Source organism: Pelophylax lessonae (genome assembly GCF_965119305.1).
Source record: "Pelophylax lessonae genome assembly, chromosome: 12".
Taxonomy (NCBI): Eukaryota; Metazoa; Chordata; class Amphibia; order Anura; family Ranidae; genus Pelophylax; species Pelophylax lessonae.
The window spans coordinates 166,579,997-166,652,085 of NC_138779.1; positions in this window are offsets into that span (position 1 = coordinate 166,579,997).

The following is a 72,089-nucleotide window of genomic DNA, read 5'->3' on the forward strand; positions in this document are numbered from 1 at the left end:
AGAATCGGATTGCATAGTGGTTCACACTAGTGCGATCCGATTCTGTGCAAACTTGCAGATCGCACTGCGATATGCGATCGCAACTGGGGGTGTAGTTAACTTTTAATTGACACCCCCTGCGTATCGCATATGGGAGTGTGAACTGCCAGAGGTGCGGATGCGATGCGGGAACACGCTGCATATTTGCAGCGTTCCCGCATCGCACAAATGTGAACCGGGACTTAGTAGCAGAAGCATGCTTTTTTATCATGATGGGGTTAAAAAAAAAAAAATAGCCCTTTATAGTAAAAAAAAAAAAAAAAAACAGCAGATAATCACTACTGTAATATAATTATAATTTCTACTGTGAAACAGTGAAAGTATTTATATCGTGTATCACGTGTATGTATATAAAAAAATGGGCTCAGAAGTCGGATATGCAGGATATTGTAACTGGGAGTCAAACATGAAGCTATATGAAGGGTGGAGGGGGAAAATAACATTTGTATATTAAAGTAGTACTAACAGCTGGGACTTTTTTTCATGGATATAATAATTTTAAATATAATGCTCTAAATGTAATTGTAATGCCTTATATCACCTCTAGTCTATCAGCCTCCACCTTCTCTGGGTTTAGATGCTAATCTTCCCTGCACAGAGCCCTTAAAGTGATTGTAAGCAAGGTATATAGCAAGGTAAAAAAAAAAAAAAAAACTCTGCCTTTAGAATCACTTGGTTCCTTATCTTGCCCAGGACTACATTTCCCATGATGCATTGCTCCTCACACTTTCACAAGTTCTCTCCCATCTACTGACATGTACGGATGGTGTCCTTAGCTGTATATGCGTTGCACAGTATTTTCTGATATGTAAACAAATAATGCATTCTGTATGCAGGACAACTAATCGGCTGACCGATTAATCGATTACGAAAATAGTTGACAACTTTTTTCATAATCGATTAGTCAATTTGGAGGTCTGACCATGGCATTACCATCTCTTTCTTCTGTAGAGGTGCATGGTGAGTGGGTGCAGTGGGTTGGAATTGTTAACATATTCAGCATCCTTGACAGTATGTTTGCACATCCCTAAGCATGTGTGGCCAGTAGGCATACACTCGCAGGATTTCGTATGTTATCTTCTGTCCCCTGTGACCAGATGTAGGGGCATCGAGGGTATGTTGCAACATGAGTCCACGGAAATTGAGGGGGACGACCCACTGTTGGATCCAATTTTTGAGGGTTCGGACCAATAGGCCGTCTTGTAGGGTAAACTGGGCTTTGGACTTTAGTAAAATCCTTAAATCCTCCTTTCCTATACAGTCATCTTTGGTGACCGGATACCTGCCAGGATCTTCCATTTGTTTATAGAATGGACCTTTAATGGGATCCTCCTTTTGAGCGGTGATCAGGTCTTTACTGGGAGACTCTTGACCCCACTGGGCTATTTGTGATTCCTCTTGGGCCTTTGCTTGCCGTCTAGTGATGGCCTCTACTTTGAACGGTACCCAATAAGTGGTCAATGTCTAACAGTTCCCCCTTGATCACCCCTTCCTTGGCTAGGGAATCTGCTAAATCATTTCCTCCTTTTTCCTCTCCCAGTATTTTAGAGTGACCCTTGGTCTTCTTCCAAAAGATGGTGAGTCCATGTGATGTTACCATCTCGTCTATCTTGCAGTGATTTGCCATGCTTGACTGGTTGCTTTTCAACAGACCACTCCTTTGCCAGCTTGGCAAATATTCTACAAAACTGTTCTGTACATAATTGGAATAAGTGGTAAGCTCCTTGATGTTATACTCTATGGCCATTTCGATAACTTTGAGGATTGCTGTCAGCTCTGCCACCTGGCTGCTCCTAGGCCCAATCCGATACCCAATGGATACCGGAGGTACCCCCTGTGTCCAAACTATACTGGCGCTCCTTACCAATAGTAGCTTGGTGGGCACAGCCGTCTACGTGGATGCATGGCAATTGCGGACAGCAATCCCCATCGAACACTTTGTAGGGAGAAGAGACTTGTTCTTCCAAATAATCTTTGCTATAACTCTCTTGAAAAGGATCAGGGGTGGAGCAGTCGTGAATATCAGCCAGTCCTTGGGCAACTGGACTTTTCTTGTTTTGCTTATATCGGATCTCCAAAGGCCACCCCTGCAGAGATAAAGTCCAGGCTGTGATGCGACTGTTGGACACATTTCCATCCCGGATGCGCTTGCTTTGTAAATACTGTAAGGGCTGATGCGCGGTTTCCACAATGATTTTCTCGGCCTGGATGTAGCTGCGGAAATTTTGCAGAGCCCAGACAGTATATAACACAAGGCCTTCTCACAGTCACTGAACTTGACCTCGACAGAGGATAATGTTTTGCTAGCATAAGAAATTACCTTACCCATGTTGTTCTGTTTCTGATACAGAACAGCGCTCATGCTCACCTCAGTGAATCCTGTCCTCAAGGTAAAAGGGTTTACCCACTTCAGGGTATGCTAGACATGGGGCCTGTCTGTTTTTGGTCATGTCTGGTTCCTGTTCCTTATCCCAGTGCCATGTTACTTAGTTTTTGAGAAGGTGGAGTAAGGGTTTGGTCAACTCTACATAATTATCCATAAATTTACGGGAGTAGTTAACCATCCCGAGGAAGGACCTCAATTCCTTCAGGTTGGTAGCGATTTTAGTGTTCATTATGGCCTCCACCTTCTTTTTCTGAGGATTTAATCCTTCAGAAGTGACTTTGTGGCTGAGGAAATTAACATGGGTCCGGCACCACTGGGCCTTTTGTAGGGATAGTTTAAGACCGGCAACTTTTAATTGACCCAGGACATGTCTCAACCTAATTAAATGTTTCTCCACGTCTGTGCTTTTAACCTTAATGGCGGGATGATTATGTCAGGAATTTTTGTACCAAAAGCGGTACAATTTTGTGCATGGAAATTTGGTGTTATGTATTGTAGGCCTACAATTCTTAGAAATTACTTACTTAAACCTGACCAAACAAGACTCTAGTAGACATCCCAGATGTGATAAAGTTTGAATCACAAAATCATGAATTATAATCTAATAAATATAATTTTATTCAATATTGTAATAAAAAAATAATGAAATTTGTCAAACAAAGAAAATTCAATAAACATCCTGAGTGTGAAAAATTTTGAAACATGGGACTGCGCAAAGTACGACATCACAATCAGAACAATGGAACCTGGTTTCTTTTTGGACTTTCTTTCCACTGCCATCTTTCTTTGAGCAGCAAACTATGCACATCCTGGTAGGTGCTGCCTTTTTTGCAGTTGGCGGGATGTAGTCCATAAAGTGACAACCAGTCAGGCGTTCTGGGTTGACAACGTCAACAGCACGATGTCCAGATCTGTTCACAACTACCGATGGCGTCTGGTGGTTGACAAAAATCCGCTCAGCCACCTTCCAGATAAACTCAGAATGAACAAGAGGCTTGTCACTCTTTGCTCTGTGCAGGATATATGCATTCCAAAGGCATTGTTCCAGAAGATGTCTGAAGATCTTCTTGTAATATTTTTTTTGCTGTTTGCGCATAGCTGGATAAAATGTCATTGCCTGATCAGCTCTGTCTACCCCTCCCATGGTTTTATTATAGTCTATCACAACTTGCGGCTTCAGGACATCTTTCCCACCTTTTGTGTGGACCATGGCAGTGGAGGTATTGTGCACAGTACTCATGAGACACACGTCCTTGTCTCGCCATCGCATTGCCATAATCTTACCCTTCTGCCAGGCAACCATTTCTCTGGTTTTGAGTTTTTTCTTGGCAAACATAGATGGCATGTCACGTCGGTTAGGCCTAATGGTACCATATGCATCAGTCTTGTTTTGTAGCAAAACCTTATACAGTTCCGGAGACGTGTAGAAATTGTCCGTGGTCACACAATATCCCTATTCAGCAATGGCTTCAGCAGTGTAAGAACAGATGTGGCCATCACATAGCCGCTGTACCTGGGGTTGAACTTCGTGTCTTTACCGGTGTAAATGACCGAATTCCAGATGTACCCAGTGGATGACTCGCAGAGCATGTAGGATTTGATGCCAAACTGCGCTCTTTTACTGTATCCAGCTTAGGCGTCCCTTGTAGGCCATCAAACTTTCATCCACGCTGACGTCCCTTTCTGGTACGTAGGTCCGTTGGAAATTGGTCACAATAATTTGCCATACCTCCCAGATTTTTTTTAGTTTGGGCGCCGGATGTGTGGCCTCATCAAATTCTTCATTGTTCGTGAAGTAGAAATACTTTATGAGGGAAATCCGGTATTCTGACATCATGGTGCCAAAAAAACGGAGTGGTCAGTAACTTGTTGGTGATCCAGTAACATTTCTGGAACAGTTTCCCCACCACCCCTGAAGAATGATGAGTCCCAGAAACTGCCAGATGTCCTCTTTAGTCAACGGTTCCCACTTTCTGCTTCTGGAAAACCTAGTATGCAGCGTAGCGGATTGCTGCTTTTGGTAGTGATTTGTTTCCGTGACGATTTTTTCAATTACCAGAGGGTTGTCATGCTCAACATCTACCTTCATCCCTGGTGATCCAGTGAACGGGAATCTTGGTAGCGCTACCTGGACCATATCGCAGTCAATAGAGCACCAACTGCGCACATCGCTGAGGTCAGGTGCAGGATCATCACCATTGTCACTTGCCAGATCAGTGTCAGACGACAAATATCCCCACAACTCACTATAGCTCAGTTCTGCGAGCACCTCCGTGTCGCAGTCAATGTCACTCAACTGGTCCAAAAGCGCTTTTGTAGTAAAGTGGCGCTTTTTTGATACCATGTTATAAATATTTTATGGGCACACATGACAGTAAAATGGCAGGCAAGGGGCACTGTACAGTGATCAAGTGTCAGATCTGAGGTAATACAGTGTAATCCTCTCATATTACAATGTTTTTGAATTTCCCGCCCAGTTCCGCTCCCATGCACCGCTGCTGCTCGCAGGAAACGGAACCAGGAAGTCAAATGCCGGCTGGCGATTATAGCAAAGGACATCGCTGGATCGCCAGCAGAAGGTAAGGGGACTCCGCTTGCAGCTCTGCAATGTTACCCCGAGCGTGACTTGGGGTTACCGCTTCTGGCAGTAAAAATTAACCCAGAGTCACGCTCGGGAATACCGCCAAGAAGGTTAATCAGAACATCCTCTACATAAGATAAGATCCCCCTTTCTAGGGCGTCGGGCATGGCTTTGTGCATGAATACAGCAAATTCATGACCTGAGTTAATGTACCTGAAGGGCATTCGCACCCAGGTATAGGGATGGCCTTGCCGTTCGCCCGGCGGTCGGTTCGCGGCGAACTTTGCTCATTCGCAGTCCGCCGATATTGCAAACATATGGCGATGTTCGTGGCGCCCATATTAGTTTACATTGGGGAGAACTTTGACCCATGACACATCCATCAGGTGGAACAGGACAGCCAATTGAGACATTTCAGCACATGGACATACCCCCTACCTTATAAATAGACCTGACCTGGCGGCCATTTTACATTCTGCTTTTTGTCAGGAAGAGGTTTGCTGTGTGCAGCAGGGACAGACTGTCAGTGACACAGATAGCTCTGTTATAGGACCACAAAAGTCCTTTAAAGGACTGGTATTTGGTATAGGTGTACTAAACTTTGGTGTGCAGTGCACTATATAGGGGTGTAAAACACTTATAATATACTTTCTAATATAGAAAGCATATTATAGTGGATTTGTATTGTGCACTGTGCAGCATTGTGACTGGTGTGGTGAGCGTTTCTGCAGTGATACTACAACTATAAAGAGTGACAAAAGCACTTTTAAAAAGTATTATAACTGGTGTGATAGACCAGTGGCCCCCAAATACCACGGATTGAAGCGGGGTGTTGTCTAACAGTATACTTTTATAAGAGTGTATTTTTGTCCTGCAAAAACTTTGCCTCTTTTGCTGCGTTAACTGTGCTACACACAGTGACAAGTTACTGGCCAATTTTTTGTAGAACTGGTGTGATAGACCAGTGGCCCCCCAATACCACAGATTGAAGCGGGGTGTTATATACCTTCTTCGACATATACTACGCTTCTCTAGAGACTTTTGTCACAGGGAATTTAAAAAAATGACAGGAAGAGGAAGAGGCAGGCCCTTGCGCAGGGGTGGTAGGGGTAGGGCTGGAGCAGTAGGCCGGAGCCAAAGTGTGAAGTTTCAGAAGGTGCGTTCGATTACGTCAAAGGACGCACCAGACTTGGTTGAGTGGCTCACTCAGCCTTCCTCTTCTGCACCCTCCTCATCCTCTCTATCTGCACCCTCTTCACTCTCTGCTGTTTGCACCCCCAGAGACACCACCATATACCCTCCGCTTGAGTCACTGGAATTATTTTCCGATCCATCACAAGACATTTGCAATGCACAGCCATTGTTGGCATCGGATCAGGAAGAGGAGGTAGCAACAGCCGCTACTCAGCAGTCTGACGACAGTACCCAGATCAGCCCCAGGAGGTTGGTCCCCGCTGTTACCGCCGTCAGAACCCACAAAGCCACACTCCAGGCTCTCACCGTCCAGCCTCTTCTCCTTCTCTCTCCTCACAATTGTCCTACACTCCACCTTCCATTATGCCGTCCTCACGTTGTTCTGGAAAAAGGCAGGCTTCCGTTTCCCAAATGTTGGAGCGTAAAAAAATGACGCCGGATAACCCTTTTGCCCAACGGTTGACTGCTGGCTTGACGAAACTGATAGCCCGCCAACTACTGCCATATCAATAGAAAAGAGGGGGGTTTTTGGTTGAGCTGACCCTTGTGTGCCATAATCCTATTAATTAGAGAAAAAGAAACTCCATGATGCAAAACAAGTTTGCTCAGGGAGATAGAGATTTGGTGGACTTTAAAGGCACATATTAAGTAGGCAAAAGACTACCATAGATATAAAAAACGTATATTCTTTTATTTAACCAAAGTTTGTTTAAAAAGAACAAAAAGTTCAAAAACACAGAATTATACAATGACATACATATTATTTGAAATAAGAACATTTATCATATCTATAGGTCAAAATATTTGATATACAGATATTGTAGTAGTTACACTTTGTGAGTATTAGGATAGTGGTCTGAAGAGGTCGACGCGTTTCGCCTTAGCTTCTTCTGGACCTCAGACGCAAATATACAATTTATCTCTTTTAGTAGAAACAGAAACATGTAATTAGTACAGAGCATTTTATGTTACATTTTATTTCCATATCTTATATTAGATTGTTAGTCAAAAACAACACACCTCTCAATAATGCAGAAAACCATGTGATCCGTGGTCATCAGTATCAGTATATCATATTGATCATAGAGTAATAAAAAATGGGAAGTGAAGAGGGAGAGAGCCAAGGCCCAAAAAACTGGTGGAGTAGGCCACTATCCTAATACTCACAAAGTGTAACTACTACAATATCTGTATATCAAATATTTTGACCTATAGATATGATAAATGTTCTTATTTCAAATAATATGTATGTCATTGTATAATTCTGTGTTTTTGAACTTTTTGTTCTTTTTAAACAAACTTTGGTTAAATAAAAGAATATACGTTTTTTATATCTATGGTAGTCTTTTGCCTACTTAATATGTGCCTTTAAAGTCCACCAAATCTCTATCTCCCTGAGCAAACTTGTTTTGCATCATGGAGTTTCTTTTTCTCTAATTAATAGGATTATGGCACACAAGGGTCAGCTCAACCAAAAACCCCCCTCTTTTCTATAGTAGACATAGGGTGTTACCCACCCATTTTTCAAGAGCTTTCCCACTTATTTCAACTCTGTTTCCCTTTTTTTAGGAGCGGAGAAGACTTTTATGTAAAAAAGATATATTGTGAAGAAATTTCAAAAAACATATATATATATATATATATATTTTATATATGTGTGTGTAAACTATATACACACGCATATATAATGGCGGACTATCTAGGCACATCTTGGGAAGGACTGATGCAAAAGGCACAAAAAGGTTCTAAGGAGGAAAGCCTAAGCAATATAGACATCAATGACTTCTTTTTCAAATTAAAAAAATACTTGATCAAAAAATCAAACCTCCACTGGCACATCAAATATTTTGAGCGCTATAATGAGGAGGGATTAAACCCCATAGGTTTAAGAGTGCAGATCTTTCCAAACCTTAGAATAATATCACCTGAATTTAGACAAAACTGGGAAAATACCCTCAAACTATGCTCAAAACAGATGATTACCCATCTATTGGAACAATATAGGGCTGAAATGTTAGAGTTAAATGATGAAATTAAAACGATCTATTCCAAAAACCAGGATATTCGGTTACTCCCAGAATATTCGGTGCGCAACAATGCGCTCCAGACCTTCTTGGAGAAATATAATGGAGAGATTGTAGATAGGAAGGAACAAAAGTATCTCCGGGACAAACTAGCCTTTAACAACAACATAGCATACAGGTGGCCAGTAGGGGGTTTTAGACGGCCCAGGACGTTTAAACAAAACATAAGAAATAGAGATTTTGAAAAAGGAGGCCATGAATCTGACTCCTCAAACACGTCTAATATGTCTCACAACTCACATTTTTCGCACGGTAACCACTGGAAATATCGACAGACACGTAAACGCTCAAAATCAGGTGATGGTAATACACAAGGCGGCGGTAAAAAACGCACTATAGAACACACAAATAAAAAAGCTACACTTATTTCACAAAATGCACAAACTCCATCTACCTCAATGCACGTATTTCACGGGGATGGGTCAGTACGCCCCAAAACGATGTCCACTACACCTAATGTACACAATTACACAGCCGAACCACCAGAGGATGATGGTTTTTTAGATCTAATGAACAGCCAATTGGATCTATCCAAACCACAAACAGATTTTACACTAAACCAAAGCACGATAGACAGATTCACAATCAAACTGAACCAAATACAGGCCTAGATATAATAAACATATCATCTTATGTTCTTACGAAAAACGAAAAGGAAGTTCTTTCCTTAGGTCTTACTTTCTGCCCAATTCAGGAGATGAATCTCTTTGAAATTGTCAAAGCTCTAAACCTTTTTGGAAGAAAATTAACTTACAAATATCTATTTGATGAGGAAAGAAAAAAGAGGAAACAGGACCACATATTAAAAGAACAGTGGAAGGACTTTAAAGTAAGGGACTTCAGGGCTCTCAAAGACCTCATGGATCTCCTTGAGGAAAATGAGACCGCTGAATTGTCATCACAAGCAAGTGGAATAGAACCCCCAAATATAAGAACATCTAATGACAGCACAATAGAGACACCTACCCCAAGAGGAAAAGATTTGCCAATTCATAAAGTGAAAAAGAAATCAGAAAAATTCCCCTCACTACAGACGAATCCCAATATTGCAGCATTCATAACGCAGGTGACAAAACAAATTGAGGCTATTCAGATACCAAAAAACAGCAAAAACAACCTTACCCAACAGCAAAAACAAGCCTTGTTGTCTCTGAGTACCAACGACAAAATCGTGGTGAAACCTGCCGACAAAGGCGGTAATATTGTCGTAATGGATGTGGAACAGTACAGAGACATGTGCTTGAATATTCTAAATAACAGGGAATGGTACAGGCTGATAGAATCAGAAATGGTAAATACATTACAAAAAGATTTTGCTCAGCTACTCTTTAGAGCACAACTTGGAGGCCTTATAGATAAAGACACATACCAGGCGATATATGTTAAAAATCCTAAAGTTCCAACTTTTTATGCGTTACCGAAAACGCACAAAAATTTAAGATCACCCCCGGGCAGACCGATAATATCAGGAATAGGATCATACACAGAGCCAACTAGCCAGTACATAGATTTAATTCTTAGAGAACATGTTACTTCTCTGCCATCATACATAAAAGATACTCCAGACCTTCTCAAACGTTTAGAAGGCCTAGTGGTACCACCGGGCACGGTTTTGGTGGCTGTTGATATCGAGGCCCTATATAGTAGCATACCGCATACTAGGGGTCTGTCTGTGATAGGGGAATTTCTGTATGAACGTCCCCTCAAACAGAGGGGCTATATTGATTTTATTCTGGAGGCTTTGGACTTTATTTTGACAGGGAACGCCTTCGTCTTTGATCGCTCCCACTACCTCCAGGTGCAGGGGGTGGCGATGGGGACCTCCTGTGCCCCATCGTATGCCAACCTGTACCTGTGGGGGTGGGAGCGAACCCTTTTCTCAGACGAAGGCCTAGCCCAATTTTTTCCGCATGTCCTCCTCTGGCTCCGCTACATAGATGACGTGTTCATGTTGTGGTCGGGGCCGGAGGAGGACCTGCGGAAATTCCTCAAATCCTTAAACAATAACCAATTCAATTTGAAATTTACCAATCAATGGAGCTACAAATCTATTCCCTTTCTTGATATCACAATATCCATCACAGAAACAGGAAAAGTAGAGACAACTCTGTATCGCAAACCAACAGCTGGAAACACTGTGCTTCATGCACATAGTTTCCATCCAAAATCTCTGGTACAAAGTATACCATACTCGCAATACCTGCGACTTCGACGAATATGCTCAAATGATGAGCAGTTTCGTCTGGAAGCAAACAAACTTAGAAACAGGTTGCGAGCAAGGGGATATACAACCACAATATTACGAAAAGCCTACAACAGGGCATTCCAAAAAACGAGAGAGGAAACTCTCTTTTACAAAAAAGATAAAAATCAAGAGGGAAGGGTACGTATTATCACTCCATACCATCGTCAACATCACTTAGTTCGCAATATCCTACAGCAACATTGGTACCTGCTTAAAAATGACAGCATTTTAAGTAAATATGTGAACGATTACCCAGAAATTACTTTTAAAAAAGTTAAGTCAATCAGGGATAGAGTCATCAGAAGTCATTTTGATGATAAAAGAGAAAAACCAGCCGAGGATACACCAGGTACATGGCGTTGTGGGAATTGCAAATTTTGCGAATGGATCTACGAAAACCAATCATTATACTTACCTAATGGACAACTTCATTCTATAAAACATTATGTTGACTGTCAAACAATAGGCATAGTATATATTATGTTCTGCGATTGTGGCGCATACTATATAGGAAAAACAAAACGAAATTTCTGGCGCCGTATCAAGGACCACATAGGATATGGAAAAAACAATCTTTTGTCTACACCCATCGGAAGACATCTGGGGGTGTATCACAAAAATAATACAAAAGTAGTAAAATTCGCAGCCTTAGAACGTATATTGGAAAACCCGAGAGGGGGGGAATTCGATAAAATTATATTACAGCGTGAAGCACGTTGGATTTATTTGCTAAAAGCTACAACAAGTCCAGGACTAAATGAGGCATTAAGTTTCAAACCTTTTCTTTGAGGGACCTGGCCCCCCTGAGAAATCAAAAAAACCCCCCCTCATATGTGGAATAATCCTCCTTCATAGATAGAATAAAATAAGGACCCAATAAAACAACTTTTCCTAAAATGACTTTTGGGGTGATAAGAGACATATTAATTATGATGCTGTCTGATTTCTCTTGTTTCCCTTTTTCTTCTTTCCTCTCATTGTTTTATTATACAATGTATTTGTAGCAATAACCTTTTCCTTGCCTTCCTGTAAAGAGTCCTAGATACAAGCCACATTCATAATGTAAAAATACCTTCCAAAGAATATTAATTCAAATGTTGATATATGATGTATATGCAGCTATAACTAAAAGTATCATATATGCTTCAGAATAAACAAATATGAAATGTTCCCTCAATAGAGTGGATATATAGATTATAATATGCAATAAAAATGCAAATAACAGAATGATAATTTGGCCCCTCTCTTTTATGCAGAAGCCGTTTGTTATACTGGTCACAGTGATCTCATTTTTTGCATTCTGAGCCATTAAGGACCTATCTGCGTTTAGTGACAGGGCGGCGATGACCCACCCTCTTACGAGGTTGTTGGTGAGCGTTCGTCACTTCCGCGGATCATTCCTGGCTTCATTGACGCTTCCGGCGGGTTTTCTTTCCGCCGAGCGTCATGACCGGATGTAAACAAAGGACGCACTTCCGGTCGCGTCCTGAGGTAAGATACGAAGGCGGGAAAGTGACGCACTTCCGGTGCGCGGAGAGCAACAAACAAACACCAGATCACAATTCACTAGGTGATGATCAGGTATATATGCGACATGCACACACACTCAGGACATGGCGGGATACGAGCAGGATGATGGAGGCTCTTGGCGCAGTAAGTTTTTTGAGCTTTTTAAAACTACTTACCCCAAATCTTGACAATATATTCAAACTAATTTAGACATGCTTTTCTATTGAAAACGTCTTAGGTCGCCCCCTTTTGAACCAGATGACTATACCTTGGGAACTATATTCACAAGTTATTTCAGCTGTAAATTCTATAATATCTTTGCTTTACACTGGAATATACCCTACTATGTAAGTAACAAATATCTATAGGTATATATATATATACGATATGTATACATTAACATAAGGGATTTAAATCGAGATATATACCCTCTTTTTGTGAATATAATCTACTATTATCTGATTACATCCTAGTGGATATACTACAAGTCTGGGGGGAATTTTTTCCATCCAACGTTACAAGACACCTATATCTACTCCTATAAGGGGACTGGGTCCCAATATGGTCTAAGATTAAACAGAAGGATACAAAGGTAATAATGAATCAATTTGGAGATGTATTCATAAGTATAGAACCCTGTGGTTTTATATATTTGTGTTTTTGTCTCTCCATTTCTATTGAATGGATGAGATATGGGAATACTAATATAAATATATACACTACTTCTCTTGTTAGACCTTCATGTGATACAACCAATAGCAGCCTCCATATCATTTCTCTGATCCCGACCTGAATCCTCGATAGATTCCAGTGTGGGAATTGAGGTAAATATAACATAAATCATTACTAATATTTGAGGATACTGAGATACCCTTTTGAGATTCATATGTTTTTCCTTTGCCCCATATATATAGGTGGCCTACTCCACCAGTTTTTTGGGCCTTGGCTCTCTCCCTCTTCACTTCCCATTTTTTATTACTCTATGATCAATATGATATACTGATACTGATGACCACGGATCACATGGTTTTCTGCATTATTGAGAGGTGTGTTGTTTTTGACTAACAATCTAATATAAGATATGGAAATAAAATGTAACATAAAATGCTCTGTACTAATTACATGTTTCTGTTTCTACTAAAAGAGATAAATTGTATATTTGCGTCTGAGGTCCAGAAGAAGCTAAGGCGAAACGCGTCGACCTCTTCAGACCACTATCCTAATACTCACAAAGTGTAACTACTACAATATCTGTATATCAAATATTTTGACCTATAGATATGATAAATGTTCTTATTTCAAATAATATGTATGTCATTGTATAATTCTGTGTTTTTGAACTTTTTGTTCTTTTTAAACAAACTTTGGTTAAATAAAAGAATATACGTTTTTTATATCTATGGTAGTCTTTTGCCTACTTAATATGTGCCTTTAAAGTCCACCAAATCTCTATCTCCCTGAGCAAACTTGTTTTGCATCATGGAGTTTCTTTTTCTTTTTTACTGCCATATCAACTGGTGGACTCAGAGGCCTTTCGGAAATTTGTGGCCATTGGAACACCACAATGGAAGGTCCCAGGAAGGAAATATTTCTCGCAGAAGGGCATTCCAGAGCTGAATGGCCATGTTCAGCGGCAAGTGAATGTATCTGTGGCACACAGTGTCGGTGCCAAGATACATCTGACCACAGACACATGGTCTAGCAAACACGGGCAGGGAAGGTGTATATAACTTTTACTGCCCACTGGGTGAACCTTCTGACTGCAGTCAAGCATGTAACCCGTGGTCCCAATGTAGATTTGTTTTTACTGCCACGGATTGCATGCAGGCCTGCCTCTTCTTCTCCTACTCCATCCTCCCTTTCCTCGGCTGACTGCTCCTTTTCCTCTTCTACCGTCTCTTCTGCTGCGCCGCGCAAGATCCCCAGAACCTATTCCACATGCCAGGTGAGACGTTGCCATGCTGTGCTGCGTCTGTTCTGCCTGGAAGCCAAGAGCCACACTGGTCCTGCACTCCTTTCAGCTATGTGTTCACAGGCAGATCAGTGGCTGACACCGCTCAATTTGACAATTGGTAAAGTGGTGTGCGACAACAATGCCAATCTGCTGAGCACGCTGAAACAGGACAAAATTACACATGTGCCATGCATGGCACACGTTCTGAACTTGGTCGTGCAGCGATTTGTTGCCAAATACCCTGGGGTCCAGGACGTCTTGCGACAGACCAGGAAAATCTTGGGCCATTTCAGAAGATCTTACACAGCCATGGCTCGCCTTGCTGATATTCAGCGGCGACACAACCTGCCCGTCAGGCGTCTTATTTGTGACTGCCCAATGCGATGAAACTCAACCTTGTATATGCTTGATAGGCTGCTCCAGCAAAAACGTGCAGTTAACGATTACCTGTACGAACTCTGTGGCAGGACAGGTTCTGGGGAGCTTCGGTTTTTTTCACTGGAGACTTCTGCGGCCATTTGATGAGATCACCGAACTGGTCAGTCGCGGCCAGGGCACCATCAGTGTCATCGTACCTTACGCCTTCTTTCTGGAGCGTGCATTGTGTCGTGTCATTGATCAAGCCGTCAAGGAGCAGGAAGATGAGGAAGTAGCAATGTTGGATGAATTCCCAGGGGGTGCTACTCCATCTGAGACAAGTCAACAACAGGAGTCTGAAGAGGAGTCAGAGAAGGATGGTGCCGGGGCGGATGAGGAGGAGCAAGAAGAGCATGCTTTAAACCTTTCTGGGATCCCTGATGTTGTCCATGGATGGGGGGAGGAGAACGAGGACGACATTATCCTGGATGATAAGCTGGAGCCAGGCCACTACACTGCTTCCAGTTTAGTGCGAATGGGGGCCTTCATGCTCCAGTGTTTTAAGGGGGACCCTCGTATAAAGAGCAAGGACCAGTACTGGGTGGCAACGTACTCAGACCCCCGGTACAAACAAAAAATGGCAGAAATGTTACCACCATCACAGAGGGCGGTCAGAATGCAGCACTTCCAGGCCTTGCCTCGAGAAATGCTGCATTCTGCTTTTGCGTGCGCTGGCAGAGGAATTTCCCCTCACAGAGAAACAGTTGCGGGTAGCAATCCAACAGCGCCTGCAAGAAGAGGGCGTTTTGAAGTTGTGTTGGTCACTTCAAATAAGAGATCATTCTTTCAGCTGACTAATCGACAGCTGTACTCCGGATCCAGCATCAGGGAACGCCTAGACCAACAGGTGTCTTACTACATCAGGTTAACGGCTGATGTGGACGCTCTGAGGAGTGATGAACCCCTGGACTACTGGGTGGGCAGGCTTGACCTCTGACCAGAGCTTGCACAATTTGCAATGGAACTGTTGGCTTGCCCCCCATCCAGTGTCCTGTCCAAAAGGATGTTCAGCTTAGCAGGAGGGATCGTGACCGATAAGCGCACTCGCCTAGCTCATGACAGTGTTCAGAATTCAACACATGTGACCTACAGTAGACCATGTTTGATTAAAATGACAGGCCACACTTCCGGTTCTGGCGCCCATGTAACAGGCAGCGCGGAACAGCGGCTCCGGTCTTCCCAACTGACTTGCCTGCATCCATCGCCCATCTGAGCCATCCGACCCTCGGGACAGCATCCCACATCCTTGCGGACCCGGTAGGCATGGACAAGTTTGTCTTACACGGCCCCCCCTCGGCCGCCCCGCCAAACAGGCCTCCCGCTCCAGACCAGGCCTCAGGCGCCATGGACATGGCGGACGCGGCCCAGCCGGCTCCTTCTTCCCCACAACAGACTGCCACATCCCCTATCCCGGAGGCTCAGGTCGCATCGCTAGCACAGGCAGTTGCGGCGCTGCTGTCCCCGACACACCACTCACATAGACTGACAGAGCTGGAGCACAGGCTGTCGGACATAGAGGAAGAAGTCCAAGGGTCTTTTTCGCTTGATCAGCAGGCTAGACAGACCCAGCGATATATTCTAGAGAAGATGGACGATTTAGAAAATCGCTCCAGACGAAATAACCTGAGAGTGATTGGATTGCCTGAAACCTATCAAATGGACTCCCTCACAGACATATGCATGTCTCGTATCCCTGCAGCCCTGGGGATCATTTCTCCTTGCTCAGTGGAAAGGGCACACAGGATTGGCCCCCCCTCTAATGAAAGGAGATCTCCACGTCCCATCATAGTCAGGTACCTAAATTATGCTGACAGGCAGCATATTCACAAATTATTCCGCAACTCCAAGGGCCTACAGATTGATGGTCACAAGCTTCTTATCTTTGCTGACTATTCTCAGGAAGTCTCTAAACGCAGGAAAGCGTTTCAGCCGATTTGCCAATCACTGTTTGCCAAGTCCATAAAATTCGCTTTGACCTATCCTGCCACGCTCCGTATAACGGATGCCACTGGGGAAATTAAATCTTTCACTCACCCGGAGGAAGCCACCTACTACCTTCAATCTATTTTCCATATCACCCTGGATTCCTCCCCTGGCCATCCTCCACAACGTTCCTCAGGAACCCGGGAACAAAGGAGTCCATGGGGGGATCAGCCAAGAAGCAACGGCTCTCAAGACATAGGTCCAGATCTCGCACCCGCTGACGGATTCTATGTTTGGTAACATCTCTCTCTTTTTCTGGCAAAGCCTGCCAGAGTGTCAATTTAGCTGCTCTCTCCTCTCGCAGCAGTTGTCCTTCACTTTTATCCTAGGTTCAATACCCAAGTTGGCGAATGTTTCTTACATACCTATGTTGTAATCAGTATTTACAGTTTGTTGGGGCTAGGCTATTCTCAGGTGCTCTCTCAGAGTGACGTCTGAGAATAACCCCTCATTCCACTAGAGCACAGTCTCACCGGAATCTGCTTCCTGGCTGTTTTAGACTCGCTCCTTCTACTCCATTGCTCTCCTGTGGGTCAAGGGTCACCGATCAACCCCTTCCAGGGCGCCAAGCAAAGAATCCGGTAACACTGTTCCTCGCGATGATTTCTGTTACATGTGGAAAAAAGCGAAGCACGGGCTTCCTATCTTGCGTCCTTTGGGACGGCTATCTTTGGGCCCTAATAAGGCCTCCCTGACCCTCTTCCCTAGCCAACCCTTCTATCTCTTCTCCCCTCCTGCTTTATCTTGCTTCATGAGCTATGATGTATGGAGTCATGTTGTTGTAACCATGTTTACTTCTAGGTTTTTTGTTCGGCTGTCTAGTCGTATCCAGTCCCGGTTCCTCATATGACAGTGGTAACTTGGAATGTTAAGGGCCTCAGATCCCCTCACAAACGCATGGCCGTTCTCCGGCATCTCAGACGCCTGAAGGCGGACGTGGCAGTCCTACAAGAATCGCACTTCATCGCATGAAAAAACTATGGGTGGGTCAAGTCTATGGATCCCCAGCGGTCAAAGGTAAGGGTCGGTTTCCGGTTGTCGGAGTCAGGGCCGTGGAACGCGGAAGCTTCCCGGTTTCCTCTTGCGCTGATCGTAGACAGCTCAAACCGTGAGTCACTACTTTTTTTCCCCGTCATTGCTATTTATACTACACCAAGAGGCCCTCCTTCTCCCCCTTCTTGTCTTTGAGGATTCTAGGGGAGAAATACATCGGAGAGACCCCCAAATGCTGCATCTGTCCCACAGAATATTATCATAACAGGTTGTATGAGAGGTGCGACATCTAGTGGGCACACGGATGATTGCAACCTAAGTGATTTTACACTGGATTTTCACTGATCTATTCACCAATTTCATCAATTTGGTGGCAGTTTATATTTCCTCACCGGAAAAAGAACTTCACTATATCTACTTACTTTTGATTTATTTGATCTAATCATCACTGGTGCTATCACTTTGTAGAAGACTTATTATTTATTATTCATTATATATTTATTAATCTATATTAAAATATAAATTCACCATTTGCATTGGTTTATCCTTTTTAATTTGCACCAGCACTTTTACTTGTTTGCGCACCTTTTTGGTATTGATATTTGGTCACAAAATTAACTTTACCAAGCAGTGTACTTTATATTTATTACCTTTATTTAGAATTTATTTATACTATATACATTCAATTGCACATTGGGCACTTTATCACTTGTAAGGTAGCGCCGTTTACAATCCTTTGCACACATTTCACTCTCTTAACCCTTCGGGGTTGGTTGTTGGCAGCTTACACCTTCGTGATAAAGATAATATACATATATTTAATAAAATTCCATAGCGCTGGTCACCCCTGTTTTATTTTAAGGGTGGAGTTGTTATACTAATTCACAAACGCCACCCCAGTGTCCTTATTTCCTCCCACTTTGACGAACACGGCCGTGTTGCTATTTTCCACTTACAAACACTGCAACAGACATGGACATTGGTGGGTATCTATGCGCCCAACTCCCCCCCTAAATCCTTTTTTTCAATCCCTCACACCGCTTCTTGCACCCTACCTCCACCTTCCGCTGTTGATGGTGGGGGATTTCAATCAATGTATGGATCCCCAGGAGGATAGGGCAGGAATCTTCGTTCCTTCCCGTTCCCCTGCAGCCCCCTCTCCTACCCCTGTCTTAATTTGCCACTAGCCTTTCCCTCACTGATACCTGCAGACTGTCCCACCCGATTGACAGGGAATTCTCATTTTTCTCGCACCCCCACAACACCTTGACACGTATAGACTACATATTCTCAAACGACCCTATGCTACCCTTTACCTCCCATTCCCATATTCATGACATAGTGATATCGGACCACGCCCCAGTTTCCGTCACGGTTTCCTTCACTCCTTCCGCTCCCGGGAAGAAAACGTGGCGGTTCCCATCTTATCTTGCCAAAGATAAGGACATTCGTACCATTTTACACGACACATGGCAGGACTTCCTGACTCACAACTCGACTCCGGATTGTTCCCCGACCCTCCTATGGGAGACAGGTAAGGCTGTCTTGAGGGGTCGTGTCCTCTCCTATGCTTCGGCCTACAAAAAAAGGATCAACGCTGCTTATCAGACAGCCAGTTCGAGTCTGCGGCAGGCGCAGACTGAACTTAACCGCTCTAACGCTTCTCTCAACAGGGAAAATTGGAAAATGGCTAAATTGCGATCTGAACAGTGGGCCGAGGCGCAGCAGAGCCTCCATTCCTCATTCCGCAACTGGCAGTTTCACCGGTTTGGGAACAAGCCGGGTAAGCTTCTGGCCTCCCTCTGCAAAACCCCCTACACGCCGACGCACATTTCTGCTCTCAGAGACCCCCAGGGCTCTGTGGTGGACTCACCCGATGATATAGTTAGGGTCTTAGAGCAATTTTACAGCACATTATATAGTCCAGATCCTATAGACGAAGCAGAATGCACAACTACCCAAGGTTTCAGACGAACACCTAGAGCTTCTGAACGCTCCTATCACAGTAGAGGAGATTCTGACCTCCATTAACAATTTGTCCCCTGGGAAATCCCCCGGTCCGGATGGCTACACCTCCGACTTTTATAAAATTATGGCCCCCTCAATAGCACCCACCCTTTTCGATGTCTTTAACCATATTTGGCAGGGACACCCTTATCTTCCCACGGGCTTTCAGGCCCACATCAAGCTAATTCCGAAAAAAGGGAAAGACCCTTTGGACCCCGGCTCATTCTGTCCCATCTCCCTTCTCAACCTGGATTCCAAATTACTCTCAAAAGTGGTAGCTAACCGTTTGGCCTCCTTCCTCCCCACCATTATCCACCCAGCCCAGTCTGGCTTCACACAGGGACGTTCGGCCACTTCGAATATTCGAAAGGTCCTGGTCGCTCTGGAGGCGGTAAGGGCCGACCCCGACTTGGACTCTGCCATTATCACTCTAGATGCCAAAAAGGCCTTCGATAATGTCAGTTTCCGGTGGCTGGAGTTGGTCCTGAGGAAATTCGGCTTTACCGGTCCATTTCTCCATCTGATCCAAGCCATGTATGCCTCCCCTTCGGCCCAGATCGTGGCCGCAGGACTCTCCTCCCAGCCCTTTCGTTTGTTCAAAGGTACCAGGCAGGGCTGCCCTCTATCCCCTCTTCTCTTCAATTTGGCAGTAGAACCCCTCTCCAGGATTCTCACATTTCACCCTCAGCTGCGGGAGATACGAGTGGGGGACATGGAGCTCCGCTCCACACTTTTTGCGGATGATGTCCTTGTCTTCACCTCGGATCCCCCCCACGACCTCCCTGTCATTCAATCCATGTTTGAATCCTTTCGCCAGTGCTCTGGTCTGCGCATAAACTTTTCGAAGAGTGAAATACTACCTCTTAATACCACCAGGGCCCCCCAATGGGCCTCCTCATCTCCGCTTAAATTGGCCAAAACTCATATTACCTATCTCGGAATCAAAATAGGTCCCCACCCCTCATCCATTTACCATCTCAACTTGTCCCCTGTTATCGATAGACTAGTCGCTGATCTCCTAAACTGGAAGTCCCTTCCCATATCCTTCTTTGGAAGATGTCACCTCTTCCGAATGTCAGGCTTCCCCAAATTATTGTACTTGTTGCAAACCATCCCACTCCTTCTGCAACACAAGGATGTCCAAAGGCTCCAAAAGGCCCTTACCTCCTTTTTGTGGAACGGACGCCGGCCTAGGATAGCACTTAACAAATTATTCCTTACAAAATGATTCATTTGGAAGGATTAGGAAACAGGGATTTCGGGCACAAGAGTTTTTTTAAAAGATTCTTTTATTCAACAAAAAACTATATATTTTAAAATCATGGAAAAATACAGGCAAGAAATTGTGTATTGAGGACACAGTGAGACCAATAAATGGTCTATGTTATATAATATCTCAGTACATGGAACTTATAACAGTGATTTACATACAGTTCAGAGTACAAGATCATTAGTAGTCATATAATTCTTGGAAACGTGTTGCTCAGTATCAGAAGAAGACCGCCGGCGGACACCCAAGTAGTAAGGTGCCGGTCAGCGGGGTCAACTGAGAGTGTAAATTAACATTCACCATGTAACATATGACCTTTGCTCAACATGTTTCGCTTTCTTAGACAAAAAAGCTTTGTCTGGAGCATATCATTTCTTTTGTCTGTGTGAAAAATAACAGTGTTTAGATAAATTACATATATATGTTACCTCATTTCCAGTATGTTATAATTACAGTTATATGTCATTTATTTCTCCTTTTAACTACATACAATCGCACTACACATCTCAAATGAGTCCTTCTACTTTTACCATATCAACACAATATAACATTGGGTCTTTAGATTGCATTCAGACACTAAAGGGGTTTAGGGGGAACAATGGAGGCTGCCAATAGTGAGTATATGTGGGGATCCATGCTGTAGTTATAGTATCAGCATATGTATCATGTTTATATACCTAATATACGGACGAAAAATGTATACATACCTGTACATATAGTAATCAGGCACATATCTCAATTTCCATAGGGAATTCTTTAACGAGGAGGACTGTGCGTTTTAGGAAGCTCAAACATAGGCAATATATAGTGACATAGTAGTGAGGGTAATCACTCCATGTCTCTTATCTGAATGGATGAGAGCAAAAGAACAATATTTCTCAGAATAGTGGGCATTTATATTCTATGATATCGCTTTAAGGGAGAGCCCGTGAGAGTGCTAAATCATGAACTTAAGTGTTCCAAAGTGATAGAATCAGTGTGCCTCATGCATGTTATGAGAGTATATAAGTACCCATAGAGCCCATAGATTATCTGCCTCAGAAGGGGCTAAAGGATAGACACATAATTATTCTGGACCGTAAGAATGGGCAAATGTCATGCGTTTCTAAACGGTAGTACACCAACATATAGAGTTAACCCATACATCTGTGGGCTACCCCTATAGTAAAATACATATCATGTATATGGATTTACTTTTATATACATATGTAAATATGTGTGTGTAGTCAATTTAGTATCCAGCCCACCTCCCTCCATAATAGTAGGAGAGTGACCAGGGTTACATATACACAGACAGTTGCCACATAGAGTCCAAAATGAGTACATGCTAGGCGTGCTTAAAATAGACATAGGAAATAGATATAGAGGTAGATAGATAGAGTACCACCCAGTATAATAGATCCCTATGTAGTAAAAGAATCCCAGAATACAAACACCTTAGCACGGCTCACCAAACTTGGAAAGAACCAGAGCTTAATGTAGGGAGCATATTTCCTCTGCTTGTATGTCGGCTGTTAAGCACAGTAAGATTGGAGTAAGGTCACGGGTATCACAGAGTATAATGTTAAAGTATTGTTGCTAGCCATATATAGCTTACCCCTTGCCACGCTGCTTCCAGCTTCCGCACAGTCCTCACCGGATGGGGAACCTCCACCATACCAGGGCTTGTAACTGGCGCCCTTAAATGGCGTGGATCCCGGGCGGTTCGTCGGAAGACGTCACCGCCCCGGCCACTCCCACCGGACATCGCTCGAGAGCAAGCGCGGGGACACCCCAGCGAAGCTCTCGGCTCTGTCACAGGTGTGTGCAGATCACACAGAGGCAGGAAATGCCTCCGTAGTCCGCTCTGGTGCCACAGGAAGTTCCGCCCGGAAAGGGCGGAACCATCCTGCGGCCTATCCGGCCGCACATATCTCACTGATGAGGCCGACCTCCATGCTTACCCACACTGCCCCCACAGGATCGGTCCGCAATTACATGAGAATTCGAATTGCCTGAAATGAAAAACAAAGCACAACAAGACAAAAATTATATACTTTAAAATACAAATGTAAAAGCATATTTCACTAAGGTACAAAAATGTTCCTGATAAACCAGGAGATATATATCGGTAATGTATTTGTTTATCAATAATTATGTAACCATGTTTATTTTTTATGACATTAACCACTAGTAAGGGCGTTCAATAGTAATAGCCCTAATGGAAGAACAGGGGCTGAACTGCCCCCTACTAGGAACACTTCCATACTTCCAACCCCAAAAAGTTGCATTTTTTGACTTATCACAAAATCCTCAAGATCATAATATTGATAAAAGAGGGATTATAACATAAAAGACTATTTGTTGTACATTAAGAGAAGAAGAGAGATACATGTGCCAAAGAACCTCGTTAGTGAAAAAAGGTATCGGAATAATTAGATATATAGGGGGAGGATGACCACGCCAGAACCAAGCAGACACCCTGACTCAATATCCCACAAAGGGCCATTATCGTAACCAGGGTGTACTACTCAAGATCAATTGGATCTATTGGCACTAGGTAAATGAAAAGGCCTTCATAGAAAGGGTTTGTACGACTGTGTTTCGTTCAAACCAGGTCTATATGTGGCACTGAGACGCTCTATCCAGAGAGTCTCTCTCTGGAGAATTTTTTTGTCCCAGTTGCCACCTCGAGGATCCTGAGGAATAACCTCAAGCACATAAAATCTTGCCTTTCTGGGATTGAACCTGTGGTATAGGTCAAGGTGTCTGCTCACGGGCGTGATCATCCTTCCCCCTGCTGATACGTACACATGGTCATTTATCCTCTGGCGGAGCTCTCTTATAGTTTTACCTATGTAGAACATGCCGCAGGCACAATGCATCATGTATACCACTCCACGGGTACTACAGTCAGCCCGAAATTTTGGAACAAATATTTTCCCATTAGGTAGGGTGTATTGAGTATTCTCCTCTATCCAAGGACATAGGGCGCATTTGCGACACTTATAAGTACCCCTACATGTGGTTACTTTATTTCTGATGGGTTGATAGTGGCTTGTTGTTAATTGATCTCTTAAGGATCTTGTTCTCCTAAAAATAATTTGGGGGTGTTTGCCAACATATTTGTTTATAACCGGATCATCACGGAGAAGATGCCAGTTTCGTTCAAGAATATCTCTCAATACTTTTTCATGAGTGGAGTATTTGGTTATTAGTTTAACTGTCGGTTGCGTGCTTGAGGGTTTGGCTCTAAAGATAAGGCTGTTTCTATTTTGAGAAAACGCTTTGTTGAAAGCTGCTCTCAACAAGCGTTTACTGTATCCACGAGCCATTAGGCGTTCTCGTAAGTAATTAGCCTGTATTTTGAAATCGCTGTCAGATGTACAATTACGCCGTAGGCGTATGTATTGGGCGTATGGAATACTACGTATAAGCGCCCCTGGGTGGGCGCTAGACGCGTGTAATATTACATTTCCTGACGTCTCCTTTCTGTATAGGTTAGTCGTCAGGTGTCCATCCATGTGTTTGAGTACCGTTAAGTCAAGGAAATTGACACTCGAGTCGCTGATGGTAGATGTTAACTTCAAGTTGAAGTCGTTTATATTTAGTTGAGCAATAAACTCATCTAGCATTGACTTTGAACCTGTCCAGACAACAAAAATGTCGTCTATATAACGAAACCATATTGCCACAAATGAAAAAAAACCTGTTGTGCCCCGGCTTACGCCAATCTGTACCTGGGGGGGGGTGGGAGCGACAAATTACATCAGACGAAAATCTATCCCATTTTTTTTCATTTGTGGCAATATGGTTTCGTTATATAGATGACATTTTTGTTGTCTGGACAGGTTCAAAGTCAATGCTAGATGAGTTTATTGCTCAACTAAATATAAACGACTTTAACTTGAAGTTAACATCTACCATCAGCGACTCGAGTGTCAATTTCCTTGACTTAACGGTACTCAAACACGTGGATGGACACCTGACGACTAACCTATACAGAAAGGAGACGTCAGGAAATGTAATATTACACGCGTCTAGCGCCCACCCAGGGGCGCTTATACGTAGTATTCCATACGCCCAATACATACGCCTACGGCGTAATTGTACATCTGACAGCGATTTCAAAATACAGGCTAATTACTTACGAGAACGCCTAATGGCTCGTGGATACAGTAAACGCTTGTTGAGAGCAGCTTTCAACAAAGCGTTTTCTCAAAATAGAAACAGCCTTATCTTTAGAGCCAAACCCTCAAGCACGCAACCGACAGTTAAACTAATAACCAAATACTCCACTCATGAAAAAGTATTGAGAGATATTCTTGAACGAAACTGGCATCTTCTCCGTGATGATCCGGTTATAAACAAATATGTTGGCAAACACCCCCAAATTATTTTTAGGAGAACAAGATCCTTAAGAGATCAATTAACAACAAGCCACTATCAACCCATCAGAAATAAAGTAACCACATGTAGGGGTACTTATAAGTGTCGCAAATGCGCCCTATGTCCTTGGATAGAGGAGAATACTCAATACACCCTACCTAATGAGGAAATATTTGTTCCAAAATTTCGGGCTGACTGTAGTACCCGTGGAGTGGTATACATGATGCATTGTGCCTGCGGCATGTTCTACATAGGTAAAACTATAAGAGAGCTCCGCCAGAGGATAAATGACCATGTGTACGTATCAGCAGGGGGAAGGATGATCACGCCCGTGAGCAGACACCTTGACCTATACCACAGGTTCAATCCCAGAAAGGCAAGATTTTATGTGCTTGAGGTTATTCCTCAGGATCCTCGAGGTGGCAACTGGGACAAAAAAATTCTCCAGAGAGAGACTCTCTGGATAGAGCGTCTCAGTGCCACATATAGACCTGGTTTGAACGAAACACAGTCGTACAAACCCTTTCTATGAAGGCCTTTTCATTTACCTAGTGCCAATAGATCCAATTGATCTTGAGTAGTACACCCTGGTTACGATAATGGCCCTTTGTGGGATATTGGGTCAGGGTGTCTGCTTGGTTCTGGCGTGGTCATCCTCCCCCTATATATCTAATTATTCCGATACCTTTTTTCACTAACGAGGTTCTTTGGCACATGTATCTCTCTTCTTCTCTTAATGTACAACAAATAGTCTTTTATGTTATAATCCCTCTTTTATCAATATTATGATCTTGAGGATTTTGTGATAAGTCAAAAAATGCAACTTTTTGGGGTTGGAAGTATGGAAGTGTTCCTAGTAGGGGGCAGTTCAGCCCCTGTTCTTCCATTAGGGCTATTACTATTGAACGCCCTTACTAGTGGTTAATGTCATAAAAAATAAACATGGTTACATAATTTTTGATAAACAAATGCATTACCGATATATATCTCCTGGTTTATCAGGAACATTTTTGTACCTTAGTGAAATATGCTTTTACATTTGTATTTTAAAGTATATAATTTTTGTCTTGTTGTGCTTTGTTTTTCATTTCAGGCAATTCGAATTCTCATGTAATTGCGGACCGATCCTGTGGGGGCAGTGTGGGTAAGCATGGAGGTCGGCCTCATCAGTGAGATATGTGCGGCCGGATAGGCCGCAGGATGGTTCCGCCCTTTCCGGGCGGAACTTCCTGTGGCACCAGAGCGGACTACGGAGGCATTTCCTGCCTCTGTGTGATCTGCACACACCTGTGACAGAGCCGAGAGCTTCGCTGGGGTGTCCCCGCGCTTGCTCTCGAGCGATGTCCGGTGGGAGTGGCCGGGGCGGTGACGTCTTCCGACGAACCGCCCGGGATCCACGCCATTTAAGGGCGCCAGTTACAAGCCCTGGTATGGTGGAGGTTCCCCATCCGGTGAGGACTGTGCGGAAGCTGGAAGCAGCGTGGCAAGGGGTAAGCTATATATGGCTAGCAACAATACTTTAACATTATACTCTGTGATACCCGTGACCTTACTCCAATCTTACTGTGCTTAACAGCCGACATACAAGCAGAGGAAATATGCTCCCTACATTAAGCTCTGGTTCTTTCCAAGTTTGGTGAGCCGTGCTAAGGTGTTTGTATTCTGGGATTCTTTTACTACATAGGGATCTATTATACTGGGTGGTACTCTATCTATCTACCTCTATATCTATTTCCTATGTCTATTTTAAGCACGCCTAGCATGTACTCATTTTGGACTCTATGTGGCAACTGTCTGTGTATATGTAACCCTGGTCACTCTCCTACTATTATGGAGGGAGGTGGGCTGGATACTAAATTGACTACACACACATATTTACATATGTATATAAAAGTAAATCCATATACATGATATGTATTTTACTATAGGGGTAGCCCACAGATGTATGGGTTAACTCTATATGTTGGTGTACTACCGTTTAGAAACGCATGACATTTGCCCATTCTTACGGTCCAGAATAATTATGTGTCTATCCTTTAGCCCCTTCTGAGGCAGATAATCTATGGGCTCTATGGGTACTTATATACTCTCATAACATGCATGAGGCACACTGATTCTATCACTTTGGAACACTTAAGTTCATGATTTAGCACTCTCACGGGCTCTCCCTTAAAGCGATATCATAGAATATAAATGCCCACTATTCTGAGAAATATTGTTCTTTTGCTCTCATCCATTCAGATAAGAGACATGGAGTGATTACCCTCACTACTATGTCACTATATATTGCCTATGTTTGAGCTTCCTAAAACGCACAGTCCTCCTCGTTAAAGAATTCCCTATGGAAATTGAGATATGTGCCTGATTACTATATGTACAGGTATGTATACATTTTTCGTCCGTATATTAGGTATATAAACATGATACATATGCTGATACTATAACTACAGCATGGATCCCCACATATACTCACTATTGGCAGCCTCCATTGTTCCCCCTAAACCCCTTTAGTGTCTGAATGCAATCTAAAGACCCAATGTTATATTGTGTTGATATGGTAAAAGTAGAAGGACTCATTTGAGATGTGTAGTGCAATTGTATGTAGTTAAAAGGAGAAATAAATGACATATAACTGTAATTATAACATACTGGAAATGAGGTAACATATATATGTATTTATCTAAACACTGTTATTTTTCACACAGACAAAAGAAATGATATGCTCCAGACGAAGCTTTTTTGTCTAAGAAAGCGAAACATGTTGAGCAAAGGTCATATGTTACATGGTGAATGTTAATTTACACTCTCAGTTGACCCCGCTGACCGGCACCTTACTACTTGGGTGTCCGCCGGCGGTCTTCTTCTGATACTGAGCAACACGTTTCCAAGAATTATATGACTACTAATGATCTTGTACTCTGAACTGTATGTAAATCACTGTTATAAGTTCCATGTACTGAGATATTATATAACATAGACCATTTATTGGTCTCACTGTGTCCTCAATACACAATTTCTTGCCTGTATTTTTCCATGATTTTAAAATATATAGTTTTTTGTTGAATAAAAGAATCTTTTAAAAAAACTCTTGTGCCCGAAATCCCTGTTTCCCAATCCTTCCAAATGAACTAGTCAATTGAGGATAGGGGCACACCCTAAATGGATACGTCATGGCCAAGATGGCTGCTATCTGTGGACACATGACTTGTAAAATAATTCCTTACAAAATGGGAGGGAGGGATAGGGCTCCCAAATATTAGGTTATACAACTTGGCCTGCCTGTTACAGGGCTGCCTGGACTGGATACGACAGGAGTCTAAATATACCAACTACGAGTTGAAACAAAATATGGTGGCTCCTTGCGATCTGACCTCTCTGTTGCATTGTGCTCATAGGGACTTGCCCCCACGTCTTAAAACTAACATATTACTCAGGGATACTATTGCAACATGGAGGGCAGTTCGGAAACAGCTACATGTCCCCATGAATATATCCCAGTTCCTCCCCATTCAAGGACACCCCTTGTTTCCCCAAGCTCATCACCAACGCTTCTGTTCTACTTGGTCCTCACGGGGCCTAACCAAACTATCCCATTTATATGATCCCATCTCTGGAGCACCCCTGTCTCTTGCGGAACTTTCCAGGCTCTTTGGCATTCTCCCCCAACATCACTTGTTTGTTCAACAATGTCTCAGTTTTGCAAATTCTCTCTGCTCCTCCAAATCATTCAGATTCAAAGCATCTCAAATGGACACCTGGATGCTGTCACGGAAGCACAAAATCTCACATCTGTATCATCCACTCAATGCGGACAGTCTCCAAACGGTTGCTTCACAAATCGCTTCACTTTGGAATAAGGTACTGAACTCTCCTCATGCTCAACAATATGCTTTACAAGGCTATCAATACACGTGCCGCCATATGCGGAATGAATTCTGGAGAGAACAACAATTCAAAATCTTGCACAGAGCCTATCTTCCTCATCTCCGCGCTTCACCCGATCAACGACACCACTACTGCACGCTGTACAATTCTCTACATCCCACCCTACTTCACAAATTTTGGGAATGCCCCTCTATATCTACCTTTTGGGATAAACTACTTCTATTTGCCTCTCGCCTTGTGAATTGTGTTCTGCCCAAAGACATCTATGCATTGCTGTTTGGCTGTTTGGACACACAACTCGCTTCTGTACCCTCCCAACGCAGATCCTCTCTGCTTCACTTTAAACCGTGGCTCTCCACTTGCTATATGGTGGCTCGCAGGGCCATACTCAAACATTGGATTGATGCCTCTCCTCCCACTCTCGCTGAAATTAGAGCAGATCTTCTTGCACTCTGGAAATTGGAGCATATGGACACCACTATGGGCACTCATCGAAACTCCTCCAGTTCTCTGAAAAAGTGGGATGGACTCCGGTCAGACCTCGGCCTCTACCGACCGCCCTCCGCCATGGGAGATCTGTAATGCACAGTTACTCCCCATATTGCTCACTATCTAGCCCACATGCATTCCGTATGATATGTTGATACTTCTGACTGGGAATTTATTACTACTCTAATTTTACTTTTTTTGAATGTATAATTGTCTCTTTTTACACAGCTGCATGACTCCATACGATACATCATCATACTTCTTTGACATAACTCAGGTTAACGTTCGCATTCCTACTCCCCCCCCCACCCCACCTCTCTTCCCTCTCTCTTCCCCCTCCCCCTACTCTCACTCACTTGAAATACTGCAGGTCCCTGAGGGGACGGGTGTCTTAAACTGTTTGTAATGTTTGCATATATATGACTGAGACTTGCTGCTCAACAGAGTTATGACTTTGAGTGGTGCTCGGCCTACTTCTGTGCTCTCTGTTCAGTTAACGATTCCTACTGCACTACTGTATTCCTGTACTGTTTGACAAGTTTCAATAAAATATTGTTTAAAAAAAAAAAATGATAGGCCACAAATATCCGCCAGACCGACATCCGCCTACAACAATTCATGGTCCTTGTCTTTGGTAAATACAGTGGCATAAAAGGCATTTCATGTCCATTGAATGCCTAATTTTTGGGGCCTTTCATGCCCTGTAATGGGCGACACTTACTTCTGTATCCTGTGAATGCCTAATGTACCTTCAGCCACAGAATACAACGTTCTTAGCTGTCAGGTAAACGCATGTGGGATAATTTTTGGGGCCTGTAATGGGCAACACTTCTGTATCCTGTGAATGCCTAATGTACATTCAGCCACAGAATACAACATTCTTAGCTGTCAGGAGAACGCATGTGGGCAAATTTTTTGGGCCTGTAATGGGCGAAACTTCTGTATCCTGTGAATGCCTAATGTACATGCAGCCACAGAATACAACGTTCTTTGCTGTCAGGTAATGTTGGGAACGCTCCCTGAGCACATTAATGTGCTGTCATGAGTCTGCCATCCAAAGGGTTAATCCAGTGTAGGCTTAATTGCAGTAATTGCAACAGGTTGCCTTATTTAAACTCCTCAGCAGCTCTGTGTCTTTGCTGTCTTGTCAACAGCTCTTGGCGTTGTTCCTGAACCTGTGACCTGTTTCCTGCTGATTTCTTGTTGACCTTTTGGCTCGTCCCCCGACTCTGCTTGTCTGCTGCCTGTCCTGACCCCGGCTTGTTTGACCATTCTCTCGGATCTTCCTTGTCTGTTTAATCTGCCTTCGGACCTTGACAGGTTCACCCTTGGTAGGGCGACCCTGAGGACCGCGGCCTGGTATTCACACGCAGTGAAGTCCATCCTCACCACCAGAGGCTCTGGCGAAAACCGGTGGATACTTAGATTCCACACCTCAGGCTAGCCTGTGTCACTTACCTTTGGGGTTCCCATCCAAGCTCCGCCCTCTAGCGAACATCGGGGCCTTCCTCTGCCATCAGGGTACCACCAGCAACCTAACAGGTAAACGCATGTGGGCTAATTTTTGGGGCCTGAAATGGCCGACACTTACTCATTTATCCTGTGAATGCCTAATGTACCTTCAGCCACAGAATACAACGTTCTTAGCTGTCAGGAAAACACATGTGGGCTAATTTTTGGGGCCTGTAATGGGCGGCACTTCTGTATCCTGTGAATGCCTAATGTACCTTCAGCCACAGAATACAACGTTCTTAGCTGTCAGGTAAACGTATGTGGGCTAATTTTTGGGGCCTGGAATGTGTGACCCTTACTTCTTTATCCTGTGAATGCCTAATTTGTCAGAGTGGAATTGAAAATCAATGGGTCTGTAAACATTTCGCCAAATAGTGGAACGGATGCGGACCCATTTCTCTTAGTCCTCTGACAGTCGCCGCCTGATGGTATTAGCCTTCACTAATGGGTAATGGCGCACTCTGCAGGAGCAGGCTAGGCAGATAATTTATTATCAGGTTAATACAAAAACACTTTTATACCTCGGCACGCCACTAGGGGGCCATCCCTCAGCCATTATCCTGAATCCAATCTGATATTACCCCAATTTTATGCTGCCTAGCGTCAGAGCTAGATCTTCCCTGCTGAGACCTAGAGTCTTGGTTTTCTTCTGAATTTGTGTTTTTCTTTACACAATAGATTTTTATTTTTTCTCTCACTATCACTAGTTAGTCAGGGATTTCTTTCCTGGAGGACTACAAGTGACTGCAGCGCTGGGGCTCGGACTGGGTAATATAGATCCTTATGAAGTCCCAGCCTGCCAACGAGCGTCGCAGGTTACTGGCCCAGGCCTCGCAACGACAGTGCCCCTCCATATGGGGATGAGCCTGTGGAGATGCGTCTTCACTGAGGATGTCTCAACCCGGATCGCCCGCATGTTGCCAGTGTCCCTCCATGGCTAACGGCACCCTCACTTAGGGTGGGAGGTCTCCCGTATCTGAGCGGTGCCTGCTTCTGGACTGGTGAGTACTGATCCCCCCTTGTCCCTAGGGATGTTTGGGGGGTTGTGGGCCCTCTCTTAGGGGATAGGAGGGCTGGTGGTCTCTGTAGGATCCCCCTTCTGGCTGGGTTATGGGTTCTCCCTCCCTCCCTGCTCCCACTGGGGGCGCTGTATGGGGTGCTATAGGGGTCTCCCTGGGGCCCCTGATGTTAGCCAGAATGTGTTTGTACACTTATTTTGCTGCCGTTTAGGGCGGCCGCCATGTTTTATGGTGTGCAGAATCTAAGCTCTGTGTGAGGACAGCAGCCATGTTGGGAATCTGCATAGGCTCCCGGTCGGGCGCCATCTTGGATGTGGGCAACATGCCTAGTAAGGGCAAGTGGCCATTTTCCCTGTGACTTTTGTCATTGAATTTCAATAGGCACCTTTTCTCTGGGCTCGAGGGCTGGCCTCTAGCGCTGTGAGGTCACTTCCTCCTTCTCACTTTTCTCCTGTGTAAAAATGTGCTGATAGGCTGAGGATTTTTGTTAAACCTTTTGTCATTTTTCAACCAAAACGTTTTTTAATTGTGACTAGTGTGTTTTCACAGGGGGCTCTTTCTGTTAGTGCAGATTGCGGGGGGGGGTCCGCAGATTTAAAGGGCCAGCGTCCCTTTTTCATTTTAAGGCAAAAATAGACTCCCAGGATAATAAATTCTCCGCAGACCTTGTGGGGGCTTCGGGTACACCTAAATCCTCTTCCATGGCCTACATATCTGCTGCTCTTGCGACTTTGGCATCCCGGGTGCATCTGCTGATTTCGGCACGCTCCTCCAAAAAACGGCCTGTGCCCTCCCTGTCCCCCGACTCTGAGCACAAATTGGTTGCCACGGACGATGGTCCCCCTGAGAGGTCCCGGTCCTCCGCTTGTGAGAGGGAGTGGAGGGGGAATCTTACTCCTTGGTAGCGCAGGTACGCGTTATGATGGATGCTCTCATGGCATCATAACGGAAGCTCTCAATCTTGACGATGATCCAGCTCAGTCAAGTAAGTGGTCCAGTAGTCGGGTCAGGCTTTTTACCTGCCCTGAGGAATCTCACGAGATTGTGAATGGCCAGTGGTGGCGCATTTAGCGCATGTTGGTGGTCCCTAAGCGTTTTTCACTCCGCTATCCGTTTTTGGAGGTGGTAGACAAACGTTGCCCAGGAAAGACGCAAGGTGCATCCGATTCTGGACTTAAAGTCTCTGAACCGCTTTGTGCGGGTACAGTAGTTCAGGATGGAGTCCATCCGGTCATTGGTGGCCTCATTGAGGCCTGGGGACTTCCTGGCATCCATCGACTTGTGGGCTGCGTATCTCCACATCCCTATTTTCTGGGGTCATCAGGGATATCTCCGCTTCGCGGTGGCTGGGGAGCACTACCAGTTCGTGACGTTGCTTTTCGGTCTCGCTTCGGCTCCCAGGGTTTTCGCCAAGGTGTTGGCTCCAGTTCTAGCTTTACTGCGCTTACGGGGCATTGCTGTCCTCTGTTACCCGGGCGACCGCTTGTTAAGGTGGAACTCATGTGTGACCTTGGCGAACGATCTGGCCGTGACGGTTCGGACACTACAGGAGTTCGGGTGGAGCATCATTTTTCAGAAGTCAGCACTGACTCCCTCAACTCGTCTTCAGTACCTAGGGATGGTCCTGGACTTTGCTCACACTCGGGTCTTCCTTCCGGAGGACAAACTCAGGACTCTGCTGGAGGAGATCAGTGCTCTCAGGCACAACGATCTCTCCTCTTTGCGGACTTGCATGCGGGTTCTGGGCCTGATGGTCTCGGCCGTGGAAGCAGTTCTGTTTGCTCAATTTCACACCAGGTCTCTGCAAGCGGAGATCCTGGAAAGGTGGGACAGGACGCCTCAGTCCTTGGAAAGGAGGATTTCATTGAGTCATCAGGTGCGGTCGGATCTCTGGTGATGGCTCCGGTCGCAGTCCTTCCCGTGGGGTCGGCCTTTCCGGCCTCTGTTATGGACGATTCTCACCACGGATGCCAGCCTGTTGGGCTTGGGAGGAGTTCTGGGCACGCTTTGTGCCCAGGGGACGTGATCCGCGGGGGAGACTTCGCTACCGATAAACGTCTTTGAGCTCCGAGCGCTCAAGCTTTCTGTTCTGGTGGTCATCTCAGCTTCAGGGGTGTCCGGTCCGGGTACAGACGAACAATGCCACGGCTTTGGCTTATATCAATCACCAAAGGGGCACCAGGAGTGCCCGGGCGGCCAAGGAAGTGGCCGAGATTCTGTCCTGGGCCGAATCGCATGTACCAGCATTCTCGGCCATTCACATTCCCGGGTGTGGAAAACTGGCAGGCGGACTGTCTGTGTCGCCAGACTTTGGACCAAGGGGAATGGTCCCTACATCCGGAGGTGTTTCGCCTCCTGTGTGCCCGGTGGGGGACCCCGGATGTGGATCTGTTTGTGTCCCGTTTCCACAAAGAGGTGGAAAGGTTAGTGGCCAGAACTCGTGATCTTCTGGCAGACGCCGTGGACGCGTGGGTGGTGCCTTGGCACCGCTATCGGCTACTGTATGCCTTTCCTCCGATTTAACTGTTGTTCAGGTTCCTCCGCAGGTTGGCGTCGGAACGGATGTCAGTCTTTCTGGTGGCCCCGGACTGGCCTCGACGGTCCTGGTACGCGGACATCGTTCAGATGGTCGTCGAACCTCTCTGGCGGCTTCCGCTGAGAGACGATCTTCTGTCTCAAGGACCGATCTTCCATCCTGCTTTACAGTCTCTAGCTTTAACGGCATATCTGTTGAAAGCCAGGTCCTGAGGGATAGAGGTCTTCCTCAGGCGGTCATCCCTACCTTGTTACAGGCTCGCAGAGCCACTTCAAGGAAGATTTCTCACCACACCTGGAAAGCGTATATCGCTTGGTGCGAAGTGCATGGTTTTCACCCTCGTTCCTTCTTGGTGGCGAAGGTCTTGGCCTTCCTGCAGAAGGGCGGGGATCAGCATCTGGCGCTGACTACTGTCAAGGGTCAGTTGTCGGCCTTGGCCGTCTTTTTTCGATGACCTTTGGCGTTGCATTCTTTGGTCCGCACCTTCATTCAAGGGGTGCGGCATTTGGCTCCCCCGAGGAGAGCTTCCCTTGTATCTGAATTTGGTTTTGTCAGTGTTTCAAAATCCTCCCTTCGAGGACATCAGAGAGATTCCTCTGTCTGTGTTGTCACAGAATGTTGCCTTTCTGGTGGCTATCACGTCGGCTTGCAGGGTGTCTGAATTGGCAGCCTTGTCCTGCCGTTCTCCTTATCTGGTACTTCATAGAGATAAGGTAGTTCTGCGACCGAATCAGTCTTTTCTTCCCAAGGTGGTTTTCTTCATTTCGCCTCAGTGAGGATATTGCCTTGCCTTCGCAGTGTGCATGACCCAAGCATCCTATGGCGTTTGCCTTGCATTTTCTGGATGTGGTGTGGGCGGTCAAGGTCTACCTGTCTGCCATGGAGTCGATTCGGCAGTCTGATTTTCTATTTGTTCTTCCTGAGGGACCTCGGAAGGGATCGGCCGCCTCCGCAGCGACCATTTCAAAGTGGATCAGACAGACGATTGTTCAGGCCTATTCCATCATGGGTCAGGTTCCTCCTTTCCCGGTAAAGGCTATTCTACTCGAGCCGTTAGTGCCTCTTAGGCTTTTCGCCATCAGGCGTCTGTGGCTCAGGTGTGCAAGGCGGCGACCTGGTCATCCGTGCACATTTTTAAAAGTTTTACAAACTTGATGTTTTGGCATCTTTGGATGCTTCCTTTGGCCGCGACATTTTGAGTGCGGCAGTTGTTTAAGGGGACATTATTTTTACTGTCCCTCCTTATGGGGTGTTTTTTCTGGGTTTGTTCCAGTTTTTTCCTGTGGGCTCAGGTTGTTACTGGCCCGGCTATTTGTGTTACCTTCTATATTGACTGCGTTGCTTTCCCACCCCTCATACCTGCACTGCTTTGGGACATCCCATTAGTGAAGGCTAATACCATCGGGCGGCGACTGTCAGAGGACGTAAGAGAAAATAGAATTTTTGTAAGAACTTACCGTAAAATTCTTTTCTCTGAGTCCTGACAGTCGCCACCCCCGCTCCTCTGGTTTTTGGATCTGGGGGTTGTTGCCTTCCAGTACTGCTTGCTACAAACTGAGGTAATATCAGATTGGGTTCAGGATAATGGCTGAGGGATGGCCCCCTAATGGCGTGCTGAGGTATAAAAGAATTTTACGGTAAGTTCTTACAAAAATTATATTTTTACAGACGTGTGAATGGACCCTATATGTATTTGACATGTATTTACCAGCTGCTGTCAGTTCTGGCTGATTTAGAAAAAAAAAAAATTTAGGTCAACTTTTCCAATAGCAATACTTCTGTTATGACAGTGTCCATGTTGTGGGACTATTTGTGCACAGCTAGTAAGTATTTTGTGGCTGCAAATATGACCTAAAGGTTTTTAAAGTTCGCCTGCCATTAAAGTCAATGGGGCCCGCCGCGAACTTATGGTTCGCAAACGTTTGGGAAAGTTCACGGATAACGTTCGCGAACTGCCCCGGCCGATGTTCGTCCATCACTACCCAGGTGTACTGCTTGCGTCCAAAGCTAAAGGACAGCTTGTACTGGTCCTCCTCTCCCTTACTTTAATGGTCCAGTATCCATGTGCACAATCAAGGGCGGTAAATACTTTAGACCCTTGTAACTGTGCGAGACACTGGTCAATATAGGGCACGGGCCACCCAGACATATAGACATGTTTGTTTAACTGTCTCAAATCGGCGCATAATCGCCATTGGCCATTAGGTTTCAGGATGCCTAAAATTGGATTGTTGTATGAGCTGTGGACCGGTCTAATGATACCCTGTTCTTCCAACTTTTTAACGATTTCTGCTAAGGATTCATATGAGGCGAGTGGGAGCCGATACTGTTTGACAAACACGGGTGGTGCATCCACATCAGTTTGGAAGTCTGTGCAAGTCTGTCTTCCCACAATCATATGACTCTTGAGCAAACATCTCCTGAAATTCCATGAGGATTTCTCGGAGTAGCTGTTGCTCATGATTGCTAGAACAAGCGTCAGCTAGACCGATCATCTCCTCCACCATCTTCCTGAATCCGGGAAAGGTTTCAGGTTGTCCAATCTCATAGGCCTTCTTCAAGCCTTGAGGTTAGATCACCTGGTCTGTGATGTATCCCTATCTCACATTCTTGGACTTTGGGGTAGTCTTGTTCCTTGATTGGCTGATCAAAGACGAGAGCTGTTTCCTCGACTTGACAGCTGCCCTCTTCAGAACTGAATGGATAAATGGATTCAATGGAGAACAAACCCTCGGGCATAGAGGTGAAGGCCTGTTCAATGAGCTGCTCTTCTGATAAGTATTCCTCTAGAATGAGTCCGATGACTTGGTTGATGAACCCAATGATATAGTATCCTGTCTCTAATGCTAGACCAAAGATGTCTCCCTTGGTGTTTTGCGTGCGTTTCTAGCAACGTTACTTTGCGGTACAACCAAGGAAACTTAGACCTTTGCGGTGTGTAAATGTGCTTTACTATGCAAAAACAATCTGTACATACAAAACTATTACAATATTTAGGAGCATAATACAAGACTAGCAGATACAGATAAAGATAAAGGAGATATACTTAACTAAAGAAGTTTGTAGCCATGGAGTTTCATTCCAAAGCACATGGCTCAGGGAAGTCAGGTTTAGCTTCTTGCTTCATAGATGTTCCGTTTGAGACTGCAGACTTGCAGCCTTGAGCAGTCATTTAGACTTGTGATTAAAGAATATACCATCCCCCCAAACCAACACCATTTGTCCTGAGAACAAAAGGGCTGTTTATCCATTGTACAGTGACTTTGAAGGGGGGGGGGGGGGGTTAGGCTTGGCCAAACTTCCTTTCTAAAATCTTTACAAAAGACAGGTATCATTAGTGAGCCACTGTTAAATATGCACAACACTCCACCCCTTGGCTCACAAATGACATAATGTCTCCAACTTTACATAAAGACATCTAATAATTCTCCCACCCCCCCGGTTTATCTTAAATAAAACACAATGGGGGAACTAACTAAAATACAACCCCCTCCTATAACTATGAAGGTATTTCAGTCTTTGGCTAAGAGTTCATTAGAAAAGTCCAATCTAACGTTTTTTAGAAAACAAGTCCAGGCTTTTAATACATCAAAAGGCCTTGCTCTCCATAGCTCTTGCGGTCTTCCATCATTCTGTCCATCATGTAACCACTTTCTCTGGTCTTTCTATGGATCAAATCGGAGACAGCCTGTGGAGTGGAAAACAAAGCGGATTATCTGTTCCTTCTAATAATACATATTCAGTAGATCCCGGCCCTTCAGCTACAATCTCTCCTCTAACTGACTTCTTGCCTGGATCTCTGACCAACACTTTTCCACCTGCCTGTATCCCCTTCTGACCCTCCCAAAGGACATCAATAGGGAGGAGAGGAAATATACTGATATTTCCTAGAAGATCACTGCTGTTTATTTTGGAAGGTTTGATATTATAGAGCCTCACCTTCCACTCTTGCTGGGAAGTATCCACTAACCAATCAGAGTCCCAGCCACTGTCTTGAAGCTCATCTGCCAATGCAAATATAACTTCAAACCTTCCTGCCAGATTCCCTCTCATTCCTAGATAGGCTTCAGCTTCAGATACGTCACTCTTGGTTTCTATGTCATGGGAAGCAGTAACTTGGTACCTGTTAAACCCTGTTCTTTCAGGAACCTTGTGTAAATACTGAACTCTGCACTCTAGCTGTGGAATCAGCATCCCAGCCCCAACCATCCTTTCATATGGTGTGCTTTTGGCTAGTGGCCTAGAATTTAACAACATGACTGCCTGTGTGAGGACCCGATCCCACCCCCTTAGTGTACGTGTGGGTGTAAGTTTGCGTATCTGGTCCTTCAATAGCCCATTGTATCTTTCAATCAAACCAGCTGCCTGTGGATGATATGGGATGTGGCACAACCAGTACACTCCAGAATCTTTGGCCCATTGCTGTACTGTTGATCCGGTGAAGTGTGAGCCATTATCACTTTGGACTTGTTTGGGACAGCCATACGCAACAACAATTTTCTGTAGCAGTTGAAGTGTTGCGGCTTGATCTGCACGTTTGCAAGGATGAACAAACAAAAGTCCTGAATAGGTGTCCACTGCAGTGCAACAATACCTCAGTCCATTGTTTCCCCGGGGCAGGGGACCGATGAAGTCAATCTGCCAAATCTCTGCAGGCCTCTCTCCCCTCTTAATCGACCCGGTGGAGTACTTTTGCAATGGCCATTGTCACACTTCTCCACACACTGTACAGTTGCCTATTACAGTCCTTATCATGTCCATTGATATGGGCAATCCTCTTTGCTGTGCCCATTCATATGTGGCTTTCTGCCCCAAATGTCCAGATTGTTTGTGGGCCCAGTTGGCCAAGTTCATCAAGACAGGATCAATTGGCACAACTGCATTCACCTTGGCAATTTCGTCTGCCACTCTGTTATAGTTCTCAAAGTCTGGGACCAGGGGCACATGTGCATCAACATGCCCCACTTTTATGGTGCGGGAGTGAGCTTCCTTCCAGATGAAGTCCCAGACTTCCTTGCCTCCCCACACCACCTTTCCATGAATCAACCATTCATTGGACTTCCACGTGGGCATCCAAGTTGTCAGTCCTTTAAAGACCGCCCAGCTGTCAGTGTAGATAGTGACATGGGAAGAAAGATCCTCCTGAAGAGTCATCACTACAGCTTTCAACTCTGCATACTGACTGGACCCAACAATTCCGGTCTCCTGCAGGACTGTGTCTGTACTCGGGTTGTAGGCTGCTGCTGTCCATTTACGACCAGACGAGGTGAGTATGGCTGAACCATCAGTGAACCATGCTGACTCCTTCAACTTATCTGACAGAGACTCAAAGGGTGGAGCCTCGTGAATGGGGGATGACTGCAGCACAGGAATTTCTTCTTCTGTATGGGTGCTGGTAAAAGTGACAAGCCCAGCTAACTGTTTTGAAATGTCTCTGACATCCCCAGCTGCAATACCCCCTCTTTCTTGAAGGTACCATTTCCATTTCATCAGTGTTTGGTTCTGGGCTACAGCTGCCCTAGTGGTCAGTCCATTATCTCTCACCCATCCTGCTATTGGCAATGCAGTATGGATGGTGACTGTGTCCTTTCCTGTAATGGTCTCTACGTGTTGAAGTGCTGTGTAGGCCCCAAACAGGTACTTCTCTAGGGGCGTGTATCTCTTCTGTGCCCCTGTAAGTTGTTTGGACCAAAATCCAATGGGTATTGCTCTCAGTCCCTTCTTTTCATTTGGCTGCCACAGACTCCAAGATATTGTACCATCCTGTTCCACTACATCCAGCTGAAATGGTACTCCTTGTCTCACAGGTCCCAATCCTTGATGCTGCAAAATGGCTTCTTTAGCAGCCAGGAATGCGGTCCGCTGCTCTGAACCCCATGTAAACTTCAGAAGGGCAGACTTTCCAAAATTGTACTCATTGATGGAAAGGGTAAACTGGGACCAAACCCTGGGATCACTGACCACAGAGGAAAAATGGGAATGCTTTAGAACAATATTAAGCAAAGGCATCTTGCAGTGCATTCCTATGGGGAATAAATTTAGAAGAGACAAAGCCAAACCTGGCTGGCTAAACCGTAGCGTTAAAAAACTTATTAGGGGAAAAAAATTGGCCTTCAAGAAATATAAATCAGAGGGCACAGTATCGGCCTTCCAGCAATACAAGGAGGAAAATAAGAAGTGTAAACACGAAATCAAGATGGCTAAAATCAACTTTGAGAGACAAATAGCGGAGGATAGTAAAAAAAACCCAAAGAAATTCTTTAAATATATCAACAGCAAAAAAACTAGGGCAGTGCATATTGCACACATAATTAACGATGATGGGAGGATGGTTACAGAGGACACTGAAAAAGCAACCGTGCTGAATTCTTTTTTCTCGTCAGTTTTTACGCAGGAAAAGGAAGGGTACACTGACCATGACTGTATGGTTAGTAGTAATACACAGGACTTGCCACTATGGCTAACAGAGGGGGAAATCAGGGAAAGACTGGATAAACTTAACACAAACAAATCACCAGGCCCGGATGGCGTACATCCGAGAGTGCTCAAGGAACTCAGTATGGTTATATCTAGACCACTGTTCCTGATCTTTGCTGACAGTATTAGGACAGGAGATGTACCAGGGGATTGGAGGAAGGCTAACGTGATTCCGATATTCAAAAAGGGCCAGAGACATATCCCGGGAAATTATAGGCCTGTCAGTCTGACATCAATAATATGTAAACTTTTGGAGGGGATGATAAGGGACTATATCGTAGAGTATGCTAAAGACAACAACATCATCAGTAGTAACCAGCACGGGTTTACAAATGGGCGTTCTTGTCAAACCAATCTCTTAGCATTCTACGAGGAAGTGAGCTGTGAGCTAGATAGGGGGAGACCAGTGGATGTGGTGTACTTGGATTTCGCTAAGGCGTTTGATACAGTTCCCCACAAGCGCTTAATTTATAAAATAAGGTCTGCAGGTATCGACAGCAGGGTTTGCTCTTGGATACGGAATTGGCTAAAAGGCCGTGTCCAAAGGGTAGTAATAAACAGCGCATACTCAGACTGGTCTGAGGTAGTAAGCGGGGTGCCCCAGGGCTCAGTCCTGGGACCAACCTTGTTCAATTTATTCATAAACAGCATTGAGGAAGGGATCAGTAGTTCGTTATCAGTTTTTGCAGATGACACAAAATTGGCCAGGGCGATAACTGCACAGCATGAAGCAGATATCCTACAGAATGACCTGGACAAAATTACGGAGTGGGCAACGACATGGCAAATGAGGTTTAATGTGGAGAAGTGTAAGGTTTTGCACTTGGGGACCAAAAACATAAAAGCACAATACACGTTAGGAGGGGAACCCTTGGGGGAATCAAAAATGGAGAAAGATTTGGGAGTCTTAGTTGATGATAGATTAGGCAACAGCATGCAATGCCAAGCGGCAGCTTCCAAAGCCAACAGAATATTAGCATGCATAAAGAAAGGGATGTATTCCAGAGATAAGACTATAATCCTTCCACTTTATAAAACTCTGGTCCGACCGCATCTGGAGTATTCTGTCCAGTTCTGGTCGCCAGTCCTCAGGAGGGATGTGTTGGAGCTGGAGAAAGTCCAGAGAAGGGCAACTAAACTGATTAGGGGGTTGGAGGACCTTACCTATGAAGAGCGGCTGCAATCGCTCGATTTATTTTCCCTGGAGAAAAGACGTCTGAGAGGGGACATGATAGCAATTTATAAATATCTTAATGGGGATCTCAGCTTAGAAGAAAAGCTGTTCATTCGAATGAATTGCATGAGGACTCGAGGACATACAATGCGATTAGAGGAGAAGCGTTTTAACCTCAGGCAACGTGGGGGGTTCTTTACTGTTAGGGCTACAAGATTGTGGAATTGTCTACCACAAGAGGTGGTTTCTGCGGGTAGTATGGTGACTTTCAAAAGACTCTTAGACTTACATCTCAAGGATCAGGAGATTGAGGGCTATGTTAGATGATTACAGTCACACACACCTACACAGGTTGAACTGGATGGACTATTGTCTTTATTCAACCTCGCCTACTATGTAACTATGTAACTCAGTCTTTTTCCTTGTGACATTGTATATAGGCCTCAGAATCAGTCCAAGATGTGGGATGAATGATCTCCAGAATCCCACAACTCCAATGAACTTCTGTGCCTCCTTTTTGGTAGTAGGTGGCAACAATGCCTGGATAGTTTGCACAACTGTCTCTGGAATTTTCCTCTGTGGCCCAGTCCACATCATTCCCAGGAATTTCACCTCTGTGGCAGGTCCTTGGACTTTGTCTCTGTTGATAGCCCACCCTCTGTTCTCCATGTGCTGTATCAGCAGGTGCAGTGCTTCAGTTACATCTTCCTTTGTTCCATAGATCATGATGTCATCAATGTAGTGAAACACAGCGACTTTCAGATTTAGGGTGCTTAAATCTCGGGCAATCAGTCCATGACAAATCGTTGGAGAATGAAGGTATCCTTGAGGAAGAACAGTGAAAGTGTACTGGCGGCCATTCCACACAAAGGAAAACTGGTTCTGACACTCTGGGTCTATTGGAATCAAAAAGAAAGCATTAGCCAGGTCTAACACAGCATGATATTCTCCTGCCTCTTTAGCAATTTTCTCAATAATTGAGATCATATCCGGTACAGCTGACTTTAATGGAGGTGCCACTTTGTTTAGACCTCTGTAATCCACAGTCATTCTATATGTCCCATCAGGTTTCTTTACTGGGAACACCGGAGATGAGAATGGACTTACAGCAGGTCTAAGGATCCCTACTCTTAACAGTTCATGAATAGTCTCCCCAATTTCTTTGTGGCCTCCAGGAAGTCTGTATTGCTTGAGACAGACTGGCTTCTCTGGTGGAGGAATAAAGACAGGGGTCCATTTTGCATGACCTCTGACCACAGCCTTCACCGCCCTGACCAGATACGTTTTATCAGGATACCCGAATGTGAATGTACCTTGTTCAGTCTGAATAGACTGACCTTGAAGTACATCCATCCCAAGAATATTTTCAGGTAACTCTGATACCAAAACATTTGTCCAAAATCCTGGTCCCTTGCCAATAGCCAATTTCACCCGTGTCCTAATTGCTGGTGTGGTTTGCCCTCCCAAACCTTCTACATAAATCAGTTCTCCTTTGTGATGGGAAGGATCTCCTTGCAAAAGTGTAACTTCAGCTCCAGTATCCACTAAAGCCATGACATGTGTAGGAGGAGACGACTTCCCCCACCATACAGTGACAGGTGCATATGGGCGTCGGTCTCCTGCTGTCACTGTTCTTATTGCTATTACAGGAGACCCACCTTCCCTTCATAAAGGATAAGGAACCTCCCAATCCCCTTTTCTAATTCTCTCTAACTCCTCCCCAGGATAAAGGGATTTGGGTTTGAGTTCATGTTCAGTTTTGGGAATGGGTTTGGGACTAACAGGAGGGGTCTGTTCTGTTGTCTCTAAATCTAGGCTGATGTTATCTTCACTAGGAGTAGTGTTTCTAACCCTGACAGTTTTCCCCACTAAATGTTTCCACCGCTTCAAAATTTCTGCAGTAGAGATGCCATCTATCTCACTTTTAGGTACTCCTGCCTTTAATAGGTCCACCCACATTTGTTTCCTAGAGATAACTAGCCTGGTTTTCTCTTCACCTCCTGTCTTCTCTCCCACATTCCCTTTCTTCTCTTTAAAAGTCCTTTTCAGCCTGTTCTCTGCCTGTCTGACCTTATCTACTGCCCTGACAGGTTTTGTTTTAGTCTCCTCTAGCTCCCCCAACTGGCTTAAAAGGGTTGTTGCTTCATGAATTTTGCTGTTTAAACCCAGGCATCCCAGCAAAGACAATAAAGGAGCCCTGAGATTAAATGGTGCAGACTTCATTAGCTTAGAGCGCAGAGCAGACGTGAAGGGTTCCATATCTGGACCCATCCATTCTGGAAATGTATTTAATCCGGTTATACAACCCATCTCACGTAACCTGGAAATACCTTCTCCTAATGTTCTCCACGAGTAGGTATTTTCCAGGTCACTAGGATTAGCGTATACTCGGACTATACCATCTCTCACGAGGTCTAAGAGTGAAAAATTCACACTAAACTCTCGGGCTTTTCGAATGGCCTGACGCAATTGTGGATCATGGGTTAACACTCCCAAAGCCACTGCTTCCTTGCCTGACAAAACAACACTGTCCGCCCCTTCATCCCACAAACGTAGGAGCCAACTCAATAGGGGTTCCCCGGACCTTTGTTTGTATTGTTTTGCCAGCTCATGGAGTTCAGTTTGTGTAAACTCCCTGACTTCTTCAAATTCAACATCTCTGGGGTTGCGATAATGCACCTCCCCATCTGCCATATCCTCTCTATCATGTTGCCTTTTCCTATGCTTAGTAATGAGAGGTCTGGCACACTTTTTCTTTCCCATTGGATGATCATCATCAGAAACATCAAACACTATCTCCTCATCCTCACTATCATTGGAGGAGACATCCTCACAATCCCAGGTTTGGGATGTGACAATGGCACGTACCCTGGCTTTACTAACAGGTTTACGTCCCTTTCTTTTCCTTAAGGCATTAATTGATTTGGTCATGAGGGCTGCACACCGCTCTTGCAAATCATCAGCCCTACTAGCAGTTGAACGCACACACTCTGAAGCAACTGCTAGCTGGTCTTTCAATAACTTAACTTCTGCCTCTGCCTTCTCCCTTCTCTGTGATTCTGTATAGAGAGCATGAAGAAAATACCAGCCCACTGTGGAAACTGTCCTCTTCTCTGCTTTACTTAAATCCAACCCCTTAAGGCTAAAATCTACAAAATGATCTGAGATTTTACCACCCCAAGTCTTATTCAAAGGAGAAGCATACTTTGCAAATACTTTAGCAATAGACTCCCACTCATTGTCTCTGGCCCAGATAGGTAAACTGCACATTTCCTTCTGGACACCAGAAACCTCTGCAGCCTTGCTTTTCCTAAACAACTTACGCAGCATTTTTTACCTAGCACAAGCTACACAACACACCACAGAAAACAGGTCTGTTTCAGTTGAATTTATAGCGCAAATCGCGGACGAGCCCCCAAATGTTTTGCGTGCGTTTCTAGCAACGTTACTTTGCGGTACAACCAAGGAAACTTAGACCTTTGCGGTGTGTAAATGTGCTTTACTATGCAAAAACAATCTGTACATACAAAACTATTACAATATTTAGGAGCATAATACAAGACTAGCAGATACAGATAAAGATAAAGGAGATATACTTAACTAAAGAAGTTTGTAGCCATGGAGTTTCATTCCAAAGCACATGGCTCAGGGAAGTCAGGTTTAGCTTCTTGCTTCATAGATGTTCCGTTTGAGACTGCAGACTTGCAGCCTTGAGCAGTCATTTAGACTTGTGATTAAAGAATATACCATCCCCCCAAACCAACACCATTTGTCCTGAGAACAAAAGGGCTGTTTATCCATTGTACAGTGACTTTGAAGGGGGGGGGGGTTAGGCTTGGCCAAACTTCCTTTCTAAAATCTTTACAAAAGACAGGTATCATTAGTGAGCCACTGTTAAATATGCACAACACTTGGGCAGGATAATCTCCTGGGCATTCAGGTTATGGACATAAATGTGAATGGGAGATGATTGGACACAGAGGGGTATGCATCATTGACAATCCCTCCCTCTGCAGTCTAATGGGAAAGGCTTATTAAGGCATCAGGATTTTTTAACGTTTGTCCCTTCATCACCTGTAGAGGCAATAGGGAAGTTACTTACCCCTTCAGGGATGACTACATTCCTGGGTACCTGTACACCGACTGCATATGGCATCTGCTAGTCTTCAAGGCTAGGTTGGTATCATGAAATCCCTTGGGATCCCCCTTTAGTCTATTCCATAAACAGTCGTTAATCAAATCGATCTGGACTGCAAAACGATGCAGTAAATCATTTCCAATGTACATTTGTTTCTAGGGATTATTCAACACCAGGAACGTGTGTGGTGGTTTTACTCCCTATGGTTACAGAGAATATACACCTCTCAATCGTGTTATAATCTTCAGAGTCATCATGGTGGTCAGAAATCCAGTGACTCTGAGGGGTGAGTAATCAAATAATTTCTGGGTCAGCTATCTGTTTTATTAGGCCACGGCTCACAAAGCTATGTTCCTGTCTGAAATTTAATTGGGCATATTTAGTTTTGCCAATACCATTGATTTTAACAGGAACAAATAAATTCGTTCACCCTTTCGATTCCTGCTAGGAATTGGGCATGATCTCTTCCTTTAGAGGGCTTACTCTCCCTAAGAAGAGAAATGGTTAAAATATCGTCTTGTATGGAGAGACACTTTATTTTATCCATAGGGACGCTGAGGAATTGGGCATGATCTCTTCCTTTAGAGGGCTTACTCTCCCTAAGAAGAGAAATGGTTAAAATATCGTCTTGTATGGAGAGACACTTTATTTTATCCATAGGGACGCTGACGATGTGATCATCGTCATTCCCTTTGGGACAATGGTCATTGGATTGAAGGACAGTGACATTGGGCAAGTGACTCTTCCTGAAATGAACTTCTGTTGAGCCTGGCTTTTCCTCAATTAAATGGCAGTTATGCCAGGAGTGGGGCAGATGCAATTTCTGGTAATTGATAGGTGTTGTTACCTGCAACCATAGCACTTGATTAACACAATCAATGATTGTATTAAGTCTCCTTAGGAGGTCCAGCCCGATAATCATACGACTGCTAGGGAGATTGACAATAGTAACAGGGTGTCTGATAACTTTGTTGCCTAACCTTAGTTTAAGCCATGCTGTGCCCATGACCTGCAGAGGGTCCCCACTTACACTGATTAATGAGCCATCAAAACCTCTAAGGTTTGGCTTGTTAGGTAGGGGTTGGATCACTTGGAGGTAATGTTCGTGGGATAAAATGGTCACCTGTGAACCGGTATCAATTAGGCCTGACACATGGTTGCTGACTGAGTTCTGGAATTCTACAGCCACAAAATTCTTGCTATCAAATTCAAACATTTCACACATAAAGTTGGTGTGTTCTAGGATCTGAGGGCATCTCCAGGATTTATCAGTAACAGACTGATTGTCGTGTATTGATACATTTTCATCTTTTACCGTCATACAGGGACCATGTAACCTCTTAAGCACAGCGTCGCACTCGGTGCCGGCTTCCTTTCTGGGTGATTGCACCTGGTCTCCTCTCGGATTTTGGTTGCAGTTAGTGACCTATTTATATCAGAGGAATTAGGGAAACACTGAAAGACAGGAGAATGGTTAGTAGTTGCCGATTAAGGGTTCCCTGGCCTGGGAATCCGGTTCCTCGTTACCGAGGCCGAAGGAAAATATGGCGTTAGGGCCTACATCTCCTGCAACATGATTCAGTGCACTCCTCAGATTTTTGGCGACTTGGCCATTCAAGGATTCTGTGGCCCTTGGCTGGCCACAGGATTTATTCTTAAAAAAAAAGGATTATTTCTGTTCGGGGTTGCAGCACCATTACTGAACAAAGTGATCATCTGATCCAACTTTGCATCTAGTCTGCTTAAGACCTCTTCAGAATCGGGTCATTGGCCCACCTTCTGTGATGCCTAGGTCTCTTGGGTTCAGACTGATTGGACAGATCCCTGTCAGAACCACTTGCTCTGTTCTGGCGTGGGGGTCTGGACCTTAATGGCTCTCTATCTTCCCGAGGATTTTGGGGAGCTCTAAGATGTGGTGGATCCCTATTTATTTGTGGGGTTCCCCTTGTTGAGGATATTGGGTAGAGCGAGGGTTTTCATCCTCAGGGGTAAATCGGGCCCTTTGGGGATACTCCCAATAGTTTCTCCTGAACCTTGGGCCCTGTCCCCTTGGAGGGAAATCCTGAGGTGGCCTTTACTCCCCCTTCCCGACCGGTGGGGTATCCGGTGTCCCCCTTGGGGGCCTGGGTGGCATATCTCACCTGACTAAAACACACATAAAAGATCCGGCGCTTACCGATTGGTGATGGTGAGGGATGAAGTGCCTGACTTATCCTGAGCTGCTGTGAGAGAGACCCCTTTGGAAAGGAGGTATATGGGAAAAGCACACAGTTGGAGGGAAAGCGCCGACAGGAGCAGGCTACTTATTGGGTGGTATCCACTTGATCAGTGCCCTATCCAGTGAGCACTAGGAGACTGAATTATAAAAACCAGTTTATTGAAGTCCAGTAGTGACATCTAAAATAATACAGCCAGATCAAGCAAATAAAAAAAACAAAATGTCAACAAGGTACAAGCAAAGATCCACTGTTGTAAAGGCAGGATGTAGGGTACCTTTAAGAAGGGGGAGCCATAATCCGTCCTCCACGATGGAGTCTGCACTGGAGCCCGTGTGAAATGGCAGGCAGAAGAGTGTATGTTCCTGTGACAGGGGAGGGAGGCAGGTGTCGGATGCCGCTAGATGGGGGAGAAGGGCAGCCGGGATGGATGAGCTGGTATTGCAAGGTATTGCCTTGGCTGAGGGGAGCTGCTGTCCAGTCACTATCCACCTGTCCTGCGCTCGGTGATATGGCTACATGTTTCACTCCAATGAGCTTTGTCAAGCCTAGCAACAGGACTGGCCGGCCTCAGTATAAGTAACACTTGTGGGTGGAGCAACTGGGGGAATGATTGGAAGGGGACTGCCCAGTGCCCATGTGCCATGGATATAAGATACACTGCAGACTCCATCCGTGGAGACCTGCAGACAGGGGTCAAGTCCTGGGGAAAAAAGTGTGGGAACTCACCCGAGATCCACCCGCGGCCCCCCCCCCCGAAAAAGAAAAAAAAAATACGCTCCTATATTTCACAGAAAATACAATGCAACATTTATTATGATATATTCATGAAAATATTAATGACTGATGACAATTGTCTGGAATATTTCATGTTTATGCATTTGATTCCCATTGTCAAGAAACAATGGATATTAAAAGCATAAACATTACATGACAATGTGGACTGACACGCCGACAGAATGTTACAGCTGGACATAGCAAACTTACTGACATGTATTATACATGTTTGCCTGTTCAACTGTAACATTCTGTCAGCGTGTCAGTCCACGTTGTCATTTCCAGGGGTGTGAGGGTGGCACGAGAATGCAAATGTGCAGTGGACTTACCTGGCACCTCTGAAATCGATGTCCCCGGGCCTGCTCCTTGTGTGCTGGCTGTGTCTGGCTCCTCTGCTGCCTCGCCTTACCGGTGACTCCACTGATGTCGTCCACACGCTCTGGGCCTTCAAATGCATAAACATGAAACATTCGTGACAAATTGGCCAAATAAACACATAAACATGAAATATTCCTGACAAAGGGCATCAGTCACGATTCAAAAATATTTCATGTTTATGCATTTGAAGGCCCAGAGTGTGTGCAGACAGCATCAGTGGAGGAGCCCGGGGGCCTCAATTTTAGAAGTGGCAGGTAAGGTAAGTGGAGCAGTTCAGCTGTAAAATTCTGTCAGCATGTCAGCCACATTGTCATTTTTAGGGGTGTGTGAGTCACACACCCCTGAAAATGACAATGTGGCTGATATGCTGACAGAATTTTACAGTGTGAGGGTGGTATGAGAGGCAAATGTGCAGTGAGTGGATAGTGGACTCACTGCACTGTTCCAGTGACTCACCTCCCAGGCAGGCTCCCACAGTGCCACTTCTAAAATCAGCCTGCTCCTCTGACTGCTGCAGTTTTCTTCTGGCAGTGAGTCCACAGTCCACTCACTGCACATTTGCCTCTCATACCACCCTCACACTGTAAAATTCTGTCAGCATGTCAGCCACATTGTCATTTTCAGGGGTGTGTGAGTCACTGTGGACTCACTGCTCCAGTGACTCACCTCCCAGCCCCAGTGCCACTTCCAAAACCGGCCTGCTCCTCTGACTGCTGTTCTTCAGTTTTCTTCTGGATATGCTGCCAGCTGCCTTCACCTTGCCTCGCCGCCTCATCGATCGACTCACTCCACTCCAGTCAGACCACGCCCACGCCCACGACTGTCCATTCCATGCGCGCTCTAGGCCTGCGCTGGGCCTGTGCTGGTGGTGTTTGCTGCGCTCTCTCCCTCTGCTGGTGTGACGTCATGCCGCTGTGCACGCCCCCTCCGCCGGTGTCCTGCTGAAATTTTCAATACCGGCCTGTTTGTAGAGGCGGCGCGAGCGGCGAGACGCTGCGGCTGCCTGCACTTTTCTCTCTTCTGGCTACCCTGGTCCTGCAGGAGGACTGGAGCAATGGGAACGGCGTTCCTGCTGTGGAAATAGTGCGGGGACGTCGTTCCCATGCGTTCCCGCAGGACTCGACCCCTGCCTGCAGATACACTGGGCAAAACATATGATAAGAACATTTGCATGCAGACTAACAGTCATTAGCTCTAGGGGAGAATTAAAACACAAGCAGTCCAGGATTGTGCATGACAGAGGGGAAATTTTGGCAATAACAATACAATTGGATGTATTGAATAAAGATGTAATCTACTTATAATGATATATCTAATGTGAATATATTGAATATAAATGTACTGAATTAGGACAAAAAAAAAAAAAAAAATATATATATATATATATATATATATATATATATATATATATATATATATATATACGTATGTGTGTGTGGCAAGGTTTCCAGGCCTGTGGCCTGATGTGGGTCTGACATCTAATGTGAATATAATGAATATAAATGTACTGAATTAGGACAAAAAAAATAAAAAATTATATATATATATATATATGTGTATGTGTGTGTGTGTGTGTGTGGCAGGGTTTCCAGGCCTGTGGCCTGATGTGGGTCTGCCATTAGTACCGGTACTCTATCCAGCCCATGTGAGCTGTGACCCTGGGTGTGACAACTGAAGCAGCGACAACTCCGGCATCTTTGTTTGTGTTTTTTTTTTATTGGATTTAAGGGGATGGGAGAAAGGAATGAGTGGGATACTCCTTGAGGCTTGAACTAATTACATGTGGGACTTTACTCTTAAAAAATGCCCGTTGGTGCTTCCTTGACACCAGCCTACACCAGCCAACGCTCACGAACGCTGTAAATATCCTGTAGAACACAGAAGTGCTGAATCCTCGACTATTAATACAGAAGATCCAGGACTGAGAACTGTAGAACTCCTGACACTATTGTGCTGCAGAAGTCACTGAATACTGTCCCCCGCTTTGACTAGCTTGAGGTAGTATGAAGTAGAACTCTGTATAGCTGTACTTTCAACTGACACACTCTGTACAGCTCAGGGCCATACCGCAGGTGCCCCATTTACCTTGAACTCTTCAGGGTCCACTGACTATGTACCCCCTCTGTAACTTCAGGGTCCTCAACCTAGGTACCCCCTTTACAACTAGCTGGCACTGGATCCCAGAACCTCTTCCGGAGTGGTCCCCTCTAACTTCAGGCAGACCCCCAGGGGCAATCCTCAGTACTCATGACCTGTGTAGGCTTTCCTGCGACTGGACCCCTCTCTCTCTCCGCAGGCTTTCGGCACACCGGATCCCCTCAGCTCACTCAGCACGCTCTGGACACTCCTCGGACAGGAGGAGAGACGGCCTGTAACAGAACAGGGCACCCCTGATCGGGTACCTCCGTTGACAGATGCTCCTAGTGCTTCCCGAGGGGCTCCAAGCACTCCACCAGACACCGAAAGCACTTCAGACCCCACAAACCGCCACAGCTTGGTTAGGGTCTCGCAATCTCCTACCCATCTTATTTATATATTTTTACACATATTTTTTTGTATCGATTGGTCGGCAGACTTAGATTGGTTGAGATATCTCCCACACCACCCATACACAGGCCGATTTTGAGACATCGGGTTTTTAACAGCAACCTAGCTACTTCAATATGGACCGATGAGATCCAACTAGCTGGTATGCAACATACTTTAACCCGCTCTCTCTCTCTTGCTTCCCCCCCCCCCTTTTACTCACAAAAGAAATATACTTTAATACGAATCTGCCAACTAGAAGTAGTATATTTGTTTTGTGAGTTTTGAAATTTTGTGGTTTTAAACACTGTCGATTGAACTAATCTATGAATAAGTATATGTACAGTAGAACCCTATTGCATGTTTTTCTATAGTGATATTATAAGTCACAAATAATGGGTCTTTACTACGATAAACTGCGATAATGTTGTATATTTATCTTTACAAGAATACATTTTATAATAACGTACATTATACCTTCATACACTATATATTTTATGTATTTTCACTTATTATTAGCTCACACATATATGTATATATTTGTATACATATTAATTTACATTCTTTATGTTTCATATGGTTATATATATATATATATATATATATATATATATATATATATATATATATATTGTGACAGGAAGTCAGGTAAATCTGGGAATGTAGTCACTGAGAGGAGACACATTCCCACCTGCTTTGAAAAGTTCACTGATACTATAGGGTGTTGGCTGCAAAAAGAGCCAGCAGGAAGTTGAAAACCATTCAGCTGTTCAGAATGAGGAGATCAAGGCCTCTATAATTTGTCCAGAGAAAATCTATTGAGTGCTGCCTCCTGTCGCTGTGTGAGCTGGGAAGAGGAGGACAGACATACGTGTACCTCCCGACGCCGTGTGGGCATGGGAGAAGGACTGCTGCCGCCTGTCGCCGTGTGGGCTGGGAGAGGGGGACAGTCGGATGTGTGCCTCCCGACAAGCTGGTGAGCATGGGAGAAGACCCCCTAAAGCGATGTGAAGCTAAGGAGGGTAACCACGAGTGAAGACGTCTCAAAGGTGAGAAGACAAAGTGTTCCATGTGAAGAATCTGAAGAGTAAAGGATCCTGTTATAAATGAACATGTGCTGTGTGAAAGAAAACAAAGGGACATGTTCAATGGACAAGGTTTGTGCTGTGTGAAAAGCAAACAAATGGACATTTGAGTGTCTGCTGTAGGATCAGCAGTGTCGGCCCAACAGTAGGTTGGGAAGACTTCTTAGGTAGGTTCCAGCGTGAGAAGGTAGCCGCCCACAGAGGCAAGGATTTATTTTGTCTTTTATTTTATTTTGGCTGTTTTGACGCTTGCAATTGTGTGAAGTAAATTGCATGAATAAATCAGTCTTGTTTTCAACCTCTGCTCGGCTATCTCTCTGTGAAAACGCACCCCCAAAGGGGTCACCCATACGCCTACCACCGAGCTAATCCCTTACATATGGTGGAGGTATGCAGTGGGCATAAGCAGAGATCCCTGAAAGGAAGTGCAAATGTTTGATGAACTTTATCTGGTGCATGAGATTGCACAATCTATGTGTGCAGGAGAGAAGATCCTGACAGAAAAAAAAAAGTGTTTTAAAGAGACAGCGGTCTCAAAATTATTTGATGAACTTTGTTGTGTCTGGTGCAAGTGACTGCACAAACTGTGTGCGCAGGAAAAGAGATCTTGCAAGAGAGAGAAAAACTACATGTGTTAAAGAGACAGTGGTCTGAAATTTTTTTTTTGCTGGACTGTGAAAAATTTGTGGAGTTATTGAAGATGGGGCGATCCAAACGCCTGAAAAATGCAAAGATAGATGAAATGAGAGACCGGATTCTATGGATGGAGGGGATGTTGCCGTCTGAACCAGCCCCATCCATGCCTAAAGAGAGTCTACTAAAGAGGAAGGTTGTTGTCCCTAGCAACACTGATGAAACTGCTATGGAGACACAGTGTGCTCAGATGAAAAGTAAACTCAAAATGGAGGAGATGTTGAAACATCTGATTATATCAAATGCAGCTCAACAGCAAGCAAATGCAGCTCAACAGCAGGCAAATGCGGATTTTCAGCAGAGCTTTGCAGCTCAACAAAAGGCTCATCAAGAGAGCATGGCAGGCTGGAAACAGAGACGCCAGCAGCCAATGGAGGCCATCGGTTTGGAGGAAACCGAGTATGTGTGCAGGGCTGAGTTGGATGCCTTGCAACGGAAAATGGAAGAAAAGGAACAAGCCTTGGAATTGCTTAAAATGGAGCATAGAAACTTGCAGGAAATGAATGAACTACTCAAGTCTCATGTGTCACAGTGGGAAGAATCCACTGCTCTTCTTTTGGTCGAGTTGCAAAAACGCAGAGAGACTATAATGGAGAAAGATACCATCCTCATGGAAAAGGAAAGTGAAATTCAGACTTTGCAGAAGCAAAGCATGTGTGAAATGTTGGAGTTGCGTAATCAGCTGGAAAAAAGTCTTCAGTGTTTGGAAGTTACAAAAATAGACCTGCAGGAGTCGCAGGAACAGAATGTTGCTCTGAAAGCGACATTGTCTCTCAGCGACAAAGAGAAAAGTGAAAGAGAGGCTAAATTACTGAGTACTGTGTATGAGCTCACTACTTTGAGCAATGTGGTAGATGAATTACGTGCAGACTGTGAAAGTTGGAAAGGTGAAGCCCAACGTGTCCAGCAGCAGTTAAAGGAGAAAGAAGCCTGTGTGGCAGAATTACAGTCTCATTCCCAGAAACTAGCCAATGAGGTGAAGGCTCTTATGCAGGGAAAAGGAGATTGTGAACATAAGAGGGAAAAAGTAGAGGCACGGCTTCTGGAATCGCAAGTCAAGGTGTCAGAAGGTGACCGATTGTGTGCTAAGCTGTTAGAGAAGGCAAACCGATTGCAGGTTGAGTTGGACAGTGTCACAAATCGGCTTTCTCAAGCAGACAGCAAATCTAGAGAAATTGCGGAAGATTTTTCTATCTTGGAATCGCAGCTGCAAGACACGCAGGAACTCTTACAGGAAGAGAGGTGTCAAAGGCTGAGTTTTAGCACAAAGCTCAAACAAATGGAAGATGTGAAAAATGGCTTCCTGGAACAATTAAAAGAGGAGGAGGAAGCAAAGAAAAACCTATCAGAGCAAGTCGCAACATTGCAAGCTCAGATAGCGGATATGAAAAAACGCATGGAAGAAAGCGTTGGTTCATTAGAGTGTGTTGAAGATGTGAAAAAGAAGTTTGATCAGATGCTTGGTGAGGAGAAAACTGTGTCTGCAAAATATGCAGAAGAACGCGACCGTGCAAAAACGGAGGCGCGTGATAACGAGAGCAAAGCCCTGTTCTTGGCTCGCTCTTTGGAGGAAGCTCTAGAGTGTAATGTTAAACTAGAAAGAGTTAACAAACAGCTGTGTACAGAGATGGAAGATTTGGTCCGCTCCAAGGATGATGTTGTGAAAAGCGTTCAGGAGCTAGAAAAGTCTAAGCGAGCCTTAGAACAGCAAGTAGAAGAGATGAAGATTCCGTTGCAGGAACTGGAAGAGGAATTCCAGGCAACAGAGGATCTGTCCCAAAGAGGGGATAGTGTGCCTGATGCAGTTTTTAAAAGGATCAGTGTTTTGGGGTCTGTCCTGAGTGAGCCTCAGAAATGTGATGACATGTGGCTTGAATCACCCCTTTGGAATAAACCGTTCCTTCAAAAACTTCAAGCATTGGAAAATGTATCATTAGAACTTCAGCAAACAAAGGAGCTGAGTAAGAAATGTGATGATTTCTCAGTTCAGGCTGAAAACCTAGTGGGGAAAACTAAGGCTGTTGGTGAAAACGTGAAGCAAATGAATAAGTGCCTTTCAGGGAGTGTTTCCAAAATGGAACTGGTGAAAGACGGGTGGCAGAAGTTTGATCGTGATCTTGAGATGCATTCCATGTGGAATTCAGATAGAGAAAAAGAACTAGGTGACCTTGAGCGGTCAAATAGTTCAGCAGAAAGTGCATTGAAGAAACCTGTAAAAGAATGTGTTGCAGTTCCATGCTTCTTCACTGATGCAGAGAGGAGGTCTATAATGGATACCACCCAGATCGCTGGGTTCAACTGTGTTGTTGCCTTTAACCCCTATGTTGGTGGAAGGAAAGTTGATGATGTTCTGGTTGGCTACTTCTGTGAAGAGTTTGGCAAGAAATATAAACTGAATATCAAATCAAATAGTAGGCCTTTACTGCGACTCGCTCAGGAGGGCGAAAAGTTTAAGAAGTTGATGAGTGCCAATGCTTCAGATCTGCCTATGAATATGAAATGTTTGGTGAATGATATTGATGTCTCTGGGAAAAGGAACAGGGGTCACTTTGAAGAAATGTGTGACAGCCTGTTGTCTCAATTGGAAAATCCTCTGCACAGCATCTTAGAGCAAGCAAAGCTCAAGAAGGAAGATCATTCCCTTTTACAACAAAAAGTCAATGATTGTGTACAGCTGTATGGAGAGGCAACTCAAGTCACAGAGGGATGTCAAGAGTCCCTACTTGGAACAAACCTTAGTGAAGCAAAGGTTCTCAAAGTTTTGTGGAAAACATTTATGGATTGCAGAGAGAGGCGTCTTAAGAATGTTGAAGACATTAAGACTAGCCCAATTGAGTTGCCTATGGATCACGGTCCTCCATGGTGGATTGGACAGACGGTTATGAGGGACAAGCTGTCTGACATTTATGAGAAAGCTGTCAATGAAGATGACAGAAACGAGAAGGAGCAAAATTATGCCAAAAATGCAGTTGAAGAATGTGTATATGAGATAAGAGACAAACTGTGTGGCATTTATGAGAAATCTGTCAGTGAAGATGACAGAAACAGTTTCATCCGGAAGCTTGAGGATAATAGGAGGCTTATCAGTGAGTCAGCAGTGCCTGACACATGCGTGCCTGGAAATATGTGTCCCAACCCTAGGGTTGAAACAAGAGGGGGGGGTATGTGACAGGAAGTCAGGTAAATCTGGGAATGTAGTCACTGAGAGGAGACACATTCCCACCTGCTTTGAAAAGTTCACTGATACTATAGGGTGTTGGCTGCAAAAAGAGCCAGCAGGAAGTTGAAAACCATTCAGCTGTTCAGAATGAGGAGATCAAGGCCTCTATAATTTGTCCAGAGAAAATCTATTGAGTGCTGCCTCCTGTCGCTGTGTGAGCTGGGAAGAGGAGGACAGACATACGTGTACCTCCCGACGCCGTGTGGGCATGGGAGAAGGACTGCTGCCGCCTGTCGCCGTGTGGGCTGGGAGAGGGGGACAGTCGGATGTGTGCCTCCCGACAAGCTGGTGAGCATGGGAGAAGACCCCCTAAAGCGATGTGAAGCTAAGGAGGGTAACCACGAGTGAAGACGTCTCAAAGGTGAGAAGACAAAGTGTTCCATGTGAAGAATCTGAAGAGTAAAGGATCCTGTTATAAATGAACATGTGCTGTGTGAAAGAAAACAAAGGGACATGTTCAATGGACAATGTTTGTGCTGTGTGAAAAGCAAACAAATGGACATTTGAGTGTCTGCTGTAGGATCAGCAGTGTCGGCCCAACAGTAGGTTGGGAAGACTTCTTAGGTAGGTTCCAGCGTGAGAAGGTAGCCGCCCACAGAGGCAAGGATTTATTTTGTCTTTTATTTTATTTTGGCTGTTTTGACGCTTGCAATTGTGTGAAGTAAATTGCATGAATAAATCAGTCTTGTTTTCAACCTCTGCTCGGCTATCTCTCTGTGAAAACGCACCCCCAAAGGGGTCACCCATACGCCTACCACCGAGCTAATCCCTTACAATATATACACACATTTCACATTTTTTCACACTTTCATCTACAGTGTTTTTATAATTTTGGGTTGGAGCTATGTTATATACACTCTTTTTTATGTATCACATCAGGGTTTTGTATAATCGGCTACAATGTTTTTGAATTAAGCACCGATTGGTGATTTCGTGCACATCACATATATATTTTACCTTAATTGTTTAAACTCCTACACGTTTTGCTTTTTCGCAATAAGCACACATGTCACCAATGATGGTCCCCACATGTATTTATATTGTCGTGTAATCTCAGTATATGCATGTAAAAACATATGACAGTATTTTGTATGTGGGTCATAATCATTGTATATTTTCCTCATCAACACTGATTTTATTGATTGTAATTGATCTGTATTTGTGAACAAATGTTTGTTGCACAGTGTGTTTGATTTGGTTTTATTTGGGGCCATTCTTTTTGTGCAATCAAACCTTAGATTCCCAGCAGCGGTTTAATCGAATGAACAACCAGTTGATGAACCTGATTAGCTTCAGCTGCATATATGGGTTTATATATGGTCGGTGCACATCTAGAATGGACTTGGTAATGAGTAAGCGATACATCTAGTCGTGAAACGCGTCTACCTTTCTTGTCCTGCACTCACAGCGTGTATGTATTATATTTTGCCGATTGTTTGATGTGGAATAAACACACTCCATTTTTGATCTTCATCGGAAGTGCGGTCATTTCTTTTTGCTTTATATAGGGTCTCGCAATCTCCTACCCACCCTGGACCTACGACAAGGCTCCAGGTTCCTGTGGGTGAACCTCTCTTTCCCCAGAGAGTGCAGCACGAACAAGCTCTTACACAAGCTCTTACAAGAGCTCAGTGATTATCCAAGGGAGGACATAGCAATCCCTTGCAGCAGATTCCCCCAATAAGAGACAGGACTCTAGATGAGGGCGAAGGAACTCCAAACAACGTTATTGAACAAGACTTATATACAGAATTTGGAACATCCCGCCCCCAACAACCGCTTTCCTATTGGTCAATTGAAAAGTACCTGTGGTCTCCTTTAGGTCCTCCTTAGCCATGCAAATGAGGACTTCAAAATGAGTCAGCGGGGATTGGTCAGATAGCTTGAACAGAAGGACTGCCATGTGCAATGAGACAGAAGCCCCCAGGGGGCAATCAATGTACACAATATAGTAAAAAAACTATCAGCGCAAGACTAAGTGAAATTCAAATGTGTATAAAATGTGCTAGAATAAATCAATATATAAATCCGGCTGCATACACAAATTGTGTCCACACCTCACAACAAAAACATAAAAATCAAAAAACGTGCTGCGCCAGAAGTGCACAAAAATAATTAGTGATTACATGAATCAACAAGTGTTATCAACAAAATATGGTGTCCATCATATGTGCTCGGATGAAACATAAATGTTCATATAAAGTGCTCCAAAGTAATGATTAGTATATCCAGGTGATGACAGGACAGCCTCAATCCCTCGCGTTACGCCTACCGAAGAAGCCAAACGGAGCCCACGCTCCAGGCGTAACGCGTATAGGGAGGCGGAGCCTGTGTGCCTGACGCCGATCGCTCGGGTGCTACTCTCCAACACTGAATGCCATAATAGCAGCAACGGCTGAGTGCCCAACAAATGTGAGTTACCCCTTTATGCTCAATAAAAGCTCATTATTTACATTCAGAGAGCACTAGATCTTTGCTTTATCTTTATTTCATGTCCTGGCGACCCCCGGAGGTGAAGGCTGGAGAGGTTACCTGTGATAGTCTGTTTATCCCCTGATATGCTCATGCTGGCCCGTTTGGGTCTGGTATCAAGGTGAGAGGCCAATCTTACTGGTGGAGGGAGTTCACACACTGGTGGTTCCTGCTTGATTCACAAGGGATTGAGGCTGTCCTGTCATCACCTGGATATACTAATCATTACTTTGGAGCACTTTATATGAACATTTATGTTTCATCAGAGCACATATGATGGACACCATATTTTGTTGAATGTACACAATAGCCAGACACAGAACAATGGGAGGTCATTAGCACTTACAATGAGACAGGGCAATCCACATTCCCAATACACAAACTCAAGGAAAACCTTGCTGACATTGAAAGATATGTAATATACACAGCATTTAGGAATTACAGATTTCATAGCAAATGGGAATAAATCTTATTATTTCTATATGGAGATATTGCTGGCAAATATGAAGCAATCCAAACCATTACTTATCTGTCTTTAAATTCCAGTGATGGTGAATACCGTCACACAGCCGCACTCTCCTTCCTGGGACTCTGCTCCCGCCAAAGACATTGTGTCATGTGCCACCCCCAAACTTATACCCACTCCCAGAATCCTTTGCGGCATAATCTGCCTCCTGGGGAAGTTACAAGCCTGGATGTGTCCCCTGATTGGGTTTCCTCCACCACCCTATGAGAAGCCTCTCACAGGAGCCAATGGGGAGACTTCCCCTTCAGCAGGCATGCCTGGAAACCATGACACCCTAACTATTAAATCACAGACCCGCTGTTAGGCAGACAAGGCCCACTATATCTTTACCTAGCACCTATGTAGGGTGCTACATATATATAATAAAAATATAAATAAAAATAAATCAAAAATAAAAAATATATATAAAAATAAAAATTGGGAGTTAAATTATAAAGAGTAATGATAAAATAAAATAAATAAAAAATAATGATAAAAAATGGAGATCAATAGTAATATTGATATATTGCTAGTAATAGTGGGCAATTGTGTATAAGATACCAAAACTTAATCAAGTAAATTAAATTAAAATACTTGGAAAAATGTGGGAAGAGATTATATACCCATAATATATTAGATAATATATATATATATATATATATATATATATATATATACACACACGCATATACACAATTATTATTGTATTAAAATAAAATGAGAATAAGAATGGTGAAAGTTATTTTGTCATATATAGTATATATAAAAATACTGCAAAGGTATTGGAAACTGCATGGGTAATGGTGTCAAATTGATTGTGTTGCATAGAAAATTGCGTGTGTGTGTGTGGGGGGGGGGGGAATGGGTCTCCAAGAATGGGAAGAGGGACCGCAACGGCCTGGGCAGAATTGTGTGGATGGGTCCGCAGTGGGTAGGAGGGAGGGTCAAAGGTCAAAGCACATGACATAGTTCAAGCTCTTCGTTGAGGCCGTTCGGGTTAAAGTATTCATCTTGAAAATCCAGAAGGCCTCTCGTTTACACAGCAAGGTGAATTTTTCATTTTCTTTGAGCACCTGCCCTCTAATGACCTCAATGGCCGTAACTTCCATCAGCCTAAAATCTTTATTGTGGAAGTGTAGGAAGTGCCGTGGCACGCTATGTTTGTCACATCCCCCTTGATCATTTTCCGATGTTCACCAATTCGTTTAGGGAGTGTGTGTGTGGTTCGCTCAACGTAAAGGAGGTTACAGGGGCAGCGGAGTACATATACCACATATTCAGCGGAACAGGTGATGAACTGTCTGATGTTGAAAGTTTGGCCTTTGTGGTTTGTGATGCTGGATGTGCCGTGATTGATTGACTGTCAATGCCTCATGTGAGGCATCCCCGCTTGCGGCATTGAAAGATCCCAACTCTGTTATCGATGAAACATCAGATGTCCATAGTGGTGTTCCTCTTCTTGCTGGTACTCGTTAGCTTACTGGGTGCTACAATGTTTTTGAGGGTTTTGGCCCTTCTGAAGGTGACTTGGGGCCTCACAGGTAGTGTGTTAGCCAGTAATGGGTCTAGTAGGAGGATATTCCAATGTTTGTTGATGATTTGAGTAATCCCTCTTTAGTTGTCATTGTATTGTGATAAATATTGCAGTTTTCTCTTCTGGCGATTCCTGTTTATTTGTATCAGACTTCGGGCAAGGTAGTGTTTCGAATTTCTTGAAAGCTTCCTGTAACAAAGGTTCTGGGAAGCCTTTTTCACGTAGTTTGGATACAAGTAGTTCTCCTTGGTTGATAGTCTTCTTTCTTGGAGCAGTTGCGGATTAGTCTATTGAATTGGCCATTAGGGATGTTATTGCACCAGGTGGGATGATGGCAGCTAGAGTAGTGTAAGTAGGAAGCACTGGTTGGTTTACAGTGGTTATTGGAGATAATTTTGCCTTTCTCGTGTGTTAATTCTAGGTCTAGGAAGACTAGTTTGTCAGGATCCAGGACGTATGTAAATTGCAAGCCCAAGGTGTTGTTGTTACAATACAACACAAAGTTAAAAAAACTGCTCATCAGTGCCGCTCCAAATGATCAGCACATTGTCAATATAACGCCCATAGAATACGATGTATTGGGCAAACAGATTGTGATACCAAACATACAAATCCTCCCAGTGGCCCATAGTGATGTTAGCATAGCATGGGGCAAAGTTGGCAGCCATTGCTGTGCCTTTTAGTTGGAGGTAAAATTTATCAAGAAAGGTGAAATAGTTGTGCTGGAGTGGAGGCAGAAAGCGGTACCTTCAATTACAAACTGAGGCTGTCAGGAGTTGATGGAAAGGTCCCTGTAGAGGAAATATTGTAGTGCCTTAAGGCCTGTATCATAAGGGATTGATGTATACAAGGAGCATACGTCTAACGAGGCCCACCGGTAGTTCTCCCAGGTGTAGGACTTTAGTGAGTCAAGGACTTGGCTGGATTGTCTAATGATTGCTGGAAGGTTGTTGACTAGAGGCTGTAGGAAGAAGTCAATGTATTGTGATAGTCTACTTAAGAAGCTGTTCGTACTTGCCACAATTGGCCATCCTGATGGGTTTTCTAGGGATTTATGAATTTTCGGCAGATGATAGAAATATGGCGTGCTGATAGCTGAGGGTAATATGAACTTTTTTTCTTTTTTGTCAAGGACACCGTCTCTGAACGCTTCATTAACCAGTTGATGTAGGGCCTGTTGATATTCAGAGAGAGGGTCATTCCTCAGAATCGTATAAGTTGTATCATCAGCCGGAAGCCGATATGCCTCCCTTAGGTAATCATCTTTGTTCTGGATGACTATGCTTCCGCCTTTGTCGGCCTGTTTGATAACAATCCTTGCATTTACCTCTAATTCAGCGAGTGCTTTTTGTTCAGCTGCTGAGAGATTCTTGGATTTATTGTTGTTGTTACGTTGTTTACAAGTCACCATGAGGTCCTGGTATACAGCCTGAAAGAACGTCTCAATGAAGGGACCTTTGGACTTGCTGGGAAAAAAGGTTGACGTGGGTTTAAGACCTGTATGTTTGACCTCAGGGTCTTCAAACCATTCGATGGGTTGGGAGTCTGTGTGACTTTCATCCCATAGATCAGCAGGTATGCATGCTATCTCTGAGTCGTCCTGGGGGTCAGGTTCGGATACCTCTTGGGAGCCAGATGGTGTATTTACTGGGAGGGGGGGGGGGGTGGACTGTGAGTCAGACCTTGTATTTTTCGACCGTGGTTACGTCAGTTCCGCTTCCTGTTGACTGAGACGCACATCCGGCCGGTGGAACGCACCGCGTCCCGGAACTACCGCTACACGAGGGTGTTGCGGTCCCTAGGACATACATGCACCGTTTTTCTGTTAATGAATGTGAGTATTGTAATTTTATATGAATAAAGCACCTATTTTTTGCAATACTTCACTATTGGAGCCCCTTTTTTCTTTCCTCATCCGGATCTCTCAAATATATTGGAGTACTTTAAGAGGAGGTATTTCTCATCAATTTTCCCCTGGAGAAAAATACAGCATATGAAGTCGGGATTAAGTGGATTACTAGCCAGCCTTCGGAGGGACCTTTGAGAGTCACCCCAAACGCTGATTACCCCTGTGGGGGTACCACCATCTGGTGAGTGCGGGAGTAATAGGAGGGGAGCACTTATTCCTGTATTGAGCACCCCCATCAGTCTGGAACTCCTGGAATCCATTTTTCCCTGTTAAATCCCTGCTTCGTTTCCCATCTTGGGACTCAATTACATTTGCAGCACCATTTAATATTTGGCTATTTATAAGGACAATTTTTCTATATATTCTTTTTACATTTATCTATTTATTTATGTTATTTAAAGCGGAGTTCCACCCTGGTTATACATTTTTTTACAAAAATACCCCCGGGACAGTCAGGGCTAGCACATTCCACAATGGCTAGCCTCTGATCTGTCCCGGGTTGCACTTACCTTTCAGGAGATATACTTACCTTGAAATTGTCTTCTCCAGTGCTGCCATCTCAGGTGTGGGCAGCTTGAAGCCAGCACGATCCTCTTCCGCGTCCTCTTCGGTCCTCTTCCTCCTTCTTCGGTCCCACGATGCACTGCACCGGCCCCGACGTCACTTCCGGGTCGCGCGCGTCATCCCTCCACAGCTTCTGGGCATGCCCAGAAGCTGTTTAGAAGGGGATGACGCGCGCGCCCCGGAACTGACGTCGGGGCCGGTGCAGGCGCAATGATTCCTGGGAGCTATGACGTTCAGCTCCCAGGAATCATTGCAAAAGCCAGGAAGTGACGAATCGCCGTGGCCGCCGAGGGGAGGAAGAAGGAAGTAAGGTGAGTATATTTTCTCTAAAAGGTAAGTGAAAAAAAAAAAAAAAATTGCGATTATCCATTTGTTTTTCAGGTGACCGGGAGCGAGAAGATGGAGGTAAGTATAAATTTCGGGTGGAACTCCGCTTTAAATTGCTGGGACACTATTTATGAATTGATTGTGTACAAATTTATACAAAGCTATTTATTGCTTGGCTCACTAGCACAATCTATATTTGATTAATTAGCACCTTAATTATTTATGGAGGTTATTTAAAATATCACTTTATTTATTTAATGTATTTTGTATGAAATCATATATATACCTTTAAGATCACACACTGAATAGATTTTCAATAATTTATTATTTATATCTTAAATTTCTTATTCACCCATTTACCACGATAATATATATATATATTTTTTACTAATTTCTTTTAAACATATTTACACTTTTTAAGGATTCACCATATTAAGTTTTATATACTTTGATCTTTTATTCACTTTATCACCAGTGCACTTATAAGACATATTTATATTTCCTATTTATTAGCCTGACAGCGCCATTTTACCTCCCTTTTCCCCACATTCACTAAATATAGTTATCTATATTTTTGAGGTAGGCTGCAGTCATTTATTTATTTAATTCCTCCAATAGCGCGGAAACTTTCCCCTATATTTACTTTGAGAATCTGATGTCCTCAGGGACTGTGCAAAATGGCATTTCAATGTTAGAGACATATGAATTTGTGTCCTTGAACAGACCGAAGGGATTAGGGCCCTCGGGAGGGGGCTAAACTTAAGCCTTCTCTAAGCAGGGACATTTCGGCCCCGTTGAGGCTATGTGAGGATAAGTTATAGATTTTAATTGTGCTGTGGGATAGTTCCATTTGCTGCTTTTCCTTTCTTTTTTGTTTCTCCTTGGTGATTCTGCCTCCTCTTCTGCCTCTGGTAGTTTTCTTTTTTCTTTTACTGTGCTCTTGGGAGACTGGGCTAAAAAAGGACTCCCCGTGGTGTTGACTGTGGTCGGGGGGATTGAAGGAGGAGGGAAGAGCGCCACTTGAGTGCAAGATTATGATTTATTATGACATAAATAAGTAGTAACTTACATTAAAGTAAGGATAAAAGCGTCTGTCAGGTCCAAAACGGTTCCACGATGGTGAGAGGGGTCCACACAATCTGGGGTGCCTCAGGTACAGAGCGCCAGACCAGCTGGCTGTGTGCGTCCGGGTGATCGGGGAGATCAGAAAGATGTGGCTGTGGAGGGAACCGGAAGGCGTCTGACATCAGCGTCAGGAAACTGGCAAGATGGCTGAGGGAGCTTCAAGATGCGTTTCGGAGTCTGCACGAGGGCCCGGGCAGGGCATGTTCACTCCTTCTTCAGTTGAAGTGAATAACATAGGGAGAGAGAGTGTCTTTTATATGCAAATGCTGGGGGCGTGTCCCAGACAATTAAACAGGGCAACAAGTACTTAAAAGGGCAACACTGTGGGCTGATTAATACAGACACTGGGAATGTTGTGAGGAAATAGAAGTAATAAGGGGTCACTTAGAAAAGGACAATAGGCAGATATGGCAACAATGCATGGAAATATGTGACTAGACACACCATAGTAAATATATGAATTAAGCTAGTGCGACCATATACAAAATATTGTATAGTACAGTACAACATGTTCGAGGGTATACAGTACTGGTCATGGTGGATATAAACAGATCCTAACCATACCAGAAAGAACAACAAAAATAAGCAAAAAAAAAATGACAGATAATAACAATAAAAAAAAATTAATTATTAAATAAATGATTATTAAATAAATTGGATATATATTATATTGGATATATGAGGGGGGTGGTGATTTGGGGGGGGGGAGGGTTGTGTTAAGTAAGGTCGGTGGGGGTGGGGGCACAGGGGGAAGAGAGGGGTGTGGGGGGGGGAAGGGGGGGGTTTGGGGTGTGGAAGGATGAGGGGGGGGACAAAATACTTACTAATTAATGGGAGAAATTTGAATGACTAACAATGAAAAAGAGAGGGGAAACCTGAAATGATAAATGGTAACATTAGAGGAGAAGTATACAAGGGATAAATAAGGCTGTAATAAAATGGTATTGACGTCTAATTCTTCATTCAACCCATTAGGGCTAAGGGAATCTAAAGTGTAAATCCAAAATGTTTCCCGTTCACAAAGCAATGTGAAACGTTCAGCTGCAGGTAGGTTATTGGGTATAGATTCTAACACCCAGACCCATAGGCCCGAGGTGGAACATTGATGAAATTCTAAAAAATGGCGGGGCACACTATGCTCATCGCTTCCTGTCTCTATAAAACGTCTATGTCGACAGAAGCATTGTCTCAAGGGGCAAATGGTTCGCCCTACATACAAAAGATGGCAGGGGCAGGTGAGACAGTAAATGGTCGGTGGAGCAGTTGTGGAAATTGTCGAACTGGTAAGTTTTCCCTTTATGTGTAAAGGACTTTTGTCCATGCTGGACAAATTTGCACGTTTTACAGCGAGGTTTTTTACACTGAAACATGCCTATGAGGGGTATGAGGCAGAGAGGGTTGGACTTGGGGGGCTTGAGTTGACTAGGAGCGATTTTGTTTTTTAGGGACGGAGCTCGGCGGTATGTGATGCAAGGGTTTTCGCGGATACTAGAGGAGAGGAGGGGGTCTTGTTTCAAAATATTCCAATGTCTGGAAAAAATCTTTTCCATGCTTTTGTATTGGCCATGGAACTGGGTAATGAAGCGGATGGTGGTGTTGGTGGGATCCTGTTCCTTTTTGGGAGGTTTTCCAGGTAGGTAGGTGTTATACGCCTGTTCAATAAGTGATTTGGGATAGCCTTTTTCTATGAATTTGGTTGTGAGGTGGTTACTTTGGGAGATGTAGTCTGAGTCTCTCGTGCAAGTAGGCAACACCTACCTACCTGGTAAACCTCCCAAAAAGGAACAGGATCCCACCAACACCACCATCCGCTTCATTACCCTGTTCCATGGCCAATACAAAAGCATGGAAAAGATTTTTTCCAGACATTGGAATATTTTGAAACAAGACCCCCCTCCTCTCCTCTAGTATCCGCGAAAACCCTTGCATCACATACCGCCGAGCTCCGTCCCTTAAAAACAAAATTGCTCCTAGTCAACTCAAGCCCCCCAAGTCCAACTCTCTCTGCCTCATACCCCTCATAGGCATGTTTCAGTGTAAAAAACCTTGCTGTAAAACGTGCAAATTTGTCCAGCATGGACAAAAGTCCTTTACACATAAAGGGAAAACTTACCAGTTCGACAATTTCCACAACTGCTCCACCGACCACGTCATTTACTGTCTCACCTGCCCCTGCCATCTTTTGTATGTAGGGCGAACCATTTGCCCCTTGAGACAACGCTTCTGTCGACATAGACGTTTTATAGAGACAGAAAGCGATAAGCATAGTGTGCCCCGCCATTTTTTAGAATTTCATCAATGTTCCACCTCGGGCCTACGGGTCTGGGTGTTAGAATCTATACCCAATAACCTACCTGCAGCTGAACGTTTCACATTGCTTTGTGAACGGGAAACATTTTGGATTTACACTTTATATTCCCTTAGCCCTAATGGGTTGAATGAAGAATTAGACGTCAATACCATTATATAACAGCCTTATTTATCCCTTGTATACTTCTCCTCAAATTTTACCATTTATCATTTCAGGTTTCCCCTCTCTTTTTCATTGTTAGTCATTCAAATTTCTCCCATTAATTAGTAAGTATTTTGTCCCCCCCTCCTCCTTCCACACCCCAACCCCCCCTTCCCCCATCTCTTTCTCCCCCTCCCCCCCACACCCCTCTCTTCCCCCTGTGCCCCCACCCCCACCGACCTTACTTAACACAACCCCCCCCCCCAAACCCCCCTCATATTTCCAATATAATATATATCCAATTTATTTAATAATCATTTATTTAATAATTACATTTTTTTTTTGCTTATTTATGTTGTTCTTTCTGGTATGGTTAGGATCTGTTTATATCCACCATGACCAGTACTGTATACCCTCGAACATGTTGTACTGTACTATACATTCATTTTGTATATGGTCGCACTAGCTTAATTCATATATTTACCATGGTGTGTCTAGTCACATATTTCCATGCATTGTTGCCATATCTGCCTATTGTCCTTTTCTAAGTGACCCCTTATTACTTCTATTTCCTCACAACATTCCCAGTGTCTGTATTAATCAGCCCACAGTGTTGCCCTTTTAAGTACTTGTTGCCCTGTTTAATTGTCCGGGACACGCCCCCAGCATTTGCATATAAAAGACACTCTCTCTCCCTATGTTATTCACTTCAACTGAAGAATGCACATTTTTGCACATGCCCTGCCTGGGCCCTCGTGCAGACTCCAAAACGCGTTTTGAAGCTCCCTCAGCCATCTTGCCAGTTTCCTGCCGCTGATGTCAGACGCCTTCTGGTTCCCTCCACAGCCGCATCTTTCTGATCTCCCCGATCGCCCGGACACACACAGCCAGCTGGTCTGGCGCTCTGTACCTGAGGCACCCCGGATTGTGTGGACCCCTCTCACCATCCTGGAACCGTTTTGGACCTGACAGACGCTTTTATCCTTACTTTATTGTAAGTTACTACTTATTTATGTCATAATAAATCATAATCTTGCACTCAAGTGGCGCTCTTCCCTCCTCCTTTATCCGTTTAGAGTTCACTTCACTCTGTTTGAATGAGCTGACCCTGAGCTGCGGACCACCCTTGGATTGCCTCTAAGAACTGTCAGAAATTTGCACATGGACTCTTAATCCCACCCTGTGCGAACTGTTTTTGCCCCACCTGTGTACATCAACACTTTTATCTGCCATTGTTTCAGCTTATATTTATATGAACTCTTTGACCTTTGACCTCTGAGCACCTAAGGATTTTGCCTTGTATTGCTGTCCTGGGAGTGGGTGATGGTTGTGGTGTTGGGACTGTTGTTGTGTGGAGGTCTGGAGGAGGAATTTGACAGTGGCTTGTTTCTATTGACCGTTTCTTCACTCAGATGTTGTGGCGCTTGGGCAGAGGGTGACCTTGAAAGTGACCTAGCTGTATCCATGGGCTTGTTGGGATGTACATGTGTCGATTTTTTTCGAATTGTTGTTCTTATTTTGTTTGTTGGGCTTGTCTGATGTCCAAGAATTTGTATTTTTTGGAGGGTGTTTATGAAGAGTGATCCGTTTCCATTCAAAAACTCTGCCATTTTGTTAATCTTCAATGTCTTTTTCTAGTTTATTGTTTTTGTTTAGAAACAAGTTGGTCTTCCATTGTTTTTAGGTTTCTAGTAAGTACTTCTTCCCATTTTGAAAAGAGACAGGATTCTCTGAATCGGTCTAGCTCTTTTTGGTGGTCTTGAACTCTGGACCGTGCAGCTTCAAGTTTCCTATTTCTTTGGGTCACAATGAGTTTTATCCATTTTGTTGTGCAGAATTCCGCTAGTAGTTCCCAATCTTTTTGGAGATCTGGGTCCAGAAAGTCGTATTGTTTTTTAATCCTTAGGCCTCTGGTAGTGATAATAAGTTCAAGATATTTTTTCTAGGAATGATAGATCCCACCACTGGGTGCTCTCATGTTCTTTGGCGCGTTGTAATTGTAAAAATGCTTTTCTCATGGCCACCTCATATTGTTCTGTGTGTGGAGGGGAAGCTTTAAAATTAGTTGTCTTGCTGTTAATTATCTAGGTTTTATTGGAGCACTTCTCAAAAATTGTTTGTAGTATTTTCCGCCTCTCGGTCTCCATCCTAAAAATAAAAGGAGAAACGGGGAGGGAGGAGTTGGGGGAGGAGGGGGGAAGAGGAGGGAGAGGAAGAGCAGGGAAGGGGGAATGGGAAGTGGGAAGAAGGGGGAGGGAAAGGACAGGGAGGTGGAGAGGAGAAGGTGGGAGGATGGGCCTTGACAGTGGGAGGGGGGTGGTGTTAGAGGGAGCATGAACAATGTTCCAACACAAGGGAAATAAAGTCACATAAACAAACGCACATATGATAACAAACGCATGTATGTATAGTTTTGCGCATGAATAAACATATAAACACGCACAAGTATATACACCCTGAGGTGTATTGTATAATGGTATACTGTAAATAACACTAATAAAATAAAAGGACCATAGGTGGTTGACATCAGGGGAAGGGGGGATTTACAGTAAGAATGCCAACTGTGTAAAAATGGATAGAGCTTTTCATCCGAATCTTCAATCACTCTGTACTAACCTAGAATTAACTCATGAGAATGGCAAAATTATCTCCAATAACCACTGTAAACCAACCAGTGTGTCACGTACCTGGTAGGTGAGCCTGACGTGTAGAGGAGGGCCTCTCATACAACTCCGGCTCGTGGGCCTCTGATAGTGAGACAGCGGCCACAGAAGCACGGTGACGTAGGAGTGCCTGTAATCAGTCCAGTAGTAGCGTGGCCGCAGTGAGCGGGCTGGTATGAGACTGCTGGAAGCGAGCTTGCTGGGCTGGAGTTGTAGCAGGCCGGATGAGCAGGGTGCAGGGTCAAACAAGCCGGGTAGGTAATGGTCGGGCAGGAAGGACATAGACGATAGGCAGCAGAGTAATCGGGTCACAAGCCGGGTCGGTACCAGGAGAGCAGCAATGCAGGATCAACAGGCAGAAGCGAAATCCAGAAGACAAGCCAGAGTCAGTGTAGGAAGCAGACAAGCACAGGTTAGAGACAACAAGCCGGTTTAAGATCAGAGGTCACAGGAAGTCAGGAACAGTACACAGGAAGCTGCAGACTAAACAGCAATGAATCCATGCAGAGAGTCAGTTTAAATAGCCAGCTTGGCGCCATCTAATGGCGGGAAGTTCTAACTACCTTATGGACTTCTCTGACATTGCCCCCTCCCAATGGGCAACCTCCGGGTGCCCAACTGGCTCTTCTTCTGGGGATGGCTGCGAAAGAAGGCACAAATCAAATCTGTGGCGTGCACATTATGTGCAGGTTCCCAGGAATTTTCCTCTGGACCATACCCCTTCCATTTGATCAGATACTGTATCTGACCCCTTCTCTTCCTACAGTCTAGGATAGCCTCGATCTCAAATTCCTCATCCCCGTTAACAATTACAGGTGCAAGGGGTCCTGATCTGCGATCAGGAAAGGGATCTGGCACTGCAGGTTTTAACAACGATACATGGAACACTGGGTGTATTCTAAAGGACTCTGGTAAGGTTAGCTCATAGGAAACATCATTAATTTTCTCCTTACCGGAAATGGTCCTACGAACTTTGGTGCCAGCTTCTTAGAGGGACATGCCAACTTCAGGTTTGTTGTAGCGAGCCATACTTGGTCTCCTGGCCGTAGGAGTAGCTCTCCCCTTCTTTTCTTATCAAACACCCTCTTGTTGTCCTCTTGTGCCTTTGCGATGGTTTCCTGTAACAACAAGTTATTAAGGGAGAAAAAATCCAGCGTACTCTGGACAGCTGGAACAGAGGATTCTGGAACAAGATCAGGTAAGAAGGTAGGGTGAAATCCACAATTAGCGAAAAATGGGGACTGCTTGGTGGCGGAATGACTGGCATTGCTATAGGCAAACTCTGCTAGCGGTAACAGCGATTCCCAGTCGTCTTGGACAAAGGAGGTAAAGCATCTGATGTACTGCTCCAGAGTTTGGTTAGTCCGCTCTGTTTGTCCATTG